This window comes from Euphorbia lathyris, chromosome 9 (assembly GCF_963576675.1).
Source record: "Euphorbia lathyris chromosome 9, ddEupLath1.1, whole genome shotgun sequence".
NCBI classification, from domain to species: Eukaryota; Viridiplantae; Streptophyta; class Magnoliopsida; order Malpighiales; family Euphorbiaceae; genus Euphorbia; species Euphorbia lathyris.
Window position 1 is genome coordinate 47804931 of NC_088918.1, and position 72089 is coordinate 47877019.

At 39.7% G+C, this 72089-nt stretch overlaps 1 protein-coding gene across 2 annotated transcripts; it reads left to right on the forward strand.

Moving 5' to 3' along the window:
• The first annotated feature begins 32714 nt into the window (after positions 1-32714).
• Positions 32715-44836, forward strand: LOC136206010 (E3 ubiquitin-protein ligase APD2). Of its 2 annotated transcripts, XM_065996903.1 has the most exons (11): positions 32715-32922; positions 32997-33298; positions 33432-33538; positions 33615-33737; positions 33852-33945; positions 35069-35143; positions 35223-35305; positions 36676-36822; positions 37465-37537; positions 37610-37961; positions 44556-44836. In XM_065996903.1, the coding sequence occupies exons 2-11, from the start codon at positions 32998-33000 to the stop codon at positions 44629-44631; spliced, it is 1431 nt and encodes a 476-aa protein (XP_065852975.1). In that variant the 5' UTR covers positions 32715-32922; position 32997; the 3' UTR covers positions 44632-44836. The 2 variants fall into 2 exon arrangements, with proteins under 2 accessions (XP_065852975.1, XP_065852976.1); XM_065996904.1 differs by lacking the exon at positions 32997-33298.
• Positions 44837-72089: the final 27253 nt, after the last annotated feature.

Below are 72089 nucleotides of genomic sequence, written 5' to 3' on the forward strand. Positions count from 1 at the left end.
TAAACAGCTTTTTCATTTTTCTAATGAATATGGCCATTTCCTCATCATCTGATGAGTCAGCGTCAGTTGAGTCAGCTTTCATGACAAGAGACTTTTGCTTCTTGTCTTTAAACTTTTCTTTCACTTCAAAATTCTTCATTGAAATCTCATGGGTCAGCAGAGATCCAATGAGCTCATCGTACTTGTAAGTGGTCAGATCCTGAGCTTTTTCAACAGCCATTTTCTTGGCTTGCCAGCTTTTGGGCAGACTCCTCAGGATTTTCTTCACCTGTTCTTCCTCAGTGAAGTTCTTGCCGAGTCTCTTGAGCTCGTTGATAATGTTTGTGAATCTTGCATTCATATCTGAGATTCCTTCATCATCATTCATTTCGAACAGCTCGTACAAGCGCATGTGTTGATTCACTTTGGACTCTTTAACCTTGCTGGTTCCTTCGTAGGTTACTTCCAGCTTCTTCCAGATTTCTTGTGCTGACTCACAACCTGAAATCTTATTGTATTCTGCAGCATCTAAAGCACAGTGAAGCATGTTTATAGCCGAAGCATTATTTTGTAATTTCTTAAGGTCATCCTCTGACCATTTAGCCTCGCTTTTGACAGTTTTTACACCGTCAATGATTTCATAGGGAACAAAAGGGCCTTGGACTATAGCGAGCCATGCACTCATTTTTTTGTCTGAATGAAATTTTTCATCCTGTTCTTCCAGAAGGTATAGTTAGCTCCGAAGAACAGTGGGGGGCCTTGAAATAGATAATCCCTCAGGGAGTATCTGAGTTGTTTGATTTCCTAGAAGGAAACGAGTGTTGTTCTCAGCCATTACAAGAATCATCTCAAGATAGTTTTATCTTGATTAGTGAGCTGTTAGGCTCTGATACCACTTGTTGGTCCCGTGTAACATGATAGTATTAGTTCCAGGGGGGCTTAGGAACTATTATAAACTTTTTACGTTAATGCTAACTTATTTAAATATTTAAGACTTTAACTTAGTAGTTAGGTCAGCACCGCTGAGTAGAATTGAGACAGCTTTAGTCAGCCGCTGACTAGGAGGTGTCTCGACGAGACGAAAAGATGTCTCGACGAGATACTGGGCATCTCGTCGAGACACCACGCGATGGTTCCCTTTTGGGACCCATCGGCCCGCCTCGTCTCATCGAGACAGGCCGTGTCTCGACGAGACGAGGGCCTATCTCGACGAGACAGACACTGTCTCGGCGAGACAGGCGCTGAAAAGTGTCAGCTCTCTCCAAAAGTTATCTGTTTCGGTCCCTGGGCTTCCGGAATTTGCTCTAATGGTCCCCAAACTGTCCGGACATGCTCCAAAAGGCACAAGTCTGGTTCGAAAAAGCTCAAATAGTCCTAAGAACACCTGAAAATACAGAAAACGCCATAAATAACGGAAATTACTAATTTTAACTAAAAGATAACAAAATGATACTGAAATTGACTGGAAATAAAGAGAAAACGAACTAAAATGATCATAAAAACCCTATATAAATGGGAGCTATCACCGTTGTGGGGAAACGTTCACCTTTTGTCACCACTTGGTCAGCACTCAGTGCTGCAGGCCAATCATGTCTTCTGTCTTCGTCAGATGCCAGGTTTGTCTTTTTGTTGACGTCGGATGGTCCATGATCCTTTTCAAAAAAGTCTTCCAGACAGATTTCTGTGGCTTTTGAATATGTCAGAAAATGGACAGACTTTGTCTTCCAGGTTGACCGGTCATTGACGCTGACTTGGCGATCACTCAGCTTGACTCAGTGCTTCACCTTCAAGCTTTTAGAAGAAGACTTTTTCTTTGTCAAAGCTGAGTTGCATTTTACTTAGTTCCGGCTGTGTGGTTTTCATCAGCTGACTTGGTCTTGACTTTCTCTTATACATTTTTAGTTCCTATTCTTATAAATCAACTTACTCAACATTGAACAAACACATTAGTACAATTAAATCAAAGCACTTAAATCTAATTGTTTTGGAATATCTTTTATCATGGAGATTTACTTAAATAATTTTGTTAAATCAAAATCATGTGGAAAGGTGTTTCAACATAAAGGATTGTGGTTTACTTTTTGTCAAAATGATGATTAAGGTTTTTAACTTTAGCAAAATAAGGACTTTTTCGATTGATACTATTAAAATCACCATTGACGACTTCAAAAATGACATATTTTAAGAACTACTAATATTCTAAGCAACTTTAATTCTTCAACTTTTTTATTTTGAGATTATTTAGATGATGTTTGGTAAAGAGAGAGAAAGTTAATGTTTAGAGAGAGAAAATTCTGAAAAAGATGATTTTCGAAAATTAAAAATATAGTTCCATAAAAAATATGATATTGAACAACTTTAATTCTTGAAAATTTTAATTTTCAGGTCGTTAAAGATGGTTTTAATAGCATTAATCCAAGTGTGAAACCTCAATCCTCGTTTTGACAAAAAGTAAATCATAATCCTTTATCTGAAAATTAGTGAAACTACAGAGGTTTTATTTGAAATTTACCCTTTTTTTTAACAAACTAAATTAAGTTACAACCACTCGACAACGAAATTAAGAGAATAGATACAATTAAGAATTAAGAAAGTCTCGCTATTGATGAGGGTTACGTACGGCTAGGGCTACGATTATCCTAGGGTTTCGTCGAGTCTGTACTGATCGACTTGCTTCAATCATCAGAAAACAATCCGCCTATCTCTTGTGCTGCTGTCATGGATCTCGAAACAACCTTTGTTCATACTGTAACCATTGAGGAAGAAAATCAGCTTCGACTCGAGCTACCGAATGATCCTCCTGGTGAGTTGTCTGGCCCCCCGAGATGGAGTCTTATTGGAAAGCTCTATACAGATAGGCCGTTCAGGGCCCTTGTCATGAAGAACACTTTCACGAAACTCTAGAGACCTGCCAGAGGATTGTGTATCATGGATTTAATGCCTAACCTGTTTCGTTTCGACTTTTTTCATCCCTTTGAACGTGATCGTGTAGTTAAAGGTGGTCCATGGACCTTTGATCAACATCTGCTCCTCATTGAATGCATATCACAGGACCAGAATCCATTCACAGTTACATTGCAACCTGGAAGCTTTTGGGTGCAGGTGGCTAACCTCCCACCAGGCTTTATGCCAGAATGCGTAGCTGTTAGCGTGGGTAACTTTCTGGGGATGTTTGTGGAAGCCGACCTAAACAATTTTACCGGGGAGCTGAGGACCTATATAAGAGTGCGAGTTAGGATTGATGTCTCTAAACCGTTAAAGCGGAGGATGCAGATTGGCAAAGAAGGTGGAGCTTTTTCTTGGATACTATTCCGATATGAGAGGCTACCAATTTTTTGTTTCTTCTGTGGCTGTATAGGTCATCCGGAGAGATTGTGTGCCAAGCTACTTGATGAAACCGACCCTGTTAATATGGTGCGACCGTATGGGGCCTGGTTAAGGGCAATTCCACGTAGAGCTCAGTCACCGACACAATCATGATTCCTCCTCTCTGCCCCACCAGCGTCAAGTATAACAGAAGCGGGCATAATAGCTGGGTTTAGCCGCAATGTACAAGCATTAGGAAAAAACGATGGGGAAGCCAATCTAGGTGGAGAGAATAAGAATGGTAGTTCTGCTAAAAAGGGCAACAAAAAGAATTTATAGCTAGCACTAACTATGAATACAGAAGGGCCTCCACTGGTTATCATTGATGTTAAGAAGCGGAGGAAGGAAGAGGGGGGAGGAGCGAAGGTGGGGTGATGGTTGTCGAATCCACCAAATAAATAATTATTTACTGACCGACTACTGATTTGCAGAAATAGTAAGTAAAGATCATACCCTAAGGATTAATACCGATTGTTTCGTATAAAAACTAAATCTATATGTATATAAATGGGGGGTGAATGATTTTTGGGTTGATTATCTTGAGACGAACTCCGTAAAGTTGAATTATAATTAAAATGTGTTACTCTTATCTGACAAAAATACCGGTCAAGGGACATCCGCAGGCTCGACAATTATTTCCTTTTTGATCATTGAAAGTGCGAAAATATCATAATTAACATGACTCCATTTGGTTATAGTCGTTCCTTATTCATTCCCGACCTAACCCTTCCTTAATTGTAAAGCAAATCCTAGAGCGCCTAAGATAAGCCCCTATTCGACAAACAGTTCTAGCTTAGCGCTTAGAATTTAATTTGTCGAAAGCATTAGGAATTAGAAGGACCCAACCTAAGTTAACTAAATTCTTAGCGATTCCGATTCAAACCAAATTACATATTCATACGCTTAATAATAGTTAGGATTTCAGATGATTATAAATCCTATAGCCTAACGTTGTTTCAATGAATGAGAAAACCGAAGTCCGGCCGAACTAAAGACTAAACTTTCATTGAAGGTCTGATTTTATAGATTGATAAACATGTAAACGGATCATAAAATTAGATTACTGTAATTAAGAATGACAATCTCACAATCGGAAATAATACTAGCCTTTGATTAATCCCTTAACCGATAAAGGAAATTAGCTACTCATAGTCATGAATTGACTATGATAGCTTACAAAAGTAAAAATGATTAACGTAAAAATGAAACGAGAAATTGTGCTAAAAGCTTACAAAAACCCTAACAAGGAAAATGAAACTATCAATTCAAAAGTATCTTCCCAAAAGCAATGATGGGTTTCTTTTATAGTGTTGATTCAAGAATCTTCAATCTTCTGAGTTCCTTCCTTGATTTCAGGGATTTCCTTCGTTCAAAACATGTTGTTGAAATTGTGGAGATAAGTTAGTTTCTGATTCTGCTGACTTGGCGATCTAAATAAGTCGACCCTCTTAGTCTTGGGCAAGACTAAGCCAGTTACGTCTGCAAAGCTGAACCTTGAGTGAAAAAGGTCCAAAAACAGCCTTCCAAGCCTTCTTTTCTCCAATTTGATCCCTGAAATCACTTATGCAACAAAACAAGTGAAAAGGTCCTAAAATGACACAATTAAGAACGGAATATTCACAAAAAGAACATAATAAACTTGTCATTTTGGACACTTATCAAATTACCTCACACTTGCCAAATGCTTGTCCCTAAGCATGTCTATGTTTAAGTCAATACTCCCCCTTTTCAAATGAGACGTACTTACTAATTTTTCCAATCCCCCTAGCGTTATGAAGATCACAAACCATCGAATCAAGTAGAAAGGGACTTTTGTTATCCCAAACATGCTTGCTTTATGTATGACAAGGAATAAAGTAGTCAACCTTTATTGAAAAACAGTTTGAAAAACGTACCACCCTCGCTGGATTTTACTCATGACGCTCAAGTGTTTGGGCAATGATTTATTTTTGGGAATCACTCAATTCACAATTCTAGAATGAAATTACCATAAGCTTGCCAATATATCAAATCTCCACCACTTAGCATGAATTCAAGACACACTAAATCAAAAGGACTTAAAACAGGGTGTAATGTAGGTTGGGGGTAAGGTTTGGAAAGGAAATGAGTGAGAAGGGTAATTGATGAAAATGGAAATGGCCAAAAATGAAAACCAAAACACAATTATGTACAAATTACTTACAATTCTCAGACTTCAGAACGAATGAGTGAGACGGACTTAATCAACTATAAACAAACTGAAATGAACAAACTAAAGAAAAATTTGTTTTGTTCTTTTTGCCCTCTTTTTTTTTTTTTTGAAATAAAGATAATACTTCAAGCTAGAATAAGAAAGCTACTACCTTTCATGCTAATGTCCATTTAGACACCTTTTGAAGCACAACCACATATAATTAAAGGACTATTCAATTGAATCCTTATACTTTAACGAACCTGTGGTTTTTGAATATGGACATTGCTCAAAGCAACAACTAAACATAGAAATAAATGAAAGAATATACAGACTCTGATGGCTAGAACGTCCCTGGCCTTGGGACTCGAACAAAGGTGTGTCAAGAATGGGAAAAAGGCTCAAATGCGGCTAACTAAAGGCTGGTACTGTTATTTTTGTTAGTCTTGAGCAAGACTAAGGGTTCAAAGTTTATTTGGAGTGGCTGAAAGAAAGAAAACCTACTGCCTTTATCATGTTTAATACTTGGATTCATCAATGTGGTCTCGAAATGCATAACATGGCAAGTTCTAGAATCCCAAACTAGAATTGGACAACACTCAGAAAAATAGAGCAAAGTGTACTGTTTTTGCTCTTGCAATTTGGCTAAAAAACTTTCCATAATTTGGGGTAAAAATGGTGGTACAGGTTTCAAAACGTTTTTCAAGTCCAGGTTGAAAGACTTCATAAGCTATTAAACAATTAAACAAGGTATGATGGGTTATCTAATCGTCCTCGATCTTTTCAAACCAAAGGTTGTGAATTTTCATAAAACAAGGGGGTTCCGTAATAAACTAGCTTCGGTTGTCAACAATTCCAAGAGTAGAATAGGGACGACATAGACACTTAGGAACATGCATTTGAGTGCCCACCTCGCACTTAGTCAATACTCTGTTTATGCACAAAATTTGGTGGGCACCTCACACTTAGTCAAAAACAAAAATCTGCACAAGTTTAGCTTATAAAATTCACAAGACTCAGCAAAGGACAAAAACAAAACAAAAAGACTCCTAATGACTAGCAAACCCTTCCTGTAAGACTCAATTGTCCCTCCCCCACTATTAAGATGCATCGTCTCGATGTAGAAAACGGAATAATGAAGAACTAAAGGCAACAATAAGAATGGAAAGGAGAAAGGATAAGAGTAACTGCCCTGTGGAGGAGTGAATCCAATTGAATCAAGGAGCGAAGGGATGTGGAGGAGTGAATCCAACCTCCTTGAAATAAGCTACCTGGTTTTGATAAATTTTTTGGATTGTCTCAACCATTGTGCCAACAGTGGTGGCTAACGAAGCTAGTTGCTCGGAGGGATCATCAGTTTGCCTGTTCGGAGCTGAAGTCTGTCCCTGTTCTGGGGGAGGTGCGGCTGAGGATGCAGTAAATTTTCTGGGAATTTATCCGTCGTGGGGGGGGGGGGGGGTAAGTCTCCTGCAGGGATAAAAGAAACAGAACCTCCTTCCTCGGTTCGGATTAGCTTCATAGCTTTTAACAGTTGCAAATCAAAAGGTAGCATGTGACAAGCAATATGCAAAGGGGATTCATCCACATCAAGTGCACATAGGTTAACAGCCAAACAAGTGATGATATGCCCTAAGTGAAATTTAGCTACCTTTTTCATCATTTCAGAAATTTTTAAGGCCAGCCAATAGCCTAAATTGACTTTCCTTTCAGTCACCATGCACCATAGGAAGAATAATTCTTGCTTTGACATAACAGTTGGGTCCTCATTCCTAGCTGAGTAGTTAATAGCCAAGAATCGATGCATAAAACGTAAAGGTTCACTCAAAATTAAATTGGCCTTAGACTTTGAGGGGCTAAAAACAGTGTTGGCTAAACCAGTTAACTCAGAATAGACGCTTGATGGGCGTAGGATCTAGGTGTGAGCTTTTCTTATGACGATTTAAATGTGTATTCCGGTGAATGTGCTACTAATGTGGATGTGATCTTTTTAATGCTCTAACTCTACTAGACGCAACGACTACTTAGGGGCAAGTGTACCCCGTCGTATCAAGTAATAATCCGGTTAAGACCGGGTATCGAATCCACGGGATTTATAACTGCAAGTATTAGACGACTCGGTTTTATACGTTATTTAAGCGGTGATTACTTTGGGGTTGATGTGGGAACCAACTACAAACTACTCCTAAACTATTAGTGAGACAGATTTATGTAGCAAATACTCTGCGAAGTGCAATGGCGACGATAAGTTGTAAATATGACAAACAAAGACTCCGAATATATACGATTAATGGTCTACTCTTGCAAAGACGACTACGTGTAGTTCGACCGATCCGTGAGGTACTTAGACTACGTGATTCCTAGTCAAGGCGTGTCTAATGCTGGGATTAGAAACTAGGGCCCGTAAGTTCCGTGGCTTGTCAATTCCTACGGTTTCCGGTGCGTCACTTCTGGTAAGGCAACACCTATATAATTCCTAAAGATAGCCCGAATGGCGTCGGAAATCGCATACCCCTACACAATAATCAATTATAAGTATCAAAGCAAGTAATAAACATTAACACGTATATAGAAACGGAAATTGCAAATCATATATTATAAATGTGGAAAGCATAAATGAGGAATACAACCAAGCCTAGTACATAGGAAGAGTGCAAGCTAATTAGCAAGCGAAGAGGGAAGAATCGGCCCTCGGAACTAGCCAACCGGACTCAAGGCCATCTCTTAGGACTTGGAGGTGGAACTCTCGAGCTTGGTGATGAATGATGGAGCGGAACGTTGATGGAACGCCGGAATAACCGAACAAGCTCTCGAGGTGGGAGAGTTTTATTACATAAAAACTGAATCTAAACTAAAATAACAAGAAATCAAAAGAAGTAAAATGTAGCTATGTTCAAGTATCCCTAAATGAGTGCTAGTCACTCTTATTTATACATCAAGCTAGGGGTAGAATTGTAACTTCACAAGGTACAAGTATGGAGCAGCATTATTTGGTGCAGAAATCCTATGATACGCCCCGCGTAAGGTGAGGCACGCCCCGCGTATATGCCCATTCCGTCAGAAATCTCCTGCATGTGGACTAATTCTATGTCTAATTGTCTCAAATACGCCCTGTGTAGCTGAAGTACGCCCCGCGTAAATGAGTCTCTGATCTTTTTACGTTGAAGAACTACCTTTTACGTCCCGCGTAACTGGTGATACGCCCCGCGTATGGAGAGTTGACTCCGGGAGACAATGCAGTCTGACTTTCAGGATTAGGCCAATCATTTCCGACATGTGTCATACGCCCCACGTAAGGTGTCATACGCTCCGCGTATGCTGAGTCATTTCCACATGGTGCCTGCGGATAAGGCAATTATTTCTGACACCATGTTTTACGCCCCGCGTAAATGACGATACGCCCCGCGTATTTGAGTAGATTTTCACTCCTTCCTCGTACTTGAAATACAAATCTTGAGAGCCGAGTTACCTTGACGTTTTATTTTCTAATATTAATCAAAAATAAGGAAAATTAACCGAAAGTAAGGAATTTATTTTTATTTTGTTATTTTATTAAAAACACTCTATTTTTGTAATTAAACTTATCTATTTCTTCTAAAATTAAATCGTAAATCACGCTAAAAAATAGGGACGAAACGCCCCTATCAAACCTCCTCGGACTTTAAAGTTTTACTTGTCCTCAAGTAAAAGAAATCGAAAGACAATGGATTGAGATAATTGAGAAACAAACCGAAGGTAGGTTTTACCAAGTGCGTGATTTCAAAGTTACGGTTTTATGCAAAGGTTTCGGTAAGTACCTACGCAAGCAATTGAGTACAAAAACTTATTTGAGACCTCCATGATTAAGTTTAATAGGCGATATTAACGGGAGCCGATCATCTTTTGAGAACTCGGTAGTACCTCACCAAGGAATTTCACTCTTACGCTCAATTTTTGGTGGGTCGGTGTTTTAGCACTCTTCTTTGCACTTACTCGAGATCATGTTGAATTTGCATTTTCATCCGGGTTTTTCCTCCTAAAATATGGTTAGGCAACATTAAAAATGAACCCGGAGGGGGGTTGTAATGTGGTTGGCTTCTATAGTGGTTAGTTTAAAGAAACTCAAGTTCCAAAATACCGACTTATGATCGCACCGTATTTTGCTTCGGCCTTAGTGAATTTTACAAGATATACTTCAAAATTGCTCGGGTGGAGCTTGAGAATGCCTTTTTACTTTTATTGTATCCTTTGTTTTGATAGAGGCACAAAAACAATATTTTGAAAGCTTATGGTGCTCATTTGCTAAGGCCGTGACTTATTTCGGGTAATTCGGGTGCAAATTGATTATGTCGGTATTTGAACAAGAGGAAAAAGGGTTAAATGTTAAAAGGGTATTAACAAAAAAATTGGTTAATAGGCTCGAAGGGGTTTCCTAATGTTTAATGAAAACGAGAAAAATAAATTAAGAAAAATTAACCTAAGTGGGTTTGGTTTATCATCTATTGCCTTTTTACCAAAAATAAGTGTACTTAACCCGGAATTGGATGCAAATTCTATGAGTCGAGTGAAGTCAAAGCTCTCGAAAAATTGTGAAAGAATTAGAGTTCTCGTACGAACTCTTTTAGGCTCAAAAATACCTCACAAAGATTCGGGTTTAAATTGTGTACTATCAAGTCTTCGCTAAATTCTCAACTATCCCGTTTTTATTGCCTTTTTAAAGTTCATTATGGAGATAACATTTGGGTTAAGACTCAATGCCTTAGTTTAGTACTAACCTAAGCTTTGCACAAATTCCCTAACTTTAAGATCAAGACTAAAATTTCTTAATCGAATCATTCCTTTATGTTCCGACGTTTTTATTTTTGATGACAAATAACGAAACTTTGATTAATTTCCGAAGGAGGGATAACATGTCGGGAAAATTTAAAAGAGTCAATAAATTAGTTTAATTATTTTGTTGTTATTAAATTTTTATTTTTGTTTTTGGTAGTGCAAAACAAACGTTAAGTGCGGGGTTGCACGTCCTTCCGTGTTATTTAAAATGACGCCTATTCCAAGGGCGTCGCAAAAAGAAACTAAAACAAAAACAAAAAATAAAGCTAAAGAAGGGAAAGAAGAAGACCCTTAGTGGTCAGGGGCCCTACGCGAGGCGTGCCCAGGGGGGGCGCCCCGCGTAGGGCGGCATTATTAATGCGTTTTGAGTCAGAGACTCAAATACGCGGGGCGTAATAGGGAGGGCGCCCCGCGTAAGTCGGTGTTTTTATTATTTTGGGAGTCAGATATTCAAATACGCGGGGCGCAGGAACAGGGCGCCCCGCGTGTTTGAGTTTTTGAACTTTTTTGCGCATGAAAATGAGGGGTACGCGGGGCGTTCCATGGGGTACGTCCTGCGTGGATTTATTATAAACAGCAAAAATAAACGCAAAAATAGCACGAAACATAAATGGAAATTACTAATATATAAAAAGAGAGTACATCAAAACATTAAAACATCAAAACATCAAAAGAAAATGAAAAACAAAAAGAAATGGAACTATGGTTGAGGTGGAGGTGGATTGCCATGGAGGTTGAAGTAGGAGGCGAAGGAGGCGGTGAGAGCATCGAAACGAGTGTCGATATGGGCCCGGTCCTCCCATTGTTGTGCTTCGATGGAGTCGAATCGGGTGTTGAGGGTGGCGAATTGGGAGTCATAATGAACCCGGTCCCGGCGTTGGTTATCCTCCAAGATATCCAACCGAGCATAGATGGCATTGAAGTCATGGTTAGGTGGAGGGCTAAAGTTGAGACCCAAATCTGAATCCGAATCCGAATCCCCTTCCTCGTTTGCATGAGCCGCCCCCGAAGTGGAACGGTTAAGGGACTTAAAAGCATTTTTCTCCACGGGCCTAGGCAAAAGGCTTGGGAGGCGAGCAAGGGTAGCCCCGCCAAGAGCGAAAGTGGCGAAAAGAGTGACTAGATGGCCCAACCCGATCTTGCCCCGCTTTCGGGTGGAAATGTGGTGGAGTTGGACGGCCACAAGATAGGAGAGGTCATAGGCACGGTTGTTGACACAACAATAGAGTGCCAAAAGTTCATCCTTGTTGACCTTGGTGGATTTCGACTTCCCCGAAAAGTAGACGGAGATGAAGCGGTGGAGAAGTTGGAGAATTGGATCACGAATGAGAGAGGGGCGGAGGTTGGAGACGTCATAATCCTCGGACCCGGTGATGGAGGTCCAAAAATCACGAGCGGAAACATCCTCGGGCCAATGGGAGATACCATTTTCCGCTTGTTTGGTGAAGTGATTGCGGAGCCATTGGGTATCAATGGTGAAGGGGTGGTTGTGAAGGCGGAAATTGAAGAGGGCGGCACCGGGGACATTGTTAGAGGTGAGGGTGGTGTAGAACTCCAAAAATAAGGAGGGGTAAACGTGGTGCCGTGCAAGAAAATGATCGTACCAAGAGAGAGCACGGAGGCGCTCCACGAAGGCCCCGCCAAGGCCGAAACGGTCAAGAGTGTTCCGCTCAATGTACGGAAGTTCCATAAAGTGGGCAGCGGAAAGTGTTTGGTAGTGCTCGGCCTCCCCCTCGGTTAGGAGATGAAAAGGGGCCCGGTGTAGGCGGGTAAGTGGTGGAGTTCCCTCCCGTTCGGGAGGTGGAGGTGATTATTGGTTTTGTGCGGAATGGGAGGATCGGGCCCGAGTGGACCGTGGGGGGCGTATGTCGGCGGCTCTCTTTCGTGCCATGGCAATAGTTAGGAATGGAGAAGGATTGAGAGAGGGTGGAAGAAGGTTGGGAGAGAGTTGAGATAGTTGTGAGGAAGGGAAGGGAGAAAAGTGGAGATATAAATAGGGGAGAAGTGGGGAATCCAAGCAAAACTCGGATTCCCAGAGGGGTACGCGGGGCGTAAAGGGGCCACGCCACGCGTATCCCTCCCCCTGATGTTATTTTTGCGCAAGAACGGTGAGATACGCGCGACGTAATTGGGGTTACGCCACGCGTATCGGACCTCATGCTCCTTTTTTATGACAAAAAGGGCGGAGACACGGGGCGTAAATGGTTACGCCCCGCGTATGAGGACGGAAGATGAAGGATTTTTGTGGTTTTTGGTAATTTTCTGATTTTTATTTTATTTTTGGGTTTATGAGTGTTTAATGATTTTTAATTGATTTTATGATTTTTATGTTTTATTTATGACTCTTTTTAATTTTTATTAATTTGTAATTAAGGGGGGTAGTTAATGAAAATTTATTATGGAGGGAAGTTGAAAATTTGAATTTGGAAGGATGGAAGTTGATTGGATGGAAAGGAAGGTGGAGTGTGGAAGTGGAAAAGGTGTATGGGGAAGATGAGTGATGGGAAGTTTGAGGGAAAGGGAGTTGCCATGGGGAGTTGTAATTCACAATTCCTCGAGGATACGCGGGGCGTGCCCTGGGGTACGTCCCGCGTGTCCTCCCACGTGGCGTTTATTCAAAAGGTGACGAAAAGTAAAGTGTACGCGGGGCGTGGTAGGAGAGACGCCCCGCGTACCGTGTCTTTTATTGTGAATGAGGATTAGACACGTAGATACGCGGGACGTATAGGTGCGTACGCCCCGCGTGTCATAAAATTTGGATTAAAAAGGGATTTGTTTTTCTTTTGGTTTTATAAAAATAAAAGAAAATAGAAGAGGATAAAATAAAGTGAAGATGAAAATAGAACAACAATGCAAAATAAAGAAACGAAATAAAGTTTATAATACATATAGACAAGTGGTTCGAGGAATTCAAACCGGTGCTACGTTTTGAGTCGAAGTAGCTCGACTTTGAACTTCCTCCTAGGTGTATGCTTCCATTCGCGTTAGGAATTCAAATTCTTGAATAAACAACCCGTACCTGCAAAACGTATTGTTCGCTTCAAAAGAATTTGACAAAAACCAAAAACTAAATGTACAGAAATTATCGAAAAGTTTATTTTGCTCCCTTTTTGACTCCTTTGATAGTTCAAAAGGAGCGAGATGTTCCGAGGTAGAAGGAACCTCCGGCTCTTCTAACTTTGGATTTACTTTCATGGGTCCGCACACAACCGGCTTATTTTTCTCCCCACTGAGATAGCCTTGAATATTTGGGGAATCCTTTTGAGAAAACCCGATTAACCCGAGCTTCCCATTTTGACAAACCGAATTGGACTCTCGACTTGATTCGTCCGCGGCGGAATCACGAGGAGACTTCAATCTGGCCCATAGATTTCCTATTTCCTTGAAATATGTCTCAGTGTTAGATAATCCTTCATGAATATCTTTAAGCAAAGAGTTTATCACATCGAATTGCGAGATTGAGTGTGGGCATTCGTCATCCATGCGGTCGTCCCACTGATGACGATTATGAAGCATCATACCATGAAACAAATCATTAGTAACATAAAACAAATAAATTATTCACAAAAAGAGAAAATAATATTTACAAATGCTTAAACTAACAATAAAACGTTTTTGTCTAATATTGCAAGATATTATAAATCCCCGGCAACGGCGCCAAAAACTTGATGGGCGCGACGCCTAGTGTGAGCTTTTCTTATGACGATTTAAATGTGTATTGCGGTGAATGTGCTACTAATGTGGATGTGATCTTTTTAATGCTCTAACTCTACTAGACGCAACGACTACTTAGGGGCAAGTGTACCCCGTCGTATCAAGTAATAATCCGGTTAAGACCGGGTATCGAATCTACGGGATTTATAACTGCAAGTATTAGACGACTCGGTTTTATACGTTATTTAAGCGGTGATTACTTTGGGGTTGATGTGGGAACCAACTACAAACTACTCATAAACTATTAGTGAGACATATTTATGTAGCAAATACTCTGCGAAGTGCAATGGCGACGATAAGTTATAAATATGACAAACAAAGACTCCGAATATATACGATTAATGGTCTACTCTTGCAAAGACGACTACGTGTAGTTCGACCGATCCGTGAGGTACTTAGACTACGTGATTCCTAGTCAAGGCGTGTCTAATGCTGGGAATTAGAAACTAGGGCCCGTAAGTTCCGTGGCTTGTCAATTCCTACGGTTTCCGGTGCGTCACTTCCGGTAAGGCAACACCTATATAATTCCTAAAGATAGCCCGAATGGCGTCGGAAATCGCATACCCCTACACAATAATCAATTATAAGTATCAAAGCAAGTAATAAACATTAACACGTATATAGAAACGGAAATTGCAAATCATATATTATAAATGTGGAAAGCATAAATGAGGAATACAACCAAGCCTAGTACATAGGAAGAGTGCAAGCTAATTAGCAAGCGAAGAGGGAAGAATCGGCCCTCGGAACTAGCCAACCGGACTCAAGGCCGTCTCTTAGGACTTAGAGGTGGAACTCTCGAGCTTGGTGATGAATGATGGAGCGGAACGTTGATAGAATGCCAGAATAACCGAACAAGCTCTCGAGGTGGGAGAGTTTTATTACATAAAAACTGAATCTAAACTAAAATAACAAGAAATCAAAAGAAGTAAAATGTAGCTATGTTCAAGTATCCCTAAATGAGTGCTAGTCACTCTTATTTATACATCAAGCTAGGGGTAGAATTGTAACTTCACAAGGTACAAGTATGGAGCAACATTATTTGGTGCAGAAATCCCATGATACGCCCCGCGTAAGGTGAGGCACGCCCCACGTATATGCCCATTCCGTCAGAAATCTCCTGCATGTGGACTAATTCTATGTCTAATTGTCTCAAATACGCCATGCGTAGTTGAAGTACGCCCCGCGTAAATGAGTCTCTGATCTTTTTACGTTGAAGAACTACCTTTTACGTCCCGCGTAACTGGTGATACGCCCCGCGTATGGAGAGTTGACTCCGGGAGACAATGCAGTCTGACTTTCAGGATTAGGCCAATCATTTCCGACATGTGTCATACGCCCCGCGTATGCTGAGTCATTTCCACATGGTGCCTGCGGATAAGGCAATTATTTCTGACACCATGTTTTACGCCCCGCGTAAATGACGATACGCCCCGCGTAAATAATGATACGCCCCGCGTATTTGAGTAGATTTTCACTCCTTCCTCGTACCTAAAATACAAATCTTGAGAGCCGAGTTAGCTTGACGTTTTATTTTCTAATATTAATAAAAAATAAGGAAAATTAACTGAAAGTAAGGAATTTATTTTATTAAAAACACTCTATTTTTGTAATTAAACTTATTTATTTCTTCTAAAATTAAACCGTAAATCACGCTAAAAGATAGGGACGAAACGCCCCTATCAACACTCACGGCATTAAACTCAGCAGGATAATCACAAAGCATGGTAGAATACGCATCAGTGTAGCACAACTCTCTATCAAACTGGCCCAAAGCTACATTAAACTCAGCTACAGACAGGTTATGTAATCTATCACATAGTCGAAATTGAATGCATGAGGCCTGTGATTTCTTCATTTTCTTCTTATCTACAGTGAATGTGGAAAAGAACTCATGCATCAAACAGTTATAAACAGGATAGTTGAGCAACAAAAATGGCTTCCAGCCAATGTTATCCATCAAATCATGCATATCAGACCTGATATTCAGAGCAACTAAAGTGGGCTCATGCAACCAACGACCCGCAACAAAAGTCTTAAGTTTCAAAGAATTGTACCTCTGTTGATGTGCCGGCAAGTCGAAAGTCATCTCGGTGTCGATGACGACCGGTTTGGAGCGTTGCGGTCCTTTCTCAAGGCAAGCCTGAGTTGTTTTCCTTGGTTGTGTTGGAGGCTCGGGTTGTCTGGCTTGTTCACTGTGAGTTTCGGAGGACTCCGATTCTGCTTGCTCGAAGGAGTTGTTGTGTGAGATCGAATCTGTCTCTATTGAGTCAGTGGAGCTTGACTCGGAAAGTTCGATGGAAATTGTCTTTTTTGGAGGAGGAGCAAGTCGCCGGGACTTCCGGGTAGGAGCTCGCTTCTTTGATGGCGGTGCCTTCCTCGTTTTCTGTGTTTTTAGTGGTGGAGAGTGGTGGTCAGACACCTGAGGTGAGAGTGCCGGACCGGTAGAAGTTGGGGGATCGTTACTCACCGTGGGTGCTGGGGAGTTCGAACCTCCAGGGACTGGTGACTGATGGTTCACCGTTGGTGAAAAAGGTGTCATGTCTGCTGGAAGTGGTGAATGGTGACTCACCATTGGCGAAGAAGGTACCGGACCGGTTGGAAGTGGAGAATGGTGGCTCGCCGTTTGTGGTGAACCGTTCGGACTATACGGAGCTGGTGAATGGTGGTCCGCCGCTGGTGTTTCGTCATCGGAAACGACTTCTTGAGTCCGCTCTAGCATAGCGGCTATCTCGGAAGCGGAAGGAGAGTGGAACCGGTATGGGGAAGGCGGCGCGGATCCCGTTGGAGGCGGCGACTGGTTGTCGGAGGATTCCTTTACTGGAGGAGTTTCGGCTGCCATCGGGGCCTTTCCTTTTCCCTTCCTCGAGTATCTGCGAAGGTCCGCCGGCGGTGATGGAGACTCGGCGTCTGTGCGGTACTGGCGGGGAGGAGACGGAGGTTGATGGTAGCGGCTCCGTCTGGGGACGACACTGAAGTAGCCGTCCATCGGAGTTAGGGGGAGATGAGGGGTTTAGGGTTTTGGTCCTTTGGTGAAGATGAAAGGTTTAGGCAGAATGAGTTAAAGGGTCTAAACTTTAAACGGGGTAAAAAGGCAAATGTATCATTTTTCCTTTTTTTAGCTCTCATTTAAATTTTTAACCCTTTTTGGGCCCATTATGCCTATCTTGCTTAATTTCTTAGCCCAACTCCATGAAAAGCCATTACTCCTACCTGCAAACATCAAAATAAAACCCAAAAATCATCCAAGGAAGGGATGAAGTTAGTTAAGTTAGTTGAAGATTAAAAACAGTGGGAAAAAACTGAAATGAAAAGAGTGACTGGTCTTGGGCAAGACTAGTCTCAGGGCTGCCTCCCTGTAGCGCTGCTATTTTACGTCTGTAGCTAGACGTAACTGAACGTCAGTATTCAGTTTTTGGGAACTTCAAGGCAAACTTCTTCAGTCCCCTGAGCTTGGAATCCCTCGTAAAACGGCTTAAGGCGATGCCCATTTACTTTGAAACAATTGTTATTTTTCAGACTTTCAATTTCCACCGCACCATGTGGGAACACATGTTTTACTATGAAAGGGCCAATCCATTTAGTGCGTAGTTTTCCTGCAAAAATCTTGAGTCGAGAATGGTACAAAAGGACTTTTTGCCCAACTTGGAACTGCTTTCGTGTAAGTAGGCTGTCGTGGTAATTTTTGGACTTCTGTTTATAGATTCTTGAACTTTCGTAGGCTTCGGTTCTGAGCTCCTCTAACTCCTGTAGCTGTAATTTCCTTTCTTCCCCTGCTTCATCATAGGCCATGTTGCATTTTTTAACCGCCCAAAATGCCCTATGCTCCAATTCCATGGGGAGATGACATGGTTTTCCATAAACCATCCGGTAGGGAGACATCCCAATAGGAGTTTTGTACGCTGTCCTGTATGCCCATAGGGCATCCTCGAGCCTGATGCTCCAATATCTTTCTTGTGACATTTACCGTTTTCTCTAGTATAGACTTAATTTCGCGGTTCGAGATTTCAGCCTGACCATTGGTCTGTGGGTGATAAGTTGTGGATGTACGATGATTGACTCCGTACTTTTTAAGCAGGGATACCATTATTCGATTGCAGAAATGAGTTCCTCTGTCACTGATTAACACCCTGGGCATGCCAAACCTGCTGAATATGTTTCCCTGTAAAAACTTAACAACTGTTTGGGCATCATCAGTCTTGGTGGCAATGGCTTCCACCCATTTCGATACATAATCAACTGCCAATAAAATGTACAGGTAACCAAAAGAGTTTGGAAATGGGCCCATAAAATCAATGCCCCATACGTCGAAAATTTCGCAAGTTAAAATTGACGTAAGTGGCATTTGACTTATCTGGCTTAAATTTCCAGTTTTCTGACAATTGGCACAAGATTTGCAAAACAAGTACGAATCACGAAAAATATTGGGCCAAAACAAACCACATTCGAGTACTTTTCGTGCTGTTCGCTTGGGTCCAAAATGGCCTCCGCAGGAGCTCGAATGGCTGAACTAGAGTATGGACTTGACTTTGGTTTTTGGAATGCATCGCCGAATCATTTGATCAGAACAGTGTTTCCACAAATAGGGCTCGTCCCAGACATAATATTTGGCTTCCTTCCTTAATTTGTCTTTTTCGTTCCTGGTGAAATCTTCCGGCATCACCCCTGTAACCATATAATTTACCAAGTCAGCATACCAAGGTTCAATTGTATTGATGCTAAACAAGTGTTCGTCGGGAAATTCGTCTTTGAGCTCTCCATTGTCATTGTCCGATGAGAGAAGCCGGCTAAGATAATCTGCCACTAAGTTTTTAGACCCTTTTTTGTCACGTATTTCAAGGTCGAATTCCTGAAGCAGAAGTATCCACCGAATTAAGCGAGGTTTCGCGTCTTTCTTCTTCATTAGATACCGCAACGCTGCATGGTCAGAAAACACAATGACTTTAGTACCGAGTAAATAGGAACAGAATTTCTCTAAAGCAAAGACAATAGCTAAAAGTTCTCTTTCAGTGGTCGAATAGTTGCTTTGTGCATTGTCAAGCGTTCTTGATGCATAATAGATAACGTGAGGTAGCTTATCCATCCGTTGTCCCAGAACAGCGCCGATTGCATAGTTGCTAGCGTCACACATGATCTTGAAGGGGTAATTCCAATTTGGTGGTTGGATGATAGGTGTTGACACTAGCTTTTCTTTTAATTCATCAAATGCATCCTTACAAGTCTGATCGAACTCAAATACGACCTCTTTTTGCAGCAATTTACACATGGGCTGTGTTATCTTGGAGAAGTCTTTAATGAAACGCCGGTAAAAACCTGCATGGCCAAGAAAAGAACAAACTTCTCGGACACTTTTGGGGTAAGGTAAAGACTGAATTACATCTATCTTTGCTCTATCTACCTCAATGCCCCTAGCTGAAACCACATGTCCTAGAATTATACTTTGATTCACCATAAAATGACACTTTTCATAATTCAGGACCAGATTAAACTTTAAGCATCGTTTCAGTATTTTACCAAGGTTGATTAAGCATTCATTAAAGGAATCACCGTAAACAGTGAAATCATCCATAAACACCTCGATAATTTGCTCGACATAATCAAAAAAGATACTTACCATACATCGTTGAAATGTCACCGGTGCATTGCATAATCCAAACGGCATTCGTCGGTAGGCAAATGTACCGAAGGGACATGTGAACGTCGTCTTTTCCTGATCTTCGGGTGCCACCGGAATTTGGTAGAAACCTGAATAACCATCCATGTTGCAATAAAATTTCTTCCCGGCCAATCTTTCCAGCATCTGATCAATAAAGGGGAGTGGGAAGTGATCTTTCCTCGTAGAGGCATTTAGCTTCCTGTAGTCAATACAGACGCGCCATCCATTTTGCACACGAGTTGGAACCATCTCACCCTTCTCATTTTGAACCACCGTAATCCCGGTTTTCTTGGGTACCATATGGACCGGGCTTACCCATTTGCTGTTCGAAATTGCAAATATTATGTTGGCGTCTAACATCTTTTGGACCTCTTTTTTCACTACTTCCATCATGGGTGGATTCAGTCGTTGTTGAGCCTCACGTTTTGGTGTTGCTCCTTCTTCAAGATGAATTTTATGCATGCACGTTGACGGGCTCAGGCCTTCCATATCAGCTATTGTCCATCCTATGGCTTTTTTGTGTTGCCGTAACACTTCGATTAACTGTCCTTCTTCGTCCGGACTTAGCTCGTTCGAAATTATTACCAGCAACGTCTCTTCAGCCCCCAAGTAAGCATATTTCAGATGTTTGGGCAGTTCTTTTAACTCCAATCGAGGTGCCTGCACAATAGATGGTAAAGGGCGCTGATTAGCTTTAATTTTCGGAATATGCAGAACATTTCCTACCTACTGGTCGGATTTTTCCAAGGCTTCGACAATTTCTTTTATGCTTTCCTCCATGTATTCGCTGTCCGCGGTCAGGCTCTCGCCTAGCGCTACCTGCAACTTATCTTTTCCACTCATATTAAACATATTTTGGGTCATAGGTCCAATTATGTCAATTCCGCACACAGATGATACATCAATTGGGTATTTCATGGCATCATACACATTGAATTGGACAACCTTACCGTCAAATTCCATGGTCAGTATGCCCTTATGGACGTCAATTTTAGTTCTCACCGTGGTTAGAAAGGGTCTTCCAAGCAATATCTCAGAAGATTCCAAGGTATTATCGTCATTTTGCATATCTAACACATAAAAATCGGCTGGGAAAACTAAATCATTGACCTGCACTAAAACATCCTCTAAAACACCCTTTGGGTAAACCAAGGCTCTATTTGCTAGTTGTATCACTACGCCTGTTTCTGTTAGTGGACCAGCGTTCAAAGTAGAGTAAATAGACATAGATTGATGCGCCTAAATCGCACATTGCTCTCTTGATACTGGTGTTACCAATTAAACATGAAATAGCAAACATACCCTTATCTTTGAATTTTGGGTAATTAATTTATTAGTCCCTATATTTTGACAAAACACACTGTTTAGTCCCTGTATTTTCAAAAACACATGATAAAGTCCCTAACCTTTTTCACGATGAACTGTTTAGTCCCTAACGTTTTTCTTGGTGAACTGTTTAGTCCCTGTCGTTAGACTCTCATGAAGATTTTGTTAGTCAATTTGGATTTGCGTTCTTCTTTTCCTTTCCTTTAAACTCTAATGCATCTGAAATCAACTTTCAGTGTTCTTCTTTTTTATTTTCTTCTTAATCGTTCAAATTCGTAAGCATTGGGTCTTTTTTTTTTCTTGTTCTCCATACAAATAGCTTCTTCTTTTAAATTGGATTTTCTCTTCTAAAGTTTGAAGGTAAATAGTAAAAGGTAATTTAGTCATTTCCGAAGTCATAAACGGTAAAAAAAATCTAACAAATAGAAGGAAGGACTAAACAGTTCATTGAAAAAAAGGTTAGGGACCTTACCATGTGTTTATGAAAATACAGGGACTAAACAGTGTATTTTGTCAAAATATAGGGACTAATAAATTAATTACCCTTGAATTTTTGGGGTATTTTTCTTTGTAAAACAGCAGAGACATTTTCTCCTACAACTACCTTCTCATGTCTGGCTAGCTTAGTCTTATTTACACATAATTCTTTCAAAAACTTTGCATATCGAGGTATTTGCTTAATTGCATCAAGTAAAGGGATGTTTACCTCAACCTTTCGAAAGGTTTCGAAGATGTCCCTTTCTTCCTTTTCTCCCTTTGACTTGGCTAGTCGACTAGGAAATGGTGGTCTGATCACCAAAGGTGGGTCCTAGTCCTCGACTTCTTTTTTTGGAAGTTTGTCATTTGTTGAGCTATCAGTCTCTCTTCCAGTCACTTCGTTTTCTTTCGCATTGGCCTGCTGCTGGACGTAGGGTGGCTTAGTCTTGGGCAAGACCAAGTCCTTCCCGCTGCGCAATGTGACTGCACTTGCGTTCTGTCTGGGGTTTGTTTCAGTTTGTGAAGGCATCTTTCCCTGTGTCTGAATTGCACTCAACGAGGTTGCAATCTGACCCATCTGTTTTTCTAAGTTCTAAATGTTTGCTTGAAGACTGGCATTCACCTTGCTTTGTTCTTCCTGAAACTTAACCAAGTTAGCAACGACAGAATGATCATTAGAACTAGATGCCATACCTGGGTTTGGGTCGGACTGGGGAGGTCTGTACTGTTGAGGCCTATGGTACTGTTGTGGAGGATTTGGTTGCGGGACATTGTTTTGCTGTTTATAACTCAGGTTCGGGTGATCACGCAATCCAGGGTTGTATGTGTTCGAGTATGGATCATACCTCCGCTGGGACTATCCTTGATACCCGAGAGCATTAAGCTATTCTGGAGTATCCTCTTGCAATGTAGGGCACTCGTCCGTAGCATGTCCGGTCATCGTGCATATCCCGCATGCCTTTACCTGCACTACTTTCCCTAAAGCCAAATTCTGAACAAGAGAGGTCAGAGAATTAAGCTTTTCTTCAATTGCTGAAGTATTTACCTCATATGCTTTCCTTGAACTCTCTTGTTGTTTTCCGAATTATTGTGATGTCGCTGCCATGCTCCGGATTAGCTCTTTAGCTGCTGCTGGAGTTTTATCTATGAGGTTTCCCCCACTAGCGGCATCTACCATTCTTCGTTCCATGCTCAGCATTCCCTCATAAAAATATTGAACGAGGGAATGTTCAGTTATACCGTGTTGGGGACAGCTTGCACAAAGTCTTTTAAACCTCTCCCAATAATCATGGAGCGTTTCTATGTCCTTCTGTTTGATGCCGCTGATTTCTCTACGGATCATTGCTGCTCTTGAGGCTGGGAAATATTTTTCCAGAAATGCTTGGGTCATTTCTACCCATGTTGTGATGGATCCTGAAGGTAGATTTAGGAACCAATCTTTGGCCGCATCCTGCAAAGAAAAAGGGAAAGCTCTCAATTTAACTTGTTCCTCAGTAATTCCTTATGGGCTCATACCTGAACAAACAGCGTGGAATTCTTTCAGATGATTGTGTGGATTTTCACTCTCCATCCCATGGAACTTCGGTAAATAGTGAATCAGTCCCGATTTGAGCTCGAAGGCTGCGTCCAGATTCGGATATGTCACGCATAGAGGCTGTTGGTCAGCTTGAGGGGCGTGCAATTGCCTGAGGGTTGCCATGGTTTCTGTTTCAGTTTCAATTATCTCAACTTCCTCGTCTGAAATTTCTTCTTCTGCGCTGGAGCTATGAATTCCAATGGCTTGTGATTTTTGTAGCCTTATCTCTTTACGAATTCTTCTTGTCAACAACTCTATTTCTGATTCGAAAAGGAGTTCTTTAGAAGGTTCAGACCTGGTCATATACGAAACAAAATCAAGTTAGATTAATCCCCGGCAACGGCGCCAAAATTTGATGGTTGTCGAATCCACCAAATAAATAATTATTTACTGACCGACTACTGATTTGCAGAAATAGTAAGTAAAGATCGTACCCTAAGGATTAATACTGATTGTTTCGTATAAAAACTAAATCTAAATGTATATAAATGGGGGGTGAATGATTGTTGGGTTGATTATCTTGAGACGAACTCCGTAAAGTTGAATTATAATTAAAATGTGTTACTCTTATCTGACAAAAATACCGGTCAAGGGACATCCGCAGGCTCGACAATTATTTCCTTTTTGATCATTGAAAGTGCGAAAATATCATAATTAACATAACCCGAGTTGGTTATAGTCGTTCCTTATTCATTCCCGACCTAACCCTTCCTTAATTGTAAAGCAAATCCTAGAGCGCCTAAAGATAAGCCCCTATTCGACAAACAGTTCTAGCTTAGCGCTTAGAATTTAATTTGTCGAAAGCATTAGGAATTAGAAGGATCCAACCTAAGTTAACCGAATTCTTAGCGATTCCGATTCAAACCAAATTACATATTCATACGCTTAATAATAGTTAGGATTTCAGATGATTATAAATCCTATAGCCTAACGTTGTTTCAATGAATGAGAAAACCGAAGTCCGGCCGAACTAAAGACTAAACTTTCATTGAAGGTCTGATTTTATAGATTGATAAACATGTAAACGGATCATAAAATTAGATTACTGTAATTAAGAATGACAATCTCACAATCGGAAATAATACTAGCCTTTGATTAATCCCTTAACCGATAAAGGAAATTAGCTACTCATAGTCATGAATTGACTATGATAGCTTACAAAAGTAAAAATGATTAACGTAAAAATGAAACGAGAAATTGTGCTAAAAGCTTACAAAAGCCCTAACAAGGAAAATGAAACTATTAATTCAAAAGTATCTTCCCAAAAGCAATGATGGGTTTCTTTTATAGTTTTAATTCAAGAATCTTCAATCTTTTGAGTTCCTTCCTTGATTTCAGGGATTTCCTTCGTTCAAAACATGTTGTTGAAACTGTGGAGATAAGTTAGTTTCTGATTCTGCTGACTTGGCGATCTGAATAAGTCGACCCTCTTAGTCTTGGGCAAGACTAAGCCAGTTACGTCCGCAAAGCTGAACCTTGAGTGAAAAAGGTCCAAAAACAGCCTTCCAAGCCTTCTTTTCTCCAATTTGATCCCTGAAATCACTTATGCAACAAAACAAGTGAAAAGGTCCTAAAACGACACAATTAAGAATGGAATATTCACAAAAAGAACATAATAAACTTGTCGTTTTAATAAGATATGGTTTCATAACTATATATAAAGGCAACCTCTTTTAAGAACTAAATAAGTCTAATAAAAGGAAATCCCTAAGTTTGTTTAAAGTGATTATAAAGTGTTCATACAAGCATGAAGTCAGACGAAACTTTATAATAAACTAATAAACTTAAAACTACCCCAAGTCAAGTAATATGTTTAGAAATAGGATTGGCATATCACTGTTGAGACTTGCATGTAATAATGTCTTCTGTCGAGACAGAAAGCTGATCTCACAAGCTTCAGATATGCAAATATCTGGACTGTTACATGGATCCAATGAAAGGGAGTTCATTAGGATTAGGGACCCGACTTGAGATAACAGGATGGGTAGATTTATCCTTGTCACCTGTTCATCTCATTGGTATTAATAGGTATAAGTAATCCTCAGACTCAAAGGAATGTTAATTAGTGATTCTGGATTATGGAATGTGATGCTTTGATCCTTTTGTAACACGATCCATAACAGAGATGACTCTGGGGTGTGAACGGAAGACGTTGGGTATCATAGGAAGTAATTGCAGGATAGTTATACATTGGATTGAGCATTTGTCACTCCCGATAAATGGGAGATACGTCCAAGGATCGCTTATGGAAGACTTGACTCTAAATCCTTGCAAGGTGATAGCTTAATACTTGAAATCCAGATTTCACTTAACCTATCTAATTGGAGTTAAATCGGCCTGTACAAGTAAAACGAAAGTCTCGCTATATGTGACTTGAAATTATCCATAGTCATAAGATTCAGTTCAATGATGTAGTTGATAAAGGATCGAATTATACTGTAACTAATACGGAAAGGTCAATGACAGAATCAACCTGTCTTCTTATAGCTCTGGGGGAATGTTTCGGATTTGCTAATCACATTTCGCGTACTCATTCCGTTATACAAAGATTAAATATAATTCTGAGAAAATTAATTTAATAGTTGCATACGGCTAGAAGCAATAAGAACCTAATGGGTCACACATAAGACTTGGAGCCCAAAAGAGAAACAAATGTTAATTAATTGATGGAAGCCCAACTGAGTCCACTAAGGCCCAGTAAGCAAGGGGGCGATTTTTATGTATAAATTACATAAAGAAATTAATTTGATTTTAAGCAATCCTAATTAGATTATGATTGTGAATTAAATTAATTAAATGATAAATAAGTTAGGAGGTTTAATGAGATTAAATTGCTCCTATTATTATCCTAAAAGGTTATTATTATTATCTTTATATTTAGATATAATTATAGATAATAAATAAGAATTATATTCCGAATTAAATTCTTATTCAGTAACCTAATTCTATCTAACTAGGGTTTAGATACAAGAGAGTATATATACCCCCCTATGTGTAAATTTCGGCCAACACAGTGTCTACCGAAGAGAAGAATTTCGACCACCCTTGTTGAGGACGAGATTATTCACCGCTTCCTTCTGTTTCAATTGATTATCAATCTCTTTCTCTATTCCTTGATCTTGTGTCGATTAATTAGAGGCAATCTATTCTTGATTGCTTTCATACGGTTGAATTCTAACTTGGTTTTGAATTGTGTTTTTGTCTTGTGCTCGGGAACTCGAAGTAAGAGTTGTGGGCACTTCGATTGCAACGGTAGATAGAACATCAAAAGGTATTTCCTTCTATCCCTCTTTATATGAAAACGATTAACGGATCTTGGGTTAATGGAAAAAGGGTTAAAATTTTTATATTTCCGCTGCCAAACGTTTGCCTATTTTCCTTCAGTGGTATTAGAGCCTGCGTTAAATCTGTTATTTCATATATGAAAATTAAGAAGTTTTTTAATCAGATTGAATGAATATTTATAGTTAGGTTAATTAACGAAACTGTTTTGATTAATTGATTCTAAAGATAAATAAGTTTTAATTAATTGTTAATTAAAATAGATTATGCATATGTTCCTAATTATTATGGTTGATAATCATTATGACAAAACTATTAGTTTTATAGTTAGATTGATAAAAGTTAGTTTTATTAAATCTAAAGATAAAACGGAAAATCTTTAATAAGTTTTCTTATTTTCTGAAAATCGTTTTAAAATCGTTTTAAAACCAATATATATATCGTGCGATTGCTGCCTCGTGGCAGCAATCGCACAACGTCTGGCCGCTGGTGCCGCGAAGCAGCGACGGACCAGACGCGTGGCTGCTGCCAAACGGTAGCAGCCATGTGTTCGGGGCCCGGCCGGAACATGTATATTTTAAAACTGTTTTAAAATATGGTTTTTAAATATAGTTATATATATATGTTTTAGAAATTAATAGTTTTCTGTTTTGATTATCGAATAAAAGAATTTATTTAAAAGTTTGTTTTACCTATTTGTAAATCAAAAGTATTAAATAAATTGAAATCAAAATAATTGGGACATGCATAAATAAAGTTTTGTATAGTTGTATTAATCTAAAAGGTTAATATAGAAGATACGAAACTGCTAGAATTAAAATTGGATGAAAGTTAATTTGATGAGTTAATGTGATTAACCTAAATATTACATAAGTATTTTATGTAATCAACCAATTAAATTTATTTAATTGAGTCTATGTATGTTTGGAGTTATGGACATATTTGGACCCTCTATTTAGTCCTTTGGCATTTTTGAAATAGGGCCTGCGAGTCCTGCCTTTCTACTATCTATTGTAATTTCTCCTCTCATCTAATTCCCTTCAAGTTAATTGAAGTTTTCTTTAGTAGTATAGAAATTAATATGTAATTTCAAGGCGCCATAGAGAAGACGGAGGACCTAAAGAGAAATATGTAATAGTTAGTATTTCCCTAGGTTTGGCCCTTTTATTCCGTCTCTGGCTCGACGGAATAATTTAGATAATATGTCCATAACACCAATGTATGTGTCTGATGTATGCTAAAGCAAATCAAGACTAAGTTAGATTATGAGACTTAAAATAAAAATCCCTCACTAAATAAAAATCCCTCACTAATAGAAATAGGATTGACATATCACTGTTGAGACTTGCATGTAATAATGTCTTCTGTCGAGACAGAAAGCTGATCTCACAAGCTTCAGATATGCAGATATCTAGACAGTTACATGGATCCAATGAAAGGGGGTTCATTAGGATTGGGGACCCGACTTGAGATAACAGGATGGGTAGATTTATCCTTGTCACCTGTTCATCTCATTGGTATTAATAGGTATAAGTAATCCTCAGACTCAAAGGAATGTTAATTAGTGATTCTGGATTATGGAATGTGATGCTTTGATCCTGTTGTAACACGATCCATAACAGAGATTACTCTGGGGTGTGAATGACAGACGTTGGGTATCATAGGAAGTAATGGCAGGATAGTTATACATTGAATTGAGCATTTGTCACTCCCGATAAATAGGAGATACGTCCAAGGATCGTTTGTGGAAGACTTGACTCTAAATCCTTGCAAGGTGATAGCTTAAGACTTGAAATACAGATTTCACTTAACCTATCTAATTGGAGTTAACTCGGCCTGTACAAGTAAAACGAACGTCTCGCTATATGTGACTTGACATTATCCATAGTCATAAGATTCAGTTTAAGGATGTAGTTGATAAAGGATCGAATTATACTGTAACTAATACGGAAAGGTCAACGACAGAATCAACCTGTCTTCTTATAGCTCTGGGGGAATGTTTCGGATTTGCTAATCACATTTCGCGTACTCATTCCGTTATGCAAAGATTAAATATAATTCTGAGAAAATTAATTTAATAGTTGTATACGGCTAGAAGCAATAAGAACCTAATGGGTCACACATAAGACTTGGAGCCCAAAAGAGAAACAAATGTTAATTAATTGATGGAAGCCCAACTGAGTCCACTAAGGCCCAATAAGCAGGGGGGCGATTTTTATGTATAAATTACATAAAGAAATTAATTTGATTTTAAGCAATCCTAATTAGATTATGATTGTGAATTAAATTAATTAAAGGATAAATAAGTTAGTAGGTTTAATGAGATTAAATTGCTCCTATTATTATCCTAAAAGGTTATTATTATTATCTTTATATTTAGATATAATTATAGATAATAAATAAGAATTATATTCCGAATTAAATTCTTATTCAGTAACCTAATTCTATCTAACTAGGGTTTAGATACAAGAGAGTATATATACCACCCTATGTGTAAATTTCGGCCAACACAGTGTCTACCAAAGAGAAGAATTTCGACCCCCTTGTTGAGGACGAGATTATTCACCGCTTCCTTCCGTTTCAATTGATTATCAATCTCTTTCTCTATTCCTTGATCTTGTGTCGATTAATTAGAGGCAATCTATTATTGATTGCTTTCATACGATTGAATTCTAACTTGGTTTTGAATTGTGTTTTTGTCTTGTGCTCGGGAACTCGAAGTAAGAGTTGTGGGCATTTCGATTGCAACGGTAGATAGAACATCAAAAGGTATTTCCTTATATCCCTCTTTATATGAAATAACGATTAACGGATCTTGGGTTAATGGAAAAGGGTTAAAATTTTTATATTTCCGCTGCCAAACGTTTGCCTATTTTCCTTCAGTTTGTCGCAGAGGAAATTAAACAGGCAGTGTTTAGCATGCATCCAGACAAAAGCCCAGGGCCTGATGGCTTCAACCCAAGTTTCTACCAACAATTCTGGGAGATAGTCGGACCGTCGGTTACGATGGCTTGTCTAGATTGGTTAAATTTAGGTCAGTTACCCGATAATATACATGAAACTACTCTTGTGCTCATTCCAAAAAAATCCAAACCTGAGCTAGTCACCGATCTTAGGCCAATAACACTATACAACGTTATCTACAAGATTGTATCCAAAGTTATTGCTAATTGGTTGAAACAAGTGATGCCATTGGTTATTTCACATAATCAGAGTGCTTTCATTTCAGGTCGGTTAATCACTAATAATGTAATGCTCGCCTTCGAGGTAAACCACTACTTGCACAGGAAAACACAAGGGAAGAAGGGATACGTGTCTCTGAAGCTAGACATGTCTAAAGCCTATGATAGGGTCGAGTGGAGTTTTTTGGAGGGGATGATGCGCAAACTAGGGTTTGGAGAGAGATTCATTTCGTTAGTTATCCAGTGCGTATCAAAAGCAAACTACTTCATTGTCAATGGTAGACACAAGATTGGTCCGATTACCCCACAGCATGGTCTCTGATAAGGGGATCCTATCTCACCGTATTTGTTCTTATTGTGCACAGAAGGCCTTTCTGCAATGCTTGTTAATATGGAAGAGAGAGGGAAACTCCATGGATGTCGAATAGCCAAGTCAGCACCCCCCATATCGCACCTCTTCTTTGCAGATGATAGTTATCTGTTCTTTCAGGCCACTACGGAAGAGACAAGTACCATTAAAGAGTGCCTCCGGTTCTATGAATTAGCATCTGGGCAGAAAATAAACTTTGAGAAATCATCGATGTCCTTTAGTAGAAACTGTGCTTGGTTTGCCCTCTCTGATCGGTAGGAGTAAAGCTCATGTCTTTCAATTTTTAACAGAAGCGATTTAGAAAAGAGTTAAAAGTTGGAAGGCCAGGTTCCTTTCAAGGTCAGGCAAAGAGGTGCTGATTAAGTCAGTCCTTCAATCCTTACCATCTTATGTCATGGGGTTGTTCTTGATGCCACGACTGTTATGTGCTGAATTAGAGAGAATGATTAACTCATTCTAGTGGGGTACAACGGGACATCAGGCTAGAGGTATCCGATGGAAATCCTGGGAAAGGTTGTGTATACCTAAGAAGTTTGGAGGTATGGGGTTCAGAAAGCTCTACGAGTTCAATTTAGCTCTTATAGCTAAGCAAGGGTGGCAGATCATGGCTAATCCAAGCTCGCTAGTGGCAAGAGTATATAAGGCAAGGTACTTTCCACACTGTGATTTTTTGGAAGCGCAGATTGGAAACAACCCGAGCTACATCTGGAGGAGTGTACTGGCTTCACGGGATGTGATCACTAGGGGACTGCGACGTGCGATCGGACACGGAGAAGATACGTTGGTGTGGAAGTCGCCTTGGCTTCATGCACCAAACCCGTGCGTCGAGAGCCCTTGTCCCCTAGGATTGGAATTGATGACGATTAACCAACTGCGATACCTGGGGTCGAACCAATGGGATGATGATTTATTACGGGACATGTTCAACGAGAGGGACAAAAGGCTGATTATACAGATTTCGATTTTTATCAGCCTGAATCCCGACCGATGGTACTGGTGTCACGAAAAGGACAAGATTTTCACTGTAAAATCTGGGTATATTCAGGCCGTTGGCGAGCTTCAGGCTATAGGTGACCGATCAGCCCCACATTGGGCATTCATCTGGAATTTACAAGTCCCACCAAAGGTTAAAAACCTCATTTGGAGAGTGACAGCTAACTGCCTTCCCTCGATGCAGAATCTGCAAGCTCGCTATGTGCCGGTTGACGAGGTGTGTCCGAGATGCAAAATGGCCCCGTAATCCCCTTTCCATTCGCTGACCGGGTGTGTAAAGGCGAAGGAAGTGTGGCATTTCTCCTTGCTGGGCGACGCTAGCTTTGTGTGCCCCAACTTTGCAAGTTTCTAGACGTATGTTGCAGCTATGTCCAATAGTTGAGTTGGTGAACAAGTTGCGGTCCTTTGCTGGGCGATCTGGAACGCTCGGAACTCGCTGGTCTGGCAGCAGCAACACGAACAAGCAGGGGCCGTGTTTAGCAGAGCAACGGCTTACCTTTCCAGATGGAGGCACGCTCGCGGTTTTGGTTCATCACAACCAGAGGTACCGATACCCCCTGCCGTTTGGTCTCCGCCGAGGAGAGGTCAGTTGAAGGTTAATGTTGATGCTACAGTTTTTGAGAGTGAGCAGCTAGTGGGTGTTGGAATGGTGGCACGGGACAGCGAAGGAAGATTCGTTGCAGGATGGAATGGTAGTACAAATTGCCCCATGAACGCGCTGCTAGCAGAAGCTCTAGCTTGCAGAGAGGCTCTCGAGTGGATACAGGAGCAGGGATGGACCAACGTAGTGATTGAAACAGACTGCGAACGTCATTGCACATACCCTTACACGAGCAGTGTGTTCCTCGTCTGAACCAAAGAGTTGGGAGTCTTAGGCCTTGATTGGATGAGGGGTTTGGGAGGGTTAGTAAGGGAAGGGTTTGGGAGGGTTTGTGGAAACCCTTGTTTGGAGGAAATAAATTTAGGAGGGTAAGGGTTTTGAAGGGTTTGGCAAGGGTTTGATTTGTGTAGTTTTGTTTCAATTTTCAAACCAACCAATTTGGAGGGTTTAGAAGGGTTACAATTTTTATTTCCATTATTACCCTTGTTAAAGTTAACTAATACCAAATTAAACATTTGCTTTATTTAGTGAAGTGAAGTCAATGTCTCAAGAAACTAATACTTCATAAAATTCTTATTACTGTGTCTAAATGCATTATTTGTATCGAGATGAGAAGAATTATGTTCAATTTGTGTTATATTAAATGGTTTAATCAGTAGCATCCATTAGATCATCTGCTGCATATCATTATTCTGCTTCTATCTCATGTTCAAGATTCAAGTCTCAAATTTTGTTGCAGATTTGGGCATGTTTATATAACAAAAAACATGAGATTTCGAAGTTCAATTATTGAAGCATCCTCTTAGCTAATTTGAGTTACAGTTGCTACAAGATTAAAAAACCACCATAACCCGAGATAATAAAAGTAATAAACCCATGGATAATTGATTTAGATATGTAATTAAAAACAATTGTAAGTAATATGATTTAATTACATGGAAAGTACCTAATATACATAATTAATTGAGTGAGACATTTTAGTCCTTTTATAATATTTCATTTCCTTACAAACCCTTCATTCCAAACAAGGTAAATGTACAAACCTTTATAAACCCTTACCATCCAACCAAACAAGGGTAAGGTTAGTGCTTACCTTCCCCTTCCCCTTCCTCTCCCTTCCTTTCCATTATTTACCCTCTCAAACCTCCCATCCAATTAAAGCCTTAGTGCCTTCCTATTTGATGATTAATAAAAGTTTATTTGCTCTTAAAAAAAAAAAGAAAAGTTACAGCCACTATAATGGACAACTGACTCCCTATGAAGTAACATCCATTAGGATGCTCTAAGAAATAGAAAAAGAACGGTGAAATAACGGCACATTGCCTCTCAACTACCGTTCTCCAGCAACTCGGAAGACTGACTGGTGCTGACTTCCTCTCCAATCTCCATGGCCTCTTCCTCTTCTCCTCAGAAAACCCAAGGTATATACACTTCTTTATCATTTCTTCTTTCCATCTCCAACCAACTCTTATCTTTCTTTCTCTATTCTATTTAGGATGGCACATACTTCTTCTTCATCGTCGTCTTCTGGTCCAATTAATACGGACTCTCCTACTTCGCCTTTTCCTTCCTCTTCCACCAATAGAGACTCTTCTGCCGCTGCCTCTTCCTCTGCTTCTCCCTTTTCTGAAGACGAGGGCCATCCTGATACTAATCAGCATCCGTTTGGAGTGTCGGAGACGGATCAGCAACACATTGGGTTTTTTCGAGGGAATATGATTTTCGTAGATGATGTATCGGCTATTAGAGATGACACCTGGTCTTGTGTCATTGTCGTACTTACCTTTTGGTTCTTCAGTTAGTTTATTCTCATTTCCAACTGTGCATTTTGAGATTGGTTAATTTGCGGAATTTTTATCACTCAGAGTTGAATGCGCTTTTTATTTTTAGAATTGTAATCTTGATTTTTTTTTTTAAAAAAAAATTGCAGTCTCAATGACTCTAATTTTGGGAGTTTATGGTGCTGTAAGTGTGACGATAGGACCCAATTCTTCAGTTCTTATTCAACCTAATCCCTTATTTGTGCAGTCTATAAAGGTAAAATTACCTTGTCGTTTGTAGTGGTTTTGGTCTTTTGTTATGATTTTCAGTAATTTGAATAGGTTCTCACTAGGTGCAAGAGTTGGACAGCAATCCCGGGCTTGTGCTGTATGGACTTTATAAAACTCCTTCACTTAATGTTGTGAAACCCTGGTCCAAATTTCTTAATACCTCTGTTCCAGCCGATTCTCACAAGGCAAGTTAATTGCTTTCCTAATGTTGTTCCCTATATGTCAAACTCAATTCTGCTTTTGATATGTTCATGGATATTCTAAATTAAGATTTATAATATGTTTTTTTTCCCTTTCAGGAATGGACATATTTCATGAATGAGGGGTCTGAAATAAATATTTCATACAGTGTGAGCCCTCCAGGCTCCTCTCTTTTTATAATAGTTGCCCAAGGTACATATAGAAACATATGTTTAACTTCTTTCCTTTCTTTATCTCTCCCCTAGAGTACAAGTGCATACAAAATTCTTAAAACATGCCAAGACTTGAAAGGATGTAAAAAGAAAAAGAAGTATCAGGAGCTCAGAAATCGAATCCCTTGCTTTCTTTTATTTTTTGCATTAAATTTTTATGTGGATATCAATATATACTGCTTTAGTTCTCACTAAAGCATGTTATCTATGGGAATTGAATTCCTTGCAGTTTGCTTAGTCTGAATGCGTCTTGGATTTTATTGGATATATATCAGTGTGGCTTCCAAGGGTAACAATAGAATCCTTAACAAATAGTATCAAAATGTGAAGGCAATTTTCAGCAAATCTTGAATGCTTCAAAGTTCTATTTCTTATAATGACTGATGTTGCTTTTGTTGGAAAACTGGTTCTTGCAGTCACAAACATAGTGTAGACAATGGAGTGATAGAAGTGAAGCTAATAATGGAAATCAGGCTACTAATTTCCTTTTGTTTCACCTTGGATAAGGATTTTTATAATTTTAATAGCTTCTTAATCATTTCCCATACTTAAAATGTTGCGAAATCTATTCATGAATTTTGATGTTCATTTTCACAGAGACTCAGTTTTATTTTAAGGATATGAAGAAATTGAACATGCAAAATCTGTTGGTTATGTTACAAAATTAATGAATATTGGATTGACAAGCAGGTTCTCCATATAGACTAAATGGCACAATAATTTCCTTAATCTATGGACAAATTGATATGTTTAGACTCAATTAACAAATGACTATAAACTCATATAAAAGCTACTCATGGTTTACTGTAGAAAAGTAATCAGTTTTTTTTTTTTAATTCATGTATTCAGCTCTACATTTGGTCTCATTGTCAGTAAATTAAGGAAATCAAGTTTCATATTTACATGTTTTAAGATTACGTTACTTCCATTAATTCTGTGTAACTCTATGCATATAATTTTTATATTGTACGAACAGTTCTAACATACTGTGAAAACTATGCATACTATCCATTCTTTAACATTATATGATCAAATTATGAAATTCACATCATATTTTGCTTTTTTATTTAACTTTTTTGATAATATCCTGAAGTGTGTTGCAGGGAGTGAAGGTCTTTCGCAATGGCTTGAAGACCCAACATATCCAAACACCACTTTATCATGGAACGTGGTTCATGGTAGGATAGATGTTGAAAAGAAAGAAATTTAACGTTTGCTATTTTTATTATTAATGGACAAGTAATTGCTTCTGTACAGGAAGTGGCGTGGTCCAACAGAAGATATCGAAATCTTCAAATTACTATGTTGCAGTAGGCAACTTGAACACAGAGGACGCAAAGGTAACACTGCAAAAAGTTACCTTTATTGTTCATGCTGGTTATCCAATCCAATCTTCAATTGTGATAATCATCTGGTTGACATTGCTTTAGGGCTCTTCTTTTGTGCAGAAAGAACTGCAAACTAGATCATTTTTGGCCTTTGTAACCAGCATGCATTTTTTGCAATATTCTCAATTTTTCAGGGAGACACACTATCTCATCATGTTTTTGTTTCTATAGGAACTTTTGTCAACAACAAAGGGTCATCCACTATTTGTTGATTATAGTTGTTATGAGGCCTACATATGTATTTTTATATTGGAGTGTGATTCAAGTAGGTTTTGAATGATGGCCCCTTAGCCACAATACTCCAATCATATCTGATTTTTCTTTTTATTACTTCCATTTTCTAGATGTCCAGTGGCTCTAGAGTAGAAACTTCCGTGCTTATCATTTGTATCTATGATCAAGTTTATTTGGATATTAGTCTTATTGCAGCATGAAGAGCATGTGAAGAATATGCCATTGAATTTCTAGCATAAATATGATGGCAATATGCCAGTGCTTGCTCATGTGAGAAGCATGTTTGATACAGCACGTCATAATTATGGTCCTTGAAGCTGCCAACTTAGGAAGAGAGATTCATTGACAACAGGAAGATATCTTCATACAAATCAATACCAATTTATTTAAAAATCAAATTTCAATTTCCATATAAAAAGATTTTTCCTGGATATTAAGACTTAACAGATGATGCAAACCTTGTGGTTACTGAAGTTCTTCCCTGATAGAATTCTATGTAAACCTTAAAATAGAATTTAAGATGTGGGACATGCAAGAGTTGGATTCTCAGAATATCAGCTTTAAGCTCAGTGTTTAGGTCTTGTTTTTGTTAGAACTGATATTGAACAGAAAAAGAACATGTGGCATCCATTGATCATTATTGCAGGTTTCATCTGCACATGAATGTTTTGCCTATTTTTTATGTGCATTCCTACAGCTTATTTTCTACCTGATAAGAAAGGACATTAAAAGGTGAATGGTTGATTTCAGCATTTGAGGATTTATCTTGTTTGCCACATGTAGCACCAAGTTTAAATTTCAATTCTCATCTTCAATGTTATAAACAAATGCCGAACTTTCTACTAACTCTCATTTTCTGAGGTCAGTGATTTAAGACTAGAAGAACACAATATTTTGGGAGACATTTTTAAATGATGTAATTCAATCTTGTAAATATGATGTGTAACTTGAGATATATCTAGTACTTGGATAATTTATCAAGACCAACTGTACAACTTTTCTTCTACTTTTTACTTGATTATCAAAATATTTGTCATTTTTTTCCTTTCTGGTTGCACTTTTAATTGAGATTGCTATTATTTGTACAGGTGCAGTTGAACCTCAATGTAAATGCTCTGTTGTATAATACAAACGAAGCTTATTACAAATGTACATTCACCAATGGCATATGTAGTTTGAGCGTTTTATTTCCTAATGGAAATTCCGTTGTCCTAACCTCTCCTGGGTCAGAAGATGTAAGTCTGTTATTTCTGAACATGTTTGCTCGGCTCGACCTTTTATGGATTCTGATGGGTTAAATGTATCGTTGGTCACTAAATTTTCATAGTTGTTTCAAAATGGTCACTTAACTTTAATTTGTCTCAATAAAATCATTCAACTTTGAATTTTATCTCAATTAAGTCACTCTCGCTCCTTCAAGAGCAAAAGGACACCGGAAAAGTGACCATTTTGAGACAATCATCAAAGTTCAGTGACCAATGGTGCATTTCATCCGGATTCTGATATAAGGGCTATTGTATAAATTGAGAAAATAAAAATTACAAAATAGAAGATGGAAAAGGTCATGTAAACATATAATATAAATGAAGATGTCCCTCTCCATAGTCTATTTTTGAAGGAATTCCATGTAGCATACTCTTATTTATTTCTGTTGGAGTTTCCCTTTGGAAAGGAATCTTCTAGTAATCAATTAGTTGTGCCATTGGTTCAATTTTAACCTACTCCTAGTCAAGATGTTTCAAATTTGTTAGTATGCCCAATGGTGAATTTAACAGAACTTCACCAGATGTACAATTAAACTATAATCTCAGTAATTCAAGTTAATATAAAACTTAACTCTTGAACTATATTCATTTTTTTTTTCTTATACGCTTCAGGAATCAACCAGTGATGAGTGGTATATCAAAGTGTCCTATGGACCACGATGGGCAACATATATTGTTGGCATAGGTACATCTCAATTTCTTTAGTAAACTTTTTTGACATGTGGATATCCTATATTTACATGTTTTGGCCATGCAGCTACAATGACTGTGCTTATGCTGGGGGCATTCAACTTCTTGAACAAAGTTCGATTTATGCGTGATGAAGAAACTGGAGTTCGGTATGTCGAGGGGGAGCCTGAAAGAGCTCCTCTGCTTTCGTATAAAGATGATGATCTCTCAAGTTGGGGCTCTTCTTATGATTCAGTCTCAAATGACGATGAGGATCTTGAGAATTTTTTGGTATCAAATTCTTTGGAAGGAAAGTCATCAAGGGACAGCGAAAATGGCAATAACACCCGGCGTCTCTGTGCAATTTGCTTTGACGCTCCAAGGGATTGCTTTTTCCTCCCATGTGGGCATTGTGTTGCTTGTTTTGAATGTGGAACAAGGTAATTAACCATTTCCCCTCATCACAAACTTTTTATGTCATTTTACTCTTTAAGCAGCTACCTTCTTGGCTGGCAAAATTCTTTGAGCATTAACACAAGCAACAAAATTATAATACAAGTTACAGCAAACATTTACTATAAATTTATTGGCTTTTGGCAATCCCAATTTCTTCGCTCTTACAGTAATTATCTAAGAAGTGAAAGAAACCTTTTCAATTGGAGTTAATTGTTCAGTTGATTATGTGATAGAGAACGGGCTAACAGGGCCATTGTTTTGAATCCTAATAAGGACAAGCCCAAAATGTGGAGAGTGTACACAAGGAGAGGCAAGGGTAATGCAGGACAAATTGGTAATTAATTTTAGGGCAGATTGGTAATTAGTTTCAGGAGTTAGTTATTTGAGAATGATGAGCTATAAAGGTAGCAGGAGGTATAAGAGTGTGTGAGGGGGGGATCTGTTTGGGGATTGGAAATATTGTTATTGTTGTTTGGCTGCCTAAGTGCAGAGGCTCTACCATTTTGGTTGAGAAGGGACTGAGGTTTACTCAATCCATTTATCTTCCTATATTTATTTAATATACTTGTTCTCTATCTATCCATATCAATGAATATCAGTATTTGCTGATCTGTGTGAGCCTTTTTGGTGTGATATTAGTTCTTACTTGTTGTGAGGTTTTGTAATTGAATTCTCTATCAAATTGGTCCAACCTGCCGGATCTGCTGAGATGGGAAAACCTTCCGATGGAACACTTCAGGCAAAGATAGAGACTCATGATGAGATGTTTGAGGCCATGGAAACTTAGCTGCATGATCTTGGCCATTCTGTCTCTTCCATTCAACAGACCATGACTTTGGAAGGCCAACGCAATTCTGACTATGATGCGAAGTATGACTCGATGCAACAGGATATGCACGAATTGCATATTTTGCTAACAAGGGTAGTGAAGTAGTTGGGCAAATGTTCGGTGGGAGAAAAGGAAGGCGACTCCAAAGCTTTTGGGAACAGTGAACCGGCTGTGACTCAAATGGAAACATTGTGATTCTCAGGGGCGTTTTCTCATCAAGGCTCACCTCAGGGTCAGACACACCCTCCACTGTCATCAGAAATGCGTTTTGTGATGCGGCCCAATCATTTTCCAGATTTCAATTTCCCCTCTAAAAGGTGAAATTACCTGCATTCTCCAGCCAGGATCCCCGTGGTTGGATTACAAAAGTAGAATTGTATTTCAACGGTAACAAAATTCCTCCCACTGCTGCTTATCTAACGCTCAGATGGGCGACAATCCAATGGTTCTCCATCCTTCTCAGTTCTAAATCGAAAATTCAATGGGACCAATTTAAGGTTGAACTTATGAGCAAAATCAGCAGCGTCACCATGTACAATGCCTAAGAGTAGTTGGCCGCACTGCAGCAAACATGTATGATTTCAGAAGACATTAATGCTTTTGAACTCATCATCGCCTCTCAATTAAATCCAAGATTATTTGGGACTATTTATCAATGGGTTGAGGAAGTAGATAAAGGCTGGGTACTTATTATGCGTCCAGCCACTAGAGTGGATACAATGAGAATGGCCAGGGATGTGGAATCATCCAATATGGCGCCTGCGATGACGATCACAAATCCAAGAACTATGGTTCCTTACTGAAATGGCAAGGCTCAGAGGAGATCATATGGGCACGTGGTACCCTAAATCCTCCACTTATGGGTACCACTATGGCTGTGAGAGGCGGGTTGGGCCTTACCCAAAAGCCTTTGGGTATCCATTACTTCTACATTTACAGATTGTAAATCCCTACCTGTTCCTCCCAAACCTCTTATTCGATCTTCACATGATTGACAAATTAGTATACGCGAGATGGAATATAGCCCTCAACACTGATGTATAGAGGGTAGTCTCCGCCTCATAGTTAATGAAAAAGTGGAACCGGAAGATGAAGACCCAGAGCAATTTGTCAATGCTCCAAAACCGAAAGTAGAGGAAGGAGAGTGTCGTTTGCTAGAATTGGGCAATCTTGACATGATTTTAGGCATGACCTGGTTACGATCTTTAGAGGTTGTGACCCATGACTGAGATTCAAAGTGGATGAAATTTACTCATAATAGGTAGCTTGTGGAACTATAGGGGTTGAGTGACCTTGAGCCCCCTCAAGCATCTTTAACACCCTATCACATGGCTCATCACAAGGTTTTTTCAAAGCTCAAGCTATGAGTCCTTCTGGCGTATCTTTAATCCAAGAACACGAGGTGGCAGCCGCCCTCAACCAGTTTGATGGGGGTATTCCAGGATTCTCAAGGTCTACCTCCTTATTGTCAACATGATCATTCTATTAACCTCAAGTTAGGGGAAGGTCCAACATGATCTGCTAGAGGAAGTTTACACGTGATGATTATGGAAAGTTAGCACGTCCACTTACGGAGCTGATTAAGAAGAACAATTTTCAGTGGACTCCTCAAACTCAATTAGCTTTCACTACTCTCCAAGATAAGCTGAGTTCTGTTCCCATGTTGGCCTTATCCAATTTCTCTCAACCTTTTTTTTTATTGAATGTGATACCTCAGGTACTAGCATCGGGGCTAGTTTACTCCAACAGAACATGCCAGTCGCCTACTTCAGCAAAGCTCTGCTGATCACACTTCAGCTAAGTCCACATATGAGAAGGAATTAATGGTCCTTGTCCTAGCAATTCGACATTGGTGGCCTTACTTACTGGGACATCGCTTTGCTGTGGATACGAACCATAAAAGCCTTCTCCATTTTCTTAACCAACGCATCACTAAGGTTGATCAACAAAATTGGTTGGTGAAGCTGATGGGGTATCAATTTGATATTTTTTACAAGCCCAAATCACATAACGGAGTCGTTGATGCGTTGTCTCGACAACATGAAGGGGCGGAATGTGTGGCCTTGATTTCTACTCCTATGTGGCCGCATGGAAAGCAATTACTGGCTGAAAGTCAGATTGATACTCATTTACAGTGATCCTCAAATCAAACCCGACTACTATGTTAAAAATGGTGTTTTATACCATAAAGGCAGATTAGTGATCCCAACAACATCCCAATGGATCCGGGTCCTCCTTAGTGAATTTCACAGTACTCCAATGGGGGGCACTCTGGGTACAGGTGAATTGCAGCCACTTTTTATTGGATGGAGATGGTAAAGATACCATTCAATTTGTCCAAAACCATGACACATGCCAACGTTACAAGACTTTCTCTCTCGTTCTCAGTGGTTTATTACAGCCCCTTCCGATATCGGATATAGTTTGGGACGAGATTTCTATGGATTGTGTCACTGATCTCCCTAAATCTCGTGGTTTTGAGGCTGTTATGGTTTTGGTCGACCAATTGTCCAAATATAGTTTGTGGCTCTTCGCCATCCTATATAGCTCATACCTATGTTGCCTTGACACGGATACAGATACGGTTTCTGACACAGATACGGACATGGGAAACGTCATTTCTATAAAACATATGACATAGAAACATGGGGGAAACGTGTAAATATTAAAAATATTGGGTCACATTTATAAATATTAAAAATATATTTTTATATTTGAGATTAGAAGTTTGCAAAACACTGGGAAATTTGAATTTGCAAGACAGAAAGAAATTAGAACAAACCAGAGAAAGAAATTAGAACAGATCAAACAAAGAGATCTTATTTTGTGATGGCTTAAAGCACTATTTGGTCCCTAGTCTATCCAAAATTTTGTCATTTAGCCCCTGACCTATTATTTGGTCACATTTGGCCCCTGACCTATTATTTCCATATAATATGGAAAAAAAAACTTTAAGAAATATCACGTTTCAAGTTTAAGTGTCAAAATATCATTACTTATCAATGAGATAACGATTCCATTAAGTATCCACACAAATTGGGTGAAATTTTACCAAATGGGATAGGTCAATGGCCAAATGTGACCAAATAATAGGTTAGGGGCCAAATGACACAATTTTGTATAGACCAGGGGCCAAACAATGCTTTAAGCCTTTTGTGATTTATGAAGAAGTTTACTCCAGCATATTTATAGAGATTGAGAAGTTCGAGAGTCAGTTTCGTTCCTATTAGGAGTCACATCACATACCTTTCTACAACTGCTCTCTGTCCTTTGGTCTACCTGCAACTGCTTTCTGTTTCTCTCTGTTCTTTTGACTCGCATTGCATCCCTCTCTACAACTGCTCTATGTCCTTTGGTCTATCTCAGATGTTATATGTGCTGCACATATAAATTCTTTAAAGATGTTATTCTTACTCCTTTTTCCCTTCAAATAAAGATAGACTATCTGCAATTGCTCTCTGTTTGTCTCTGTTTTTTTTTTTCTCTGAAACGAACAGCAATCCCTTTGTCAAGGAAACGCGTTTCCCAGACGGATTCATGTATCCAAGTTTCGAATATTACGGAAATGGCCCCGAAACATATTGCACCCGTTTCTAGATGTTTCCATATTGGAACCATGTCGGAAACGTGAAACGCCCGGACATTCATGTTTCCGTGCTTCATTCCCGATCCTCCTTAGTGAATTTCATAATACTCCAATGGGGGCACTCAGGGTACTATCGCAACTGCTTGGGATAGACATTTCTGTAGAGTTGTATTCAAAATGGACTCGCTTGTGGTTGTGGATTTGGTGAAGAATGGTAAGGATCATAGGCATAGTTTCTTTTGGCTGATTGATGAGTGTCAAAGATTGTTAAGACATGATTGGGAAGAGGTTAGGTTGATTCATGTTCTCCGCGAAGGTAACCGTGCCGCGGACTGGATGGCGAATTACGCAGGAAGTTTACCCCTGGGTCTTCACGAGTGTGAGGTGCCCCCTGCAGTAGCTTGTTTTTTTGTTGTGCTCCGGGGTTTCGTCCCCTCCATTATTGCAGCGTGTTTTTATTTGGTGGGGATGAAAAGACAATCAAGGAATTTGTCCAAAACCGTGACACATGCCAATGTTCCAAGACTTCCTCTCTCACTCTCGGTGGCCTATTATAGCCCCTTCCAATACCAGACATAGTTTGGGACAAAATTTCTATAGATTGTGTCACTGATCTGCCTAAATCTTGGGGCTTTGAGGATGTTATGGTTTTGGTCGACTGCTTGTCCAAATATAGCCATTTTTGTGGTTCTTCGCCATCTGTATACAACTCATCCAATAGCAAAGGTGTTTGTTAGCGATCATGATCCACTTTTTTCTCAGTAAATTTTGGCAAGAAATCTTCAAATTTCAAGGCACCAGCCTCTGATTCAGTTCTACCTACCATCTGGAGACGTTGGCCAAATTGAGGTAATCAATAGCTACCTGGAATCTTACCTCCTCTACTTTGCTGCTGAGTAGCCAAAATCTTGGAGTCATTGGTTGGCATGGGCACAGTATTGGTATAATACTTCACACCACAGTTCTGTGGGTAGCACTTCAAATATACCCCCTGTGAAGTCAAAGTCGAAGCACTAGCCCGTGAATTACTAGACAAGGATGAAGCCCTTTGTCAATTAAAGCATCACCTATGGCATTCTCAACAACAGATGAAACTTTCTTCTGACAGAAAACAGAGGGTGGTTGAATTTGAGGTTGGTGACAGCCGCATTTTTTCCTAAGCTCTCGCCCCTGTTTTTATGGTTCTTATCAGATTTCAGAATACGTTGGCAGCGTGGCTTATAAATTACAGCTTCCCCCACCATCAAAATCCATTCCGTCTTTCATGTGTCCTTGCTTAAGCGTGCTCTCAGCCACAAGCAATATGTTGTCCCTTCTCTTCCCTCGGAGCTGGACGTTGACAGTTCTGATGTTTTTCTTCCCGAAGCAATTTTTGCCAAACGAGTTGTCCAAAAGCATGGGGACACCATTTCCCAATGGCTAATTTAGTGGAAGAACAAACCGGTTGATGGCGCTAGGTGGGAAGATAGTTCACCGCTAGAGCAGAATTTCCAACCATTAGTCTTGATAGAGAACAGACTAACAAGGCCATTGTTTTGAATCCTAATCAGGAGAGCCCCAAAGTGTGGAGAGGCAAGAGTAATGCAGCGCAGATTGGTAATTAGTTTCAGGAGTAAGTTATTTAAGAATGATGAGCTGTAAAGGTAGCAGGAGGTATAAGAGTGTGTGAGAGGGGACTGTTTGGGGATTGGAAATATTGTTCTTAGTTTGGTTGAGAAGGGGACTGAGATTTAGTCAATCCATTTATCTTTTTGTATTTACTTAATCTACTCTCTAACAATCCATATCAATGTGCTGATCTGTGTGAGCTAGTGTGGTGTGGTATTAGTTATTACTTGTTGTGAGGTTTTGTTTTTGAATTCTCTATCAATTATGTATGTTTGTAGAACAACTGTATTTCAGAATGACTATGTAGTAAAGTAGGGAAGTAATTTTACACAGTTGAGATGAATTTGAACGAACACAATTGTACTTTTTGAGCTTCTTGATCCAGTTTGTAGTGTTTTTGTTTCATCAACAACATGGCATTGCTGAACCAGTTTAATGTAAAATGCAAGTACATATAACTATGAATTTTTTTTTTTTTTTTAAATTTATTAATGACTTGATGTGAAATTGTCCCAAACTTGTGTATGATGATGCATTGTGAATTTTGGTTTGCAGGATAGTGGAGGCTGCTGGTACTTGTCCTGTATGTGGTAGGAATATGAAGAAGGTTAGAAAGATTTTTACAGTTTAAATGAACATGAAGCACAGCCTATAGCTGATCAATCTGGTCTGGGAGAGGAGAATAGTCTTGTATGTAAAAGTTATTGTACTATACAAATTTTGTCCTTTCTTTTCTTTCTTTTCTTATGGGATGCACTCAATAATTGATCTTTTCATTTGTTTTATTGAATTCTTTAGAGCATCAAAGCATATATAGTTTGTTTATTTTATGTACATATTATATAACTAACAATTAACAAGGAAAAAATTCCTGTTTTTAGATTATTTACATGTCATGTCATCAAACAAAATATTGATATGTCAATCATTTTGAAGGCTTTAAGATTATTCTGCATTTTGTCATTTATAATAATAAATGAAAATGTAAAAGGTATTTTTATTCCTATTTTGTTAAACACGGCCATAAACATAAACATAAATGAAAAGGTGCCTCTCTACCATGAAGAGCATGGTAGAACATCGTTGAGTCAGCTACAACCATTAATGCATCTAATGGACCAGGCAATCAACTAACCATTTGTATCGTGAATAATATATAATAGGTCTTTGGCATAAGACAGAAAGTGTTTGACTTTAGCCATTCCAATTTTGATTACTGACATTCTCAAAAAAAAAAAACAAAACAAAAAAAACATGAAGCATCGTTGCCCATCAATTTCTTATACCCACTCCTTATATGGATGAGTCCGACGATAATGAGTGAGTGGAATCTGAAACCTCTTTTCTTAGAATTATCCTAACCTAACTTTAGTTTTTTGTACCCATATTCTAATGTTATGTTTCTTCAAACTCATAACATGTAAAATGGAATGTCCAATAACATATAAGATCATGTTTTTCCAAATAAAATTTTCTAGTCACTATCGGAGTCACCACTTATCGAGTTTCCATTTTTTGCTACACTTTTGTGGAATAGATGGATCATAGAAACATTTGACAAACTTGATAGGGCCAAATATCGGGGATATAGTCGCGACCTGGACTACAATCAGGAGAAATAATAATTGCATGCGAAAGTACAAGAATGGATTCGCAAAATTACATACAAATGGGGTATCCTCCGGAGGGAAACATCAAGCACCCCAATACACTCGAAACTAGCTGGCATTCTAGTTAACATCTCTAAGCATTATTAGGTATCCCATTATACATTTTATAGGTTTGTGTAAGACAATGCGGTTTTGGTTTTGAAAACCATATCAATTAATATGTCAACTTTAATAATATAAAACTTATCGATCCGTTTATTAGTTCCTATTAAATAAAAAAAGGCAAATAATAGAAATCATAAACAAATAATATAAATTAACAAATTCCTAAAACACACGAGACTAAAAATAAAATTAAAACAGAGAATTGAATAACATTTACAACTAAATACTTGCATTTCCAGGCCATCTTATCCATGGTCTAAGCTACCGTGGCTCACCATTTTAGTCAATTTACAACAAAATATACAAAATTACAACACAAACATGTATTAAACGAGCTAAAATGTCATAAAGCGACTAAAAAGGCAAAACAAAACCATTCTAGACGCAACAATAACATATATGCGGTAATAATAGCGTAGATGCGGTTGTGTATGCAAACACGATTCTTTACACATCAAGGACATTATATTGTTTTTTTAATGTCCAAAAACACAAAACCCCAAAAACTGGGTAATATTAACAATAAATTACAACAAGTGTGTTAAATGACAAATAAATAAATTAATCAACAGAAAATCAAAAGATTAATTAACAGGGACTAAAATGAATAAAATAAAAAGTTATGAACTCACAGAATTCAAACAATCAAAGCGTGATTTAACTCACTAAGGCCCGTTTACATATGATTCATCGTTTGGGGACTAATAATACTAACGGGTAGTGCTATCGGTTTGCTAATTAAAATAAAACTAAAATTGAAGGATGAAACTCAAAGGAAATAGACGTTTAGCTATCGGGCAAACCATCCGCTATATGGAATAACCGATGTTATTCCATCAAGTGACTTGTTTCTAAAAATGAATGGTCACCTCGAGAACTTTCTAATGATGGATTTAGCGGGTAAAACCATCCATCAATGCAACTTTTCATGAGATTGAGAAAACCATTCTAGACGCAACAATAACATATATACAGTAATAATAGCATAGACGTGGTTGTGTATGCAAACACGATTCTTTACACATCAAAGACATTACATTGTGTTTTTAATATCCAAAAACACAAAACCCCAAAAACTGGGTAATATTAACAATAAAATTACAATAAATGTCTTAGATGGCAAATAAATAAATTAATCAATAGAAAATGAAAAGATTAATTAATATGGACTAAAATGAATAAAATAAAAAGTTATGAACTCATGGAATTCAAACGATCAAAACGTGATTTAACTCACTAAGGCTCGCCAGGCTCTTGTACCGGATAATTGAGATCTTGCATTGTTTTACTTTCAGGAATAGAGGTGATAAAATGGTCCGCAAATTCCTTAGACATTTGCTTGAAAGACCGAATAGATCCTGACAGGAGTTGATCATAACAGTAAGCGGCCAAATCCCTCAGTGTCGTTGAAAATAACTGACACATGAGTGCATCAGTCGATGTTGTGGTTTCTAGTGCTCTCAAGAAATTATTTACATGCAAGGTTGGATCGGCCATATGCCGTTGTAATCCTTGAGCAGTGGGTACTTGAAACCTCTTGGCATCGGCTGACTCATTATTTCAGCACTTAAATGTTAGGGATTATGTTCTATATACAATTGTTGTAGGATATAAGTATTAATGAATAAATTGTTTATTTGAATCATTTGTTTTAATCAGATATAGTATAACTAAAACTATATATAAAAGGCGTTAATCTTTTGTAAGTAAAACTAATCCCAAGTTTATTTAAAGTAGTTATAAAGTGTTTATACAAGTATGAAGTGAGACTATACTTTATAATAAGTTAATAAACTTAAAATCAACCCAAGTCAAGTAATATGTTAAAAGGGTTGGCATATTATTGTTGAGACTTACATGTAACAGTGTTTTCTATCGAGACATAGAGCTGATCTTACAATCTTTAGATATGAAGATATCTAGACAATTACATGGATCCGGTGAAGGAGTTCATTAGGATTGGGATCCGACTTGAGATAACAGTCTGGATGGATTTATCTAAGTGTCAATTGTTCATCTCATTGGTGTTAGTAGGTATAAGTAATTCTCAAACTCAAACAATCATTAATTAGTGATTCTGGATTATGGAGTGTGATGATTTGATTATGTGCGAGCATGATCCACTATAGGGAAGGTCCTGGGGAGTGTGAGAGCAGAGTTGGGTTTCACATAAAGTAATTGCAGGATAGTTAATGATAGATTGAGCATTCGTCACTGCTGATAAATGGGAGATGTATCCAAAGGGCCACTTATGGTGAATTGACTGAAATCCTTGCAAGGTGATACAGTTAAGAGTAAAAATGGAGATTTCACTTAACTTATCTTTCAGAGTTAATTCCATATGAACAAGTATAACAGACTCTTCGTTATATGTAACATTGACACGTTCCATGATTATAAGAATTGTCTAAAGGATATAATTGATAAAGGATCGAATTATACTGGACCTAATGCGGAAAGGTAAACGTCAGTATTCAACCTGGCTTCTTATTGCACTGGGGGAATGTCTAATGTTCTGCTAGTAACAACTCGTTAAGTCATTCCGTTATATATATATATATATATATATATATATATATATATATAAGTTGAAATTAATCAGGATGAATTAATTCCAATAAATATATACGACTAGTAGCAATAAGAACCTAATGGGTCGCACATGAGACTTGGAACCAGAGGATGAAATTATAATTTAGTGGGACATACTATATAGGCCGAACTTTGTAGTAAAATTAGGGATAGAATAATTTGATTAATAATTATAATTAGATTATAATTGTAAATTAAATTATAGGATTATATGATAATATTAATTAGAAGTTTTAACGTGATTATAACTCTAATTAACCATCCCTTACTTAAATTAATAACTAATTGGATTAGAGTTATTATCTAAATATATTTTGATATCATTAATATAATAATAAGTATTTATTTAATTATCTAATTAGTAATCCTATTCCGAATTGGATTGTAATTGATTATTTAAATAATGCAACTAGGGTTAGGATTGGAGAAGTCTATAAATAGACATGGCCTCTTGTAAATTTCGGTTAACACAAGTTCAGAGGCTGAGGAATTGTTCTGAAATCATCCTGTCTAAATTACTTTCTTCTTTACTCTCTCTTTGATCTCGTGTCGATTACTTTAGAGGCAATCAACTTAGATTGCTATTCATTGGTTGTTTACTAATCACTTTACTTTTCTATTGTGATTGTTGTTCGTGATACACGGATTAAGAGTTGTGGGCACTTCGTTTGCAATTGTAGATAGTTCGTCATAAAAGGTATTTCCCTATATCCCTCTTTGTATGAAATAACGATTAACAGACCTGTTGGAGTTTAGTGTCCTAAAGACAATTGTTTTAGGATATAAATATTAAATGAATAAATTGTTTATTTAGTCATTTGTTTAATCAGATATATAGCATAAATGTAACTATATATAAAAGGCATTAATCTTTCATAAAGAAAGTAATCCTAAGTTTATTTAAGTCGTTATAAAGTGTTCATACAAGCATGAAGTGAGACTGTACTTTATAATAGACCAATAAACTTGAAATCAACCTAAGTCAAATAATATGTTATAGGGGTTGGCATATTACTGTTGAGACTTGCATGTAACAGTGTTTTCTGTCGAGACAGAGAGTTGATCTCACAAGCTTTAGATATGGAGATATCTAGACAGTTACATGGATCCGGTGAATGAGTTCATTAGGATTGGGACCCGACTTGAGATAACAGTATGGATTGATTTATCTAAGTGTCAATTGTTCATCTCATTGGTATTAGTAGGTATAACTAATCTTCAGACTCAAACATTTATTAATTAGTGATTATGGATTATGGAGTGTAATGCTTTGATTCTGTGCGAGCACGATCCACTACATGGGAGGCCCTGAGGTGTGTGAGAGCAGGGTTGTGTATCACATAAAGTAATTGCAGAATAGTTAGTGTTAGATTGAGCATTCGTCACTCCTGATAAATGGGAGATATATCCAAATGGCCGCTTGTGGTGAATTGACTGAAATCCTTGCAAGGTGATACAGTTAAGAGTAGAAATAGAAATTTCACTTAACTTATCTTTCAGAGTAAATTCAACCTGTACAAGTAAAAACAGACTCTTCGTTATATGTAACCTTGACACGTTCCATGGTTATAAGGAATTGACCAAAGGATATAGATGATGAAGGATCGTATTATATTGTACCTAATGCAGAAAGGTTAACGTCAGTTATCAACCTGACTTCTTATTTGCAATGGGGGAATATCATAGGTTCTGCTAGTAACACCTCACGACGATATTTCGTTATATACATGTTGAAATTAATCAAGATGAATTAAATTTCAAAGGCTATATATGGCTAGTAGCAATAAGGACCTAATAGGTTGCACATGGGACTTGGAACCAGAGGACAGAAGAGTAATTTAGTGGGACTATATATAGTGGGCCGAAATTTAATATGTAATTAGAGATATTTAATTTGATTAATAATTATAATTAGATTATAGTTGTGAATTAAATTAAAAGATTATCTGATAATATTAATTAGAGGTTTTAATGTGATTATAACTCTAATTAATTATCCCTAACATAAATTAAATAACTAATTAGATTAGTGATATTATCTAAATATAATTAGTTACTATTTAGATAATAATAAGTATTTATTTAATTATCTAATTAGTAATTCTATTCCGAATTGAATTCTATTTGATTAATTAAATAATACAACTAGGGTTAGGGTTTGAGAAGTCTATAAATAGACCCTCTCCCTGCAGAATTTCGGCTAACACAACAAGGGTGGCTAGAGGAACCGTTCCGAAATCATCCCGGCTTAATTACTATCTTTCTTACTCTCTCTTTGATCTCGTGTCGATTCTTTTAGAGGCAGTCATTGCGATTGCTATTATTAAGGTTGATTACTAACAGTTCTTATTTTTCGTGTTAATCAAATTGTTCGTGGCTCACGGATTAAATCTAAGAAGTTGTGGGCACTTCGTTTGCAACTGTGGATAGTTTGTCAGACAAAGTATTTCATTCTATCCCTCTTTATATGAAATAACAATTAACAGATCTTGGAAAAGGGAAATAGATAAAATTTTATTATTCCGATACGCCTAGGCTTGTCTATTTTCCTCATTGGTATCAGAGCCTATGTTAATCTGTTATTTCATATATGTAAATAAAAGGTTTTTCAATCAGATTGAATAAGAATTTATTGTTAGGTTAATTAATAAATTAGTTTGGTTAATTAATCTAAAGATAAATAAGTTTTGATTACTTGATAATTAAAAACTGATTATACATAGTTCCTGATTAATTTGTTTGATGATCATTAAAACAAAACTAAAGTTTTTATAGTTAGATAAATAAACGTTTTGGTTTTATTAAATCTAAAAGATAAAACAGAAATTTAAAAAGTTTCTGATATTCTGAAAATTGTTTTGAAACTGTTTTAAAACATTTATATATGTATATATTGTTGCGGCCTCGGAAGGGGTAAATATGTTAAACAATAATTGCTTTGGCGGAAATATGGCTTTGAAGATTGATATCAGGAAAGTTTTTGACACCATTGACTGGAATTTTCTTCTGGGTGGTCTTGAATCTTTTGGTTTTTCTTTGCAATTTAGAAGCTGGATTTTGGAAGTTCTTCGGTCTGCTCGTATGTCAATTGCTTTTAGAGGGGGTAGCAAGGGCTATTTTAGCTGCTCATGTGGGGTTCGACAAGGGGATCCTTGATAGGGGTCAAAAACCCCTATCTTTGGGTATGGTTTTAGGACGGTTTTTAGTTTACTTTCTGCTAATAAGCGAGCAATTCTCGCATTTATATGCATTTGTGTGTGTTAGTTAGAATTTGTATATGTTCTATTTACTTTTGTGGTTTAGACTCATTTTCTGATCATTTTTAGGCAAATATGGCCAAAATAGCATGTACGTTAACTTTCGATTATCTTTTATGGCTAATTGATCCGCCAAAAGTCGCACCAAATGGAGTATTTACTCAAAACAAGCGATTGGTGGGTCAATTTAGCCTCGGAACTAATGTCATTTGAAGTTTGCATGCGTCTGCAGGTCAAAACAGGAACGAGTTCGGGCGAAAATCGCGTCGCGGGAGCACCCGACAGTCACGCAGGGCGTCTGGTCATGTCGCTCATCGAAAACTGGCCTTTTTATGCCAGTTCGGCGAGCTGGCGCTGCCAGCGCGGTGAACTGAGGCCAGCTCGCCGAGCTGGCTCACCCAGCTCGACGAGCTGACCTGCGAGAATCAGTCTTTTGACTGATTCCCGGCCCCACGACGCCATGATTGACCCCACGTCTTCCCACCTGCAAAAGGAAACGAATTAAGTCAGAATGAGGGCCCGAACTGCGGCTATAAATAGAACTCTTAGTTTCAATTTGTAATCATCTTTCATTATTGTATTTTACCTTAGCCTTCACCCTTGAAGAATCCTCTCCACCTCCTCCATCTCCTTCAACTTCCATTGAAGAACCTTCGAAGCTCCGCCCACCGAGGATTGTTCAAGGTCCGTCCTTAAGACCTAGGAAGCCAGCTGCAGGGTAGACAGGTTCCCTGAAAGGGATTTTCTCATCCTTTTTATACTTTGTTTATGCCTTAATACAGTCTATGAATCCTAGGCTAATTGTATCACCCTAACAATGTTCTTCATCTTTAATAATATTTTAGCTCTTGTTCTGTCCAGCGATTTATTTGTTTAATCTTTGTCTTACGCTTTATTCGATTGGTTTAACGCTTTCAAAAGTCCAAAAATCTAGTTGGCACATATTGTGAGCTGAATCTGACCTAGTCAGAGCTAGGAGATTGGCGACCTCTTAGTTGATTAAGCCCAAATTGCTGAGCCTTAGACCTAGTTTCGGCCTTACAAGGGAATCACGCACTAGGGACTTCAGAAGGATAAGTAGGGTTAATCGCCTCGAATACAAGTGACTTAGATTATGTTTTTAATCAATTGACCTAACAATCTATTCTCATCATTATCGTTTCACTCCATGTTTCTTCGGGTAATTTCATTAGTGAAAGATCACTTAGGAGTAGTATAACTTAATTAGGAGTAGAATAACTTAATTAGGAGTAGGTTAACTTAATCAAAACAAACCAAAACCCCCCTAAAGCCTAGATAACATCACACGACCGGGTAGCTTGATACTTGCAGCAGTAAATCCTGTGGATTCGATATGTGGACTTGTCCATGTTGAAACACCTTTCCACATGATTTTGATTTGACAAAATCATTTAAGTTAATCCATTATTAAGGGGCAATTAAATTTAAGTGCTTTGATTTAATTGTACTAATATGTTTGTTCAATGTTGAGCATAAATATAAATGAAAATAGAAATAAAAAGTAAGACAGGACGAAGTCAGCATGAGAACACAGCACAAGCTAAGTGAAGTGTAACTCAGCATGATAGAAGATAAGTCATCTTCTGAACATAAGCTTAAAGATCAAGCTAATCAATGAAGCTGAGTGGAACGCAACTCAATATCAAAAGTAGAGAAGTCTTCTTAGGGAACGATATCTTGCAGAACGAAGCTGACCATGGAAGCTGAGTAAAAGAAAACTCAGTATCAGAATTGGCAACAATCATAGACAACGGCTATCAAAGTCAAGCTGAGTGATCTTCAGGACAGCGCGAATGATCCGTTTGCTAACAGACAAGATCCGACAACTGTCTGCACTAATTCAGAAGCTTTGGCATTATGCATGGATACAGTTTTGAGATGCATGGGTCAACTGTTCGTTAGCTAAAAGACAAACTGGCGCAAGAAGACGAAACCTGCGAGAAAAAGACAAACCTGACGACTATGGAATTCAGACGACAGGATTGCCCTGTAAATCTGAAGCTGACCAGAACATGTCGCCGGAAAGAGTCGTTTGAATCCAACGGATAATTCCAGATTCAAATCATTTGCCTTCAGACTTCAACTATAAAAGGACAATTACACTTCTTGGATCGAAGTCGATTGCCGAAATACAAAAGCAGAAAAGCATACATACAAAGCACATCAAAACAAGAAAAAGATCTTACACCAAACTTCCATACCTGTGTAAATGCTAGAGTGATTTTCTTTGTAATCATCTAAAGTGTTCTTTGTCTGAAAAAGAACAATTTTGTATCAATCGTAGTATTGAGAGAGTGTGCTGAGTACTCGGTGTTAAGTACTCAGTGGTAGAGAAATCTAAGTGTTCGGTTATAGCACTTAGTAGGAGTTGAGTAGACGAATAGAGGACGGTACTCTTGCATATTCAACTGCCTTGTAAACGGTTTGTGCTCTACCTTTAAAGAGCTCATTATTGGATTTAAAAAGCCCGGAGGGATTCTGGGGACTGGACGTAGGCGGAGAGGCCGAACCAGGATAAGTCGTGCTGAGTAATCTCTAACTCTCTTTCAAATATATATATGTATGTGTTGCTTGCTATATTTACTCAGTATATAAATTGCTTAAGCTGACACTAAGTAAATCAGAGTGCTGAGTTGGAAGCTGATAGGGGCGTTTCGTCCCTATCTTTTAGCGTGATTTACGGTTTAGTTTTAGATGAAATAAATACGTTTAATTGCAAAAATAGAGTGTTTTAAATAAAATAACGAAATAAAAATAAATTCCGTACTTACGGTTAATTTTTCCTATTTTTGATTTAATTAGAAATAAAAATGTCAAGCTAACTCGGCTCTCGAGAATTGTGTTTCAGGTACGAGCAAGGAGTGAAATTCCACCAACATACGCGGGGCGTACCTCCCTTTACGCGGGGCGTGGAACATTTGGTCAGAAATAATTGTTCAATCCACAGGCACCACGTGGGATCTAGTCACCAATACGCGGGGCGTATCAACCACCACGCGAGGCGTGGAAACATGTTGATGACCAGTGGAGAATTTTCGATTGACTTCCGTCCCTATGGGGGCATCGTTGGGTTCGACGGGGGGAAGCTCTGATGCCAAAGTCAGTATGGAAGAACAAGAGAGCAAACTGAATTGACAAAGGGTAAGTGAATGTGTACCTTGATAGCTCGAGATACTAGCTATATATAGTCATGAAGTTGTAACCTTTAGTAACTAGAAAGTCTCCATTAATGCCCCATTAATGGCGGTTACTGGTTTCCTTTAAGCATGTCCGTTAGGAAATTGATTGCTTATTAAAGGTCTTTATTGCGGGATCGGCTCAGCTATTTCAATAGCGGATTGGGCGGTTATGGCGATTCGCCTCATAGGTTAGCCCGCGGGTCTCTTGTGGTGAGGTGTTGGTGATCCGCCTATCGGATCCCTTTGCTCAATACGCCGTGATACTCCGGTATCAGGTGATCAACGCGTGGTATTCTAGGCGAATATCCCTTTTGATCCTTGGGATAATATCACAATGTTATCAGAAGCCCCCCTAAAGTTCCTTTAAAGTCCTTTAGGGCTTTTGAGCTTCTTCGCACGCCGTCATGATTACATGCATTAATGGTCACTCTGTTCGATGCCAATCGATGGGTGACACGTGTTGTGGGCGGCCGCTCGAGAAAAGAGAAAACGCCTTCTTCCTTTCTCTCTTTCTCTTTCTTCCTCATTTGTTCTTCTTCATTTTTCATTTTGCCCAGAGTTTTTCCCCGGAGTTTCAGAGTCCTCCAAGCTTTTACTTTCATGTAAGTTCATCTTTTTCATTCTATTTTTTCTGAATGTTTAGGGGCTCTTCTTCATCCTCCGAATCGACCATCGAACTTTTTAATTTGACCTCTTCCTCTGAAATCGTAGTTAGCTGGACTACTTCTTCATCGGAAAACTCTTATTCCTCCGAAGATACAATTAGCTCTAATTTAGCCGAGTTGCGTAACTCGGTGCGAAATAGTGGTCGAACTCGTTCAAGTAGAATTCAAAACCTTTCCGTCCCCGTTACTGGTACTGCTCCGGCCATAGATTTTAGGCGATTTTCCGGGATGGTGGCTTCTTCTTCTGCCCCGTCTAGGAAAAAGGTGCCTCGTGCGGAGTCTACTCCATCTCGCATGAGCGCCGCAGATCTAGCGGATCTGGCGAATCGCTTTCCGTGGATAAAGGACTATGAGACTCAATTGGCGGCTCCTCATCAACGACCCGCCTGTCCACCAAGCGCATATCTGTCCGTATATTATAGTCATGTAGAAAGAGGATTCCGACTTCCTCTCCCTAAGATGATGGCAGACATTCTAGCTTACTTTGATATCACTGCCAGCCAGTTACACCCAAATGGCTGGTTAGATCTGGCTTTAGATTGCTACTTAGCTTCAAACTTAGGGGTAGTGTGCACCCCTCGTGTCTTTCGATCATTTCATAAACCGTCATAGTGAAAGTCTGAGTCTTTCCTCACTTTTGAAAAGTTTGGAATATATTCGCCGTTTAGCGGCAAGATGTCCAACGTCCATCTTTGGGACGAAAAATTTTTCTATGTAAAGATAAGAGAGAGCGAGTCTTTAGGCTTTCCATCGTACTGGAATGCCAAGCCTCTGCATATGGTGGGAGACATGCGTATATTGACAGATAGTGATGAGGTAGTGGCGGAGCTCATGAAGAGTGTCAAGGCGGATGCTTGGACATACGCTGACGCCTTGGACTTCATGATGAATGACATTCCTTTGATTCGTCGAGAAGGGGACAAGTTCATTTACTCAAAGTTTGCACAACTTGATCAAGGTAACTTTGTTTTTCCTTTGAACCTTGATTACTTTATTGTTCTCTTTCTCAGGGGTTTATCTAAGGCCAATCACGCTCTTGTAGAGATGCGTAAGAAGATGAAGGAGGATGAGGCTCGAAAGAAAGGTCAGGCAATAGATCCCCAAAAGGGTACAGGGAAACGTCCTGTGGATATAATGGCCGGCCCGCCTCTGAAGAAGAGGAAACCTGCAGCTTCCGGCGGTCAAAATTTTATGGCGGATGCCATGAAATCCGTAGTGCCCTTGGTGGAAAAGGAACAAGTAAGCTGTTTTACCTTTTCCTTTTGCCATATTTTGAATCTAAGTTCTGATCTTCTCATCTTTGTGCAGATGGCGAAGCCTGACCTGCGCGGTTACTGGTCCGCCAAACATGGTATCAAAGGGTCTTTGGAAAATGAGCCTGTCATCAATGACCTGGACGAGGCTCTTGGTCAGTTGAGCGAGGTGCAGAAGAACCAAAACCAGATCCCAGGATCAGCCCATGTCCAAATGGGAAAGACGGAGCTTCTAACGGTAAGTTCCTTCTGTTCTTTTGTTATTGTTTGGATGAATAAGTGATCTCCTTTGGGGAGAGTTTTGCTATTGTTCTTTCGTTTGAATGAACTGTTTGCCTTGATAGATGTATACTCGCTTGCGTGCCATGGAAGCTGAGCTCCTTCAAGGTGTGGCGGATAAGGCCACTATAGAAAAGTTAGAGAAAGAAGTCGCTGATGCTAACGCGAATGTCGCGTCCGACATTGCCCTCAAGGATGCTGAGATCCAGAAGCTGAAGGAAAAGATCGAAGCAGATGCTAAGGAGGATGAGGATGCCTTAGCAGACGCTGAATTCATGGCAGGGGATCAGGCTTTCTTTTACGGTGAATGGATCATGGTGTATGTCCAACTGGCGTATCCCGAGATTGATTTTACAGATCTGGAGTTCGCCGTTCCCGACCCGGACGTTGTCCTCAAATATCGCAAAATCTCGGACGTCAAGGATTACATCCGTGATCACGTTCGGAAATGGATGAAGGGATCCGCTGAAGAAAGCAAACTTCCTGCTAGCATCAAGCTGGTGGACCTTGAAGAAGTGCCTCCAAAGGCGAGTGAGGAGCTGATAACTGAAGGTGCTCTTCCTCTTGAGGGAACTGTTGGGGTTTAGTGTCCTATAGACAATTGTTCTAGGATACAAACTTAATGTAAATGAATTGTTCTTTATATCATTTGTTTAATGAGATATATGTTTTATAACTATATAAAGGCAATCCCTTTTAAGCACTAAATAAAGTCTAATAAAAGGAAATCCGTAAGTTTATTTAAAGTGATTATAAAGTGTTCATACAAGCATGAAGTGAGACAAAACTTTATAGTAAACTGATAAACTTAAAACCACCCCAAGTCAAGTGATATGTTTGGGATTGACATATCACTGTTGAGACTTGTATGTAACAATGTCTTCTGTCCGACAGAAAGCTGATCTCACAAGCTTCATATATACAGATATCTGGACAGTTACATAGATCCGATGAAACGTTGTTCATTAGGATTGGGGATCCGATTTGAGATAACATGATGGGTAGATTCATCCTTGTCACCTGTTCATCTCATTGGTATTAATAGGTATAACTAATCCTCAGACTCAAAGGAATATTAATTGGTATTCTGGATTACGGAATGTGATGCTTTGACTCTGGTGTAACACGATCCTTAACAGAAATGACTCTGGGGTGTGAACAGTAGACGTTGGGTATCACAGGAAGTAATTGCGGAGTCGTTATATATTGGATTGAGCATTTATCACTCCCGATAAATGGGAGATACATCCATGGATCGCTTGTGGAAGACTCGACTCTAAATCCTTGCAAGGTGATAGCTTAAGAGTAAGAAATACATATTTCACTTAACCTATCTTTTTGAGTTGACTCGGCCTGTACAAGTAAAACGAACGTCTCGCTATATGTGACTTGACATCACCCATAGTCATAAGATTCAGTTCAAGGATGTAGTTGATAAATGATCGAATTATACTGTAACTAATACGGAAAGGTTAACGACAGAATCAACCTGTCTTCTTATAGCTCTGGGGGAATGATTACGGACTTGCTAATCACATACTCTGTACATCATTCCGTTATGCAAAGATTAAATATAATTCTTTGAAAATTAATTTAATAACATTGCATACGGCTAGAAGCAATAAGAACCTAATGGATCACACATAAGACTTGGAACCTAAAAGAGAGATAGATGTTAATTAAGTGATAGAAGCCCAATTGAGCCCAATAAGGCCCATGGACATAAGGGGGTCGAAATTCATGTAGTAATATACATGAATAATTAATTTGATTTTGTTAATCCTAATTAGATTAGGAATATGAATTAAATTAATTAAGAGATAATTAAGTTAGGAGTTTTAATTAGATTAATATACTCCTATTATTATCCAATAAGGTTATTATTATTATCCTTAATATATTAGATATATAGTGAGATAATAATTAGGAATTCTATTCCGAATGGAATTCCTATTCAGTAACCTAATTCTATCTAACTAGGGATTAGATACAAGAGATTATAAATACCCCTTCCTTGAGATTTTCGAAATCCAAGCAAGCCATACCCTACTTGTGATTTTCGAAATTCACCTAGTCCAAGAGAGAGAAAATTCGACACCCCTAGTTCGAGGACGAGATTTCTCTACGGCTTCGTTTGATCAATTGATTTTCATCTATTTCTTTTATCCTTGATCTTGTGTTGATTAGTTAGAGGCAATCTACTTTGGTTGCTATTCAACGGTTGATACTAAATTAATCTTCCCATGTTTTATTTCGTGTTTGGGAACTCGAAGAAGAAAAACAAACAAAAGGGAGAAATTCGTTTTACTACTCCTACATCAGGTCAGTTCACGATTTCGCGGATTTCCGGAGATTGAACCGTCGGATCGTCGCGATTTTTGGAAAGGAGCTTCTAGACATATTCTTCCACGTTTCTACCAAAGGGATTGTCGTTCGGAGGTCTGGAAGGTCTGTTTCGGATAGGGGCAGATTGGTAGACAGTTTCTATCTCTTTTGAAGTTGTGGGCACTTCGTTTGCAACGGTAGATAGAACTTCTAAAAGGTATTTCTTCTTATCCTTCTTTATATGAAATAACGGTTAACGGATCTTGTGGTTAAATGGAAATAGGTTAAAATTTTATATTTCCGCTGCTATACCTTAGCCTAATTTCCAACAAGAATTACTTCTGTGGAAAATGAAGTCTCTTTATTGGGCGTATCCGGAGCCGTTGAGAAGGAAGCCCCACTAGAGGGCGCATCAGGCGAGAAGGATGTTAAGGAGGATGCTCCTATCAATGTTTAGTTTTGTTTGTAAAACTTAAGTACAGTTGTTTAATCCTTGCTATTATTTATTTTACTTTTACGTTTGCGTAAGTAAATTTATAGGCTTTCAGGATTTGTTTTGAAGTAGGTGGCCGGCCATACTCCATTGTGCGAACCTTTGTGAAGGTTTGAAGCTGTTTTATTCCTTTAGAGGAAGTTAAGCTGCCTTAGGGATTGTCTTGCTACCTATATTTGAGGTGAATCGATCCACCTTTAGGACTTGTGAACCCTTCTTTCGGAAGGATGTAAGAGAGTGTAAAGATCTCGCGTCCGAGAAATGTTTTAACTCTATCTCTAATGGTGATCAATTAAGGATTGATCCGCCCATGAGATTGATCTCCTATCTTTGAGGAGAAAAAGTAGCTATATGATAGCAGTACTTTTTGTGGGAAGCATTGGATGCCCCCCTTCTTTTTTAGACTAGAATATTTATATTGCTGCAAGAAAATACTTAAAAAGAATATTGACAATAGAACAATTGCTTTTTTATTGAGTGGAGATACGCTTTATTACAGCAAGCGGGTCTTATATGTGAGCCTCATTAAAACCTTTAATAAGAAAAACCTCATGAGAAAAAAGCTTACTAAAGGAAAAAAAGTACTCAAGACCTTGTTTACATTCTATTTTTTGGCGAAATATTTGCGGAGATTTTGGAGATTCCATGTACGAGGCAATGTATTTCCTTCCATGTCTTGTATTTTAAATGTGGCGAACCCAATTTTGTCCACTATTCGATACGGACCTGCCCAGGTGAGTCCTAGCTTTCCCTTCCCTTCTCTATATTGGATTTTGTCTGCCTTGCGGAGCACGAGGTCTCCCACATTCAAGTCTACAAGCTTGGCATTTTTGTCATGATAAGCTGCGATCCGCTGCTTGTATGCCGCCATGCGTACATATGCTTTTTCTCGCCTCTCTTCCACTTGATCAAGACTTTCTTTTAGTCTTTGACTGTTTTCATCCTCGCAATAGAATGCAACTCTATCACTGGGGACCTGTATTTCGACTAGGATTACAGCTTCCACGCCATGAGAGAGGGCGAACGGGGTTTCGCCTGTGGCCGTCCTAGGAGTAGTGCGATGCGCCCATAGGACACTCATTAATTGATCCGCCCATTTCTTGTCATGCTCCCCCAATCTTTTCTTTATTCCTTTAACGATCGTCCGATTTGTAACTTCGGTCATACCGTTTGATTGTGGATAGTAAACTGAGGCGAACCTGTTCAGAATGCCCAATCCTTCACAGAAAGTTTTGAACTCTGCACAGTTGAATTGCGTTCCATTATCAGTGATAATCGTATGAGGAACTCCATACCTTCCTACGATGTTATCTTTGACGAACTCCACCATTCGTCCAACATTGATAGAGGAGACAGCCTCAGCCTCTACCCATTTGGTGAAATGATCCACATCCACTACCACATACTTCCTCTGTCTTCTGGTAGGAGGAAATGGTCCAACTATGTCAATACCGCAGACCGCAAAGGGTCGACCTTCGATGATGGGCTTTTGGAGGTGTTTAGCGGTGTGTGATTCATTTGCATGAATCTGACAATTATGACAAGATTCCACTAATTTTTGTGCATCAAGTTCCGCTGTGGGCCAATAAAATCCTGCTAACCTGGATTTCTTCAAGATGGAGGCAGATGCCTCATGGGCTCCACATGTTCCTTCGTGTAGCTCCCTGAGGACCTGTTGTCCCTCTTCTGGCAAAATGCATTTTAACCAGGGGTGGCTAAAAGACTTTCTGTAGAGGCAACCATTTATCATGGAGAAATAGGCCGCCTTCCTGACTATCCGTCGAGCTTCTTCCTTGTCCATAGGTAGAGTTCCATCTATCAGATACTGGCGGATTGATGATCTCCAATCACTTTCTACTATCGTGAGTATGGATACCTCCTCCAAGGCGAATGCCGGGGCTGCTTTGATTTCGAATGGGCACTGTGGATCCACCCAGTTCTCCTTGCTGGAAGCCATTTTAGCTAGGTGATCCGCTTCTGTGTTTGACCCTCGAGGTACATGGATCAGTTCCCACTTAGTTTCTCTGGCTTCAAGGTGATCCAGCAATTTTTTAACCTCAGCGACGTATTTGGCCAGAACATCATCTTTTACCTCGAAATTTTTGATCACCTGGTTGACCATTAACTTGGAATCACTATAGATCACAATCCGCTCGGGAGTGATTTCCTTTAGCAGGCGCAGCCCCAGTATTAAGGCCTCATACTCCGCCGCATTGTTGGTTGCAAGGAAATCTGACTTTGCTGCGTACCGTAGCTTTATATATTGGGGACCTTTGATCACGATGCCTATACCTGCACCTTCTGCCGAGGAGGCTCCATCCGTATGCATCGTCCATTCCTCGACTTTAGATTTAGGGAGATTCATTCCCTCTTCAGTGAATTCATTCACAAAGTCTGCCAAGACTTGACTCTTCAAGGCTGATCTGCTCTCATATCGTACATCAAATTCTCCGAGGCGTATTGCCCACTCCATCAATCTTCCTGAAGTTTCTGGTTTTTGCAATACTTTCCTCATGGGTATAATTGTTCGAACTATGACAGTATGAGCCTGGAAGTAGGGCCTAAGGCAGATTGCTGTGGTGACAATGGCCAGCGTCATTTTATCAAGTTTGGAATATCTTGTTTCAGCATCCTTTAATACTTTGCTGACGTAATAAATTGGATACTGTTGGCCATCCTCTTCCCTTATCATGACCGTGCAAACAGCTTTATCTGTAACCGAGACATACATGTAAAGATTCTCACCTTTCAAGGGTCGACTCATCAAGGGTGGTTCTATGAAAAACCGTTTGATTCCTTCGATGGCTTTTTCGCAATCCTCGTTCCATTCAAACGCCTTTTGCTTCTTGATCACCTCATAGAAGGGTTGACATCTACGGGCTGAACAAGAGATAAACCTGCCCAAGGCCACGATCCGCCCGTTAAGACGTTGCACTTCCCTAATATTCTGTGGCGCTTTCATCTCCAGGACTGCCTTGATCTTGTCAGGGTTTGGGCTCACTCCCTTTTGGCTAATCATGAATCCCAAGAACTTTCCATACGTTGCACCAAAGGTACATTTTTCCGGGTTCAGTTTGATGTTGTAACGTCGGAGTACGCCCAGTACCTCCCTTATATCATCTGCATGTTTTTCCACAGTGGTACTCTTGATGATCATATCATCTACATAGACGGAGAAGTTATCATCTTTGCTTTCTGCGAATATTTTGTTCATCATCCGTTGATAGGTTGCACCCGCGTTCTTAAGCCCAAAGGGCATGACTTTGAAGCAATAGGTGGCTTGGTGAGTCACGAACGAAGTTTTGATCCTATCCGAAGGCTCCATTGGGATCTGGTGATAACTCGACTTCACGTCGGTGAAGGAGTACATGGCGTGTCCCGCGGTTCCATCTACTAGGATATCAATACATGGCAAGGGGTAGTTGTCTTTGGGACAAGCTTTGTTGAGATCTGTAAAGTCAATACACATGCGGTATGATCCGCCCGCTTTCTTGACTAGAACCACATTCGCCTGCCATTGGGTATAAAGTACCTCTTCGATGGCATCCGCCCGTTTGAGCTTGGTGATCTCTTCTTCTATCACCTTCTGCCTCTCAGGGCCATGGTTTCTTCGTTTTTGGGCCACCGGTACTGCGTCTTTGTCGATGTTGAGTTTGTGAGTGATCACATCTGGACTAATCCCGGGGAGAATCTCATCTTTCCATGCAAAGACATCTTCTGACTCATGGAGAACCTTGGTGATAGCTTCCTTAATTTCTCCCTTTAGCCCTTTAGCCATCCGTACCTGCTTTTCATCCGCCATGAGGTACATCTCTGTTTCACCCAAGGCCATTGTGACAAGCTCTTCCTCGTCCTCATCCTTAGACTGTGGGCGAATCATTAATGATGCTGAATACGTCTCCTGAGCCACTTTTTGGCTTCCTCTGATCATTACAGAGTTAAGTGGTGTATGGAGATAAGAGATGCTGCCTCGGAGATAAAGGGTCGCCCAAGGATGATATTGTAAGCTAACTGGCCATCCAGGATGGAGAATTCCAGATCGCCTTTCCAGATTTGATCTTCATCTGCTAACTCACAGTCTAGTATTACCTGGCCCTTTGTTTGGATGGTGTGCCCTGTTACTCCCAGGATGTCCACTATGGTGGTTTCCACTTGGATTGGGTCGACCATAAGCTTGGCAAATGCTCCTCTTATGATGACATTGCACGAACTCCCAGTATCGATCATCACTCTTTTCATTTCCCAGCCTTCCACCATCATAGTAACGACCAGGGCATCCGCATGAGGAGAGATCTCCAGGCCGACATCTGCAAAAGGGTGATTAAGTGATGCTCGGTCTAGAGCAGTGGTTTTTTCCTTTTTCAACATAGGTTGGTACCCAGGTCCGCCTGCTATGACATTGATGGTCCCTTTTGCCTTCTTCTTCTGATCATCTCTGGATCTATCACCATCTCCCTTCTTGCCATCATTTTGGACGAACCGGTCCAACTTTCCTCTTTCGATAAGCCTTTCTATCTCTCTGGCTAATTCCCAGCATGCGTCAGTGTCATGGCCATTCTTCCTGTGGTATTTGCAATAATTTTTGGGATTTTTCCCAGTGTTGGTGTACTCCCCCCTTTTGGTTCGGGGTATGAAATGCTCCGCTTATGCTGACTGTTCTCAATCCACATGAGCACTTCGCTTTTAGAGGCATTGAGTGGTGTAAATGACGACATAAATGCCGATTTGTTCTTAGAGCCTCTTCGCCGACCTCTAGAGGATGAGTCCTGGTGCTTGTCTTTCTCCTTATCTCGATGGCGAGATTCGCCTCTGTCCTTCTTGGGCGGAGACAATGACTCTCTGCGAATGTCATCTACCTCCATGAAGTCCTTGCATCTTTCAATTAATTCCGCCATACTTCTGGGCTTCTTCCGAATTAAATCTTCCTGCAAGCTTTTACACGTGGTGTTTTTCGCTAGAGCCTCCGCTGCTATGGAGACATCCACATCGACAATTCGTATACACAATTTGTTGAAATTGTCTACATACTCTCGAAGGGGTTCATTCGCCTTCTGCTTTAATTCAAAAAGCTTCCGTGACTTGACCACTAGAGGAATACATCCGGCGAATTTAGCACAAAACTCTCTACTCAATTGATCCCAGCTGTCGATTGATCCGGGAGGTAAAGATTGGAACCAATCATAGGCGGGGCCTCCTAAGGTGGTGATAAACATCCGGCATAAGACCGCCTCACTTGCACGGTTAAGGCTGAGCAACATTCGGTACTTTCTTGCATGGGCCTCCGGGTTGTCTGCACCCATGTAAACAGGTATATTAGGTATTTTAAAATGCCTATCCGTTTCTTCAGCTTCGATCCATGCTGTAAAGGGCGAATCACGATTAGAGAATGGATTATGTCGGGCATTCTCTTCATTAATGCGAAGTACCGCAGCTCTAACACGATCATCAAAATTCTCCCGACTCGCCTTCGGCGGTCTTCTAGGGGGAGATCTACTTGGAGAAGATGAGGAGCTAGACCCGGACGACGGATCTGATGGCGAACGCCCACCTCCACCACCCTGTCCTCCAGGAGGAGCTTGGCCGTTATCTCCTCCGTGGTCTCCCGGAGGAACGTTTCTATCCTCTCCTTGGTTTGATGGTGGCGGTGGCCTATCCGTACGTGGCGTCTCTACTGGCCTCTTGCTTCATCTACGACCAGTAGATGGGGGTGATCTACCCCGACGGGAAGATCTCTGTCTCGGGGGCGAAGGGGATTTCGACCGCCTGCTTTTCCCCTTTCTCCGCTTTTTATGCCTTCGACCTTCTGATCCGCCTTCGGGGAGACTTGACCGCGGGCGGCTTGGGTTACCTGATCCGCCCAGCTTTATCCCTTGGCCTGCGGATCCCCCAGGGGGAGTTTGGTTATCCCTACGACTTCCTCCTGCTCCATCAGAAAATAATTGCCGATTGAGTGGCGGGTTATTACCTGCTACGGTAGTAGTCACCATGGAATCCGTGGGTTGAATTTGGAAGAATGAAGAATTATGAGCATTTGATCCTATAGTGGCCTGTTGCCATTGAGATGACGTAGGATTTGTGCGCCGAAGCTCTAGTACTATCATGAACGACCTTAGGCGTCTTTCCATCTCAGGTCCAAACGCTCTTCCTATGGATCCTGCACATGTTTCAATGAATGTATCCGGCGACATACTCCTTCCATCCTGCGTTGCAGGAGTGCTCATATCAACGCGTCCGGCGCTTGTTTCAGGTTGACTTGATGGTGTTACCAATGGTGTTTCAACCCCCGAGGAGGGGTTTTGTTCTCCATTCGTCATATCTTTTTAACAAAAAACCCTTTATTTGATTAAGGGTCCACCTTCACCGCACCAATTGATGACTAGTGGAGAATTTCCGATTGACTTTCGTCCTTGTGGGGGCGTCGTTGGGTTCGACGGGGGGAAGCTCCGATGCCAAAGTCAGTATGGAAGAACAAGAGAGCAAACTGAATTGACAAAGGGTAAGTGAATGTGTACCTTGATAGCTCGAGATACTAGCTATATATAGTCATGAAGTTGTAACCTTTAGTAACTAGAAAGTCTCCATTAATGCCCCATTAATGGCGGTTATTGGTTTCCTTTAAGCATGTCCGTTAGGAAATTGATTGCTTATTAAAGGTCTTTATTGCGGGATCAGATCAGCTGTTTCAATAGCGGATTGGGCGGTTATGGCGATTCGCCTCATAGGTTTGCCCGCGGGTCTCTTATGGTGAGGTGTTGGTGATCCGCCTGTTGGATCCCTTTGCTCAATACACCGTGATACTCCGGTATCAGGTGATCAACGTGTGGTATTCTAGGCGAATATCCCTTTTGATCCTTAGGATAATATCACAATGTTATCACATGTGTCAGAAATGATAAGCGTAATCCTGAAAGTCAGACTGCATGGTCTCCCTGAGTCAACTACCCTACGCGGGACGTACCACCTTACACGTGAGGCGTGTAAGGAAGTTCTTCAATGCAAAAAGCTCAGAGACTCATTTACGCGGGGCGTGCTTCGACTACGCAAGGCGTAAAAGGGCCAAATCAAGCAATAAAATCTCAGAAACTCAAACACGCGAGGCGCATCCCAGTCCACGCGAGGCGTGATTGAGACGGAATGGTCCACATGCAGGAGATTTCTGACGGAATGGGCAATTACGCGGGGCGTACTCCACCATACGCGAGGTGTATCATGGGAAATCTGTAGAAAATCATGTTCCTCCATGCTTGTGCCTTATGAAATTACAACTTTGTCCTAGCTTGATGTGTATAAATAAGAGTGACTAGCACTCATTTAGATAGCTCTTAACCTTGTAATCTTGAACCTTACATCTTTTGTTATTTTTGTTAGATAGTTGGAGATTTTAGTTTATATAGCAATTCTCTTCCACCTTGAGAGCTTGCTCGTTGATCCCGACATTCCATCAAAATTCCGTTCCATCTCCGTTCACCAAGCTCGAAAGCTCCACCTCCAAGTCCTAAGAGACGGCCTTGAGTCCGGTTAGCTAGTTCCGAGGGTGGATTCTTCCCTTTTCACTTGCTAATTAGCTTGTACTCTTCCTATGTACTAGGCTTGGTTGTAATTCACATTTACATTCTCCATATTTATAATTTATGATTCATAATCTCTTTCTCTATATTTGTGTTGATGTTTGCTACTTGTTTTGATACTCGTAATTGATTATTGTGTAGGAGAACGCGATTTCCGATGCCATTCGGGCTATCTTTAGGGATTCATATAGGTGTTGCCTTACCGGAAGTGACGCTCCGGAAACCGTAGGATTGACAAACCACGGAACTTACGGGCCCTAATTTCTGGTCCCAGGCATTAGACACGCCTTGACTAGGAACCACATAGTCTAAGTACTTCACGGATCGGTCACACGAAACGTAGTCGTCATTGCAAGAGTAAAACATTAACCGTTTATATATTGAGATTCATTATTTGTCATATTTATAACTTATCGCCATCCATATCATTTCGTGGAGTTTTGTTATATAAACTTGTCTCACCCGTAGTTAGGAGTAGTTTGTAGTTGTTCCCCGAATCAACTCAAAGTATTCACCGCTTAGATAACGTATAAAGCCGAGTCGTCTAATACTTGTAGTTATAAATCCCGTGGATTCGATACCCGGTCTTAACCGGATTATTACTTGATACGACGGGGTACACTTGCCCCTAAGTAGTGGCATCTAGTAGAGTTAGAGCATTTAGAAAGATCATATCCATAGTCGTAACACACTTATCGTAATATACATTTCGTCGTAGAAAAGCTCTACCCTAGCCGCTAACGCATCAAGTTTTTGGCGCCGTTGCCGGGGATTTATAATTTCTTGCAATATTAGACAAAAACGTTTTATTATTAGTCTAGGCATTATTTTTGTATAAATTGTTTATATATACTTTTTATATATATTTTGTACTAACCACATTTTTTTCTTGTTTATAATCATTTCATTTATTTATTTTATGCACACCCGATCTCGTAGTGATACTCTCGTTCCTATTGATCTTGAAATTAAACGTACTCTTTGTAGGATTCGGAGAGAGAAAATGGAAAACCTCAACAATGAAGCTAACCAGCCCGAGGTCAACCAAAGGCCGCTGGTGCAACCCGTGAATAACAACCGCAATGGTGGAGGCAATGACATACGCTCGATGATGGAGATTCTTGCTCCACACCGTCCTCAAAACCGCAATGGAATCATTGCCCCCACCATTCCGGCCGACACATACGAAATAAAGACTAGCATGATCCAACTAATCCAACAACTTGGTCAATTCGGAGGGGAACCCCATGAAAACCCTAACGAACACCTTGATAAATTTCTTATGTGTGCCGAAACTTCTCGGTAAAACGGTGTTCCGATTGAGGCCATCCAACTAAAGTTATTTCCTTTCTCTTTGACAGGATAAACGTAGGAGTGGTTGCACTCGTTGGAGGCAGGATCGATCACATCGTGGGAGGAGCTCGAGAAGGAGTTCCTTTCGTACTACTTCCCGCCTTCCAAAACGGTTAAGTTGAGAAACGATATCACATCCTTTAGGCAACTTGAATACGAGGCCCTCCATTCAGCTTGGGCTAGGTTCCAGAAGTTGCTCCGAAACTGCCCCCACCATGACATTCCTAAGCATGATTTGGTAAGTACCTTCTATCATGGTTTAACTCCCACTAATCGTGCAACTGTTGATTCTGCCGCAGGTGGGGATTTGTTTCGAAAATCGGCAAGCGAGGCCTATGAGCTCATCCACGAATTAGCTAGGAAAAGTGTCCAATGGCAAGAAGATCGGCTTGCCGGGCCCTCGCGACATCAAACTTTTGCTGTAGAAGACGAGGCTCCTAAGATCTCCATGAGCGAGATGAGTAAAAAGCTGGACGCCGTAATGGCGCAATTGAGCCTCCAGAATACAACACAAGCCCTATTGTGCTCACATTGCGGTGGTGACCACCATGGTAAGGATTGTCAAGCCGGAAGCCCTTTCGCCGGCGATGCCGAGAGCGTAAGTTATGTAGGAGGAAAACCGAGGTACAATTCTAATTACAACTCCTATTATAACTCGAATGCTTATCACCACCGTGATAATAATAACAGCGGATGGAGGCCTCAACACCAACCCCCGAGTTTGTCTTATGGCGACAATCAAAAGGTGTTGAAGCCCCCATCCGGATTCCATAATGAGTTCAGGGAGCAAGGTTTGAGCCAATTCCCTAATGCCCAAGGAGGACAAAGTTCTCAACCTCCTAGCAATGCGCAAGACTCCACGGTAATTAATTTCCTCAAGGAAATATCTTCCCGTTTTGCTGACAATGAGGCTTTTTGCAGGGATTTGGGACATCAAGTGGCCCAATTAAGTTGCCAACAACAAGAGAGACAACATGGGTTTCTCCCGACTAACACTGAGCAAAACCCGAGACCCAAGAACCGGGAGACCGCACAAGCAATAACTCTCCGTAGTGGTAAGGGTTTGGAACCACCGGTTCCAAAGGCGACTCCAACCGCTCCAAAGGTAAGTGACGAACCGGAAGTGGTAAGCAACCCCGGTTCGGATCCAAAACCCACGACTTCCTCGGATAAGAATACAAATGTGTGTGATCCAATTGGGGCCTACGTACCGAAGCTCCCTTTTTCACAACGACTTAAAAAGGAAAAATTGGACCATCAATATGGCAAGTTTTTGGAAATCTTTAAGAAACTTCACATTAACATTCCGCTTGCGGAGGCATTAGAACAAATGCCCACCTATGCGAAGTTTCTTAAGGAAATCCTCGCCAAAAAGAGGAAGTTAGAATACAATGAAACGGTAGCGCTTACAGAGGAATGCTCCATGATTATAACGAATAAACTCCCACCTAAACTCAAGGATTTAGGAAGTTTTTCTATCCCATGCACGATTGTAAATGTTGAGTTTAGTAGAGCCTTATGTGATTTAGGTGTTAGTATCAATCTAATGCCTTTGTCTGTGTTTAGGAAGCTCGGCTTGGGAGAGCCAAAGCCTACCAATATAACGCTTTAATTGGCCGATAGATCCATTGCCCGGCCAAAGGGAGTTGTGGAGGATGTCTTAGTGAAAGTGGACAAGTTCATTTTCCCCACCGATTTTGTGGTGCTCGATATGGCGGAAGACGATTCGGTACCAATCCTCCTAGGACGACCATTTCTTGCAACGGGTAGGACTCTCATTGATGTCCACGAAGGTAAGCTCATCCTACGGTTGCAAGACGAAGAGGTAGAGTTTAACGTGTACAACTCCATGAAATTCCCGTCTCATACCATGGAGGATTGCAACTTTTTAAATTCCGTAGACTCTATTGATCTTTTTGTTAAGGATTTTTGTGATAGGTCTTCAACGGGAACCTCTTCGGAAATAGATGGTAACAAGCATTTGGATGAGGAGCCATTGAACAAGCCATTTGAGTACTCCTCCGAGATTGAACAATGTCTGTTGGCAAGGATCCGGTTCGAGGTTTTGGACCGGGATAGCAAAGCAAAATCAAAGTCATCTCTCGAAAAGCCTCCGATTTTGGAACTTAAACCCTTGCCTCCTAATTTAAAATATGTGTTTTTGCAACCTCCTAATTTCTTACCCGTTGTTATATCTTTGATGCGCCTCCCATTGAGGAGGCTCACTAAGGGATAAGTGTACCCCGTCGTTATCAAGTAATAAAATTCTGGAAAAGTCCAGGTATCGTCCACAGGATTTATTTCTGCAAGTATCGAATTACTTGGTCTCACGTGTTATCTAGGCTTCGGGGGTTTTGAGTTTGGTTTTGCTTAAGTTAATCTACTCCTAGGTTGAATTATACTACTCCTAGCTAAGTTATCTAATTCTAACTAAGTTATTCTACACCTAATTAAGTTACTCTACCCCTAATTAAGTTGAACTACTCCTAGGTGATCTTTTACCAATGTAATTATCCGAAGGAACATGAAGGGATACGATGATAATGAAAATAGATTGTTTAGACAACGGAATTAAAACCTAATCTAAGTCACTTGTGTCCGAGGCGATTAACCCTACCTATCCTCCTGAGGTCCCTAGTTCGTGATTCCCTTGTAAGGCCGAAACTAGCTCTAAGGCTCAGCAATTTGGGCTTAATCTTCTATAGGGTCGTCAATCCTATAGGCACTGACTAGGTCAGATTCAGCTCGCAATATGTGCCAACTTAATTTTGGGATTATCGAATGAGTTAAACCAATCAGACAAAGCGTAAGACAAAGATTAAAGCAATAAAACAATTGAATAAACAAAACTATAATATATATCAAAGATGAAAGTATTGTCACGAAGATACAATGAGCCTAGGATTCATAGCATGGATCAGAGGCTAGACAGAATATAAAAGAAGAAAATCCCTTTTAGGGAACCTGTCTACCAATGCAGGCGTCTTCCTAGGACTTAAGGATGGAGCTTGAGCAATCATCGGTGAGCGGAGCTTCGGAGGTGTCTTCAATGGAGGTTTGAAGGATATGGAGGAGGTGGAGAGGATTTCTCAAGGTGAAAGCTAAGAAAATTACAAAGATAAAAGATATCTAATTTACATTGGAAAAATCCTATTTATAGGCGCGGCTCGGGCCCTTTTCTTGACCTATTTCGTGTCCTTATGCAGGTAGGAAGTCGTGGGGCCGGTCGTGGAGTCGTGGGGGCGGAATTGGTCTTTTTGACCAATTCCCGTAGGTCTGCTCGCCGAGCAGGGCGAGCTGCTGGGCGAGCAGGCCTACGAAGGCCAGCT

Coding starts and splice junctions, on each gene's coding strand:
- LOC136206010 (XM_065996903.1), top strand. CDS start 32,998: ATGGCACATACTTCTTCTTCATCGTCGTCTTCTGGTCCAATTAATACG. Junction 33,539..33,614: donor TATTTGTGCAGTCTATAAAG/GTAAAATTACCT, acceptor GGTTCTCACTAG/GTGCAAGAGTTGGACAGCAA. Junction 37,962..44,555: donor TGTTTTGAATGTGGAACAAG/GTAATTAACCAT, acceptor TTTGGTTTGCAG/GATAGTGGAGGCTGCTGGTA.